A 72,089-nucleotide genomic window follows, 5' to 3' on the forward strand; every position below is an offset into this window, starting at 1 on the left:
AACTGGCTATGGCAACAACTCAGATCTCATGTCAAGCTTACTAGCGATAAATGGAGTAATATATGAAAATATAGAGCCGGGATCTATCAATGCATAAATGGCATGAGAATGTATTGTCAATATACCTGTGACAACATCTGGGGATGCCTCTAAATCATGTCGGCCTGTGAGTACATAAAAGCGGTTCTGGCCACCACTAGAACCTGCGGTGTCTCCTCCACATCTCCCCCTACTACGTCCCTGAGTAGACTGTGGACCTGGTCGGGGAGCACAGACTGAGGGCGAAGAGGCTGTTGTGAATCTTGAAGGCTGAGCTGGTCCACCTCTGCCTACCCCCGGGCACCGGCTAATAAAATGTCCTGTCTGCCCACAATGATAACATGCACTCGAACCCTGTCTACACTGCCCGGTGTGCAGTTTATCGCACTGAGTACATGGAGGAATAAACTGTCTCATTTGTGTGGAACGCTCCTGTCGACGGCTCTCAGGCTGGCCTGAGCTCTACCCCGATCCTGACTGAATATAACGATCAAACTGCTGGCCCTGCATCTGTGGTGGTAAACTACCTGCTGATCGAGGTGGATATCAATGGAGTGGGGGATTGAAATCACCCTGTGGCTCCCTATAAGACCCCATAGTACGAGCCCTCTTACTCTACTCCCTATCCCTGCGAGTATCACGAATCCGACGGGAAAAGTCCTCTATGGTCTGAGCTAAAACCTGTATGCGGAAAATATCTACATCATCCGATAGGGATGCTACCCTACAGTCTCTAATCATATGATCCCCCAAACCATCCACATAATGATGAACTCTAGCCTTTATGGTACGTACAATATCTGGTGCATACCTCGCCAAAGAATTAAACTTATGGCTATAATCCCTCACACTCATATCCCCCTTTTTCAGTTTAAGAAACTAGTCAAGACGGGCCTCCCGAACCTCCCGTGGCAAATAATGGGCTAAAAAAGCCTCAGAGAAGTCCTCCCACTCTGCTGGCGGAGCATCAGGTCCTCTAGATCTCTCCCATGCCTCATACCGTAGGACGACTACATCACGTAGTCGAAAAGAAGCCAACTTCACAGCCTCGATGATGGAGGCATGCATCACCCTCAATACTCTATACATTTGGTCTATAAAGTCCTGGGGATCTTCAGTGGAACTGGATCCTGTAAATAATGGAGGGGACAAGTGAAGAAACTCTCGTACCGTCGAGCTTCCTATCCGATCTCTCCGGGCATCTGCTCCTGACTCTAGTTGTCGCTCATGAATAGAAACCATCCTAGTCAGCAACTGAACTACTTCCCTCATCCCCTGTTCCCCAGTCTCTGATGGCAGAACAACAGGTGCTAAAGGCCCTGTGTCTCTAGCTACCTCAAGTACTAATATAACTGGTGAGGCTGGGGCTACTGCATCTCCCTGGGCTCCAACAAGTGCCGGGGAAGCTGAGACTAGGGGTACTGGAGACTCACTGTGTGCCTCTAAGGGAAATCTATCCCTCTAACCCGGTGGGGAATGACTGGTACCTTCCCCCGGATTCATACCTATCTCTCGCTGTGCCATCTCCTAAGCGTAGGTAGCCTGTAAGATAAGAAACACAAAGCACGATTTAGATTTCATATGTTCTTATAACTTCGCTCTATAGAACGATCTATTAATTGAAAGAAACATAACCATTCCTAAATGCCTCATAGCCTCCTGATTATAAGTGTGGTGCACAACACACCCATAAGCAAGACTCTACTAGACACGGCTTGTGGACTCCCTGGGACACGACCTGCTCTGATACCAAGTTTGTCACGCCCCAAACTAGGGGAGGCACGACTGGCACTCGATATTGTATTCGATCGAGTTAGCCACTAAACATACTAGCTAACAAAGGTAGACGAGCCAAAATAATAAAGTACTAGTTGGCCGACGAGGCCGCGATTGGAGACATACATGCCTACACACATATATATATACATGCCAAGCCTATGGGCTGGAGACTGAAAGCTACAAAAAGAAACCCAGAATACTGTGTCCACAATAGCCTCTAAGAGTGTCATAAGCACTGTCAGAACAAGGCCCCAACTATACCCAAACTGTACATAAAAGTAACCATCCCATGAAAACTCCAGGAAGAGGTGGAGCTTACCAACTCACAACTGAACCCCGAAATCCTAGCGGAGGGGTCGATCAGAGTCCCTACTTGGACCTGCACGCACGAAACAAAAATGTAGTGTCCCCAGGCAACGGGACATCAGTATGAATAAAAATGTACTGGTATGTAAGGTAGAAAGTAGAATCATACATAGCTGATGTAAAAATAAAATAGTGAAACCACCTGACACTGAAACTCTTATACCCTCCATGGCCGACATCCGACCTCATAGTAATCAATTATGCATGGTATGCTCGTGTAAGCGTATGTTGTGAATACATATATATTGATGCAAATGCATGACATACCCAACCAAATGCTAGCAATGGCGGTCTCTCCCGGTAGCTAACCGGTATCATATTGCCAACCTGTGACCATCTGTACAATATATATAATTTTTCAGGCAAATAGGCCCCTTATCTCCGATTATAGCTCGAAGTCCATGCATAATATGCCATGTATGATATGAACTTTGAATGCACATAATAGGCCATAACAAGAACTTAGCCAATCTTGGCTCATAGGTACTCTTATCCTCATAATCTCATAATCACCTTCGCATCGCATACAATTGTCTCGTGGAACCTCATATGTTTTCTTTGAATAAATAAGCTTGAAAACTTAACTCGACTTTTAGAAAGATAACTTAACTCTAAAGATGTTCATAAAAAGCTTAAGGTGCTTCACTTAGTCCTTATACCCGATTTCTTGATAATTAGTAAATGAAAGTATATTAAAAATCAAGTGTTTTAATAGTTTAAACGTAAAATTTATAATTGAGATATTTGGAAATAGATGTGTCACTTTAGAGATTTTAAAATATACTTTAACAAGGAAGAAGGACTGATCGTAAATACTACATGCCTTTATTTTGTTTAGTCACACAACCCAAAGACGAATAAGAATTCATATATATAGACATATGGATAAGAAAACCGACAAAATGACATATATAGATGTCGAATACCCTAATTAACCGAACGAGTGGAATATCAACCTAATAGCATCATGAAAATACTTCAGCTACGATCCCAATGCCTTTCAAAAAAGGTCTTTCTAGCGATAGAATAGTAAAATATCACATTTGACGTCTTAGGAATTTCCAAGAATTCGTGCAAAAAGGAAGGACAGAGCTTAGCCTTAACATACCTTCTCAACGAACGTCCGAATGCCTGTAGTTCCTTCACGAAAGTTGTTCCTTACGTCCTAAGCTTCGCAAACACTATATATATGCAGCTTATACACACCTATAAACAGTTCATAATTGAGTTTAAATCGGCAGATTTTCCATATGGCCCTAACTTGACGAAACGTCCGTAGAACTTTGTAAAAACGATCATAAAAGACTCCCTAGATGATTACCTCGGAAAATCAAATATAAAGCTTGAAGAACCAGCAAGAACAACAAATTCCTATCTTCCAAAAATAGCTACAAACACAGCTAATAGAAGGGGAAAACGATTGCAAAGCGTAGAGATTGAGTTTCTAGGCACGAGGACAAACTTTAACGGTAGAAATCGTTAAAAATGTACCTTAATCACTCAAGAACACCATGGAACCCTCTCTTCAGCTCCCTCACTGTTTTGTGACGAAAATGAAATGTTTTGGGGTCTTACAAGTCGGATTTTCTGACTTATACCACTTGTTTGACTCGACTCGGTTCGCGACCCGGTTCCAGCCTAGACAGTCCGGGGTAAAATAGTCATAACTTTTTACTCCAATGTCCGTTTGATGTTTTTTTTTTGTTGCGAACTAGACTTGTAGACCTTCAATTTGATAGGTTGTGGGTCCTATAACTCATTATATATTGGGAGAAATGATCTGATACATTTGACCCAAAGTTTAGAAACATTATTAGAGAAATTTACGATAACCTTTGCCGACCTTTATTTTGCAACTTGCTTGACTCCAAAACTTAACATGTGACCCGTGTGATATTATAATACCTCATAATACACTATTCTTAGCATATTAGACACTCTTAGTCTTATCCCACAGGTGCAAGTTAACTTAAACCTTCCGAACGCATGGGGTGCTACCCGAGCCATTTCTTTAACCACGAACCTTTGTTTAAGGGATTCCTTTGACCTAAAGCTTTAGTTAGTTCCTTGATATTACTACACATTTTTAGTCTTATTCTCCCAATGTGCTATACCCAATCGTATATACCTAATATAACCATGTCACGTTACGTATATTACGTAAGAGAAGAGAAAAAAACACATGGGGTCTCACATCTTGGCCATTTCTTGTCAGTTCAACGTTGGAAGTCAAACGTTGTACCATCTAAAGCCAACCAATCATATACAACAGTTTGGGTACGGCTTCCACAACTTCCAACAGAATTTTATGACGGAAAAATCTTGGAAAAAGTAGGCAACATGATTGGAAGACTACTCAAAGGCGATGCTTGTACATCCACTACGCTACGAGGTAGATATGCTAGGCTCTGTGTGGAACTGCCATTGAATAAAGCAGTCAAATCCAAAGTATGGATAGGATCACACAATCAGGAAATCTTGTATGAATGCAACAAATTACTATGCCTAAATTGTGGATTCTTGGGTCACTCAGTAACTCAATGCTCCTTTTCCAAACAACAAGAAACCACCCAGATACTATATGAAAAGAAAGGAATCAACATGAAGATGACATGCAGGAGCAAACTCACAACAATGATGAATGGAAGACAGTCACGTTCACCAAAGTGAGGAAAATAACCATGAAGAAGGAGATCCCAGAATCATCAAGCAAGGCAGGTATAAATGTAAATATATTTGACGCCAACACAGGTAAATTCCTCAGCTCTCAAACTCTTAATTATAAAGCGAGGCCTAGAAGCCCGTATTTGGATATGAATATGACTGGAAAAATCAACAACACTGATGATCAACAAAAGCATGAAACTAAGTTACAAACAAAAAACCACTTTTTAATCCTGATGGAAGAGGACATGGTTTTGGACAAAACCATAAACCAGCCAACGGATAAAAAAAATTATTAAAAATTAAAAATGACTTACCAAATAATACCTCTACTAATGGACAAGTGTCAACCCTAATGGAGGACACAACTAATCAACATCACTTAAACACTTCAAGTAATGTCAGTAACCCTCCTCCTAACTACACTTATAATATCAATGACACTAAACCTTTTAATAACAATACATTGCATGCCTCTAATGACATATCCTACTTGTCCGCCTCTCCAACACTCATGGAAAAAATGGCCAATGACATGGGACATGTATCCCCAGCCCAATCTACCAATTTCTCTAATAAAAATCATATGCTAACCCTCTCAAATAACATGCAAACAAAATCTTCTATCATTGCAAAAGATACTGCAATCTCTTTTAAATCCAAGAACTCCACAACTCACCCTATAAGTTCTCTAACCTATCCAGATAAAGCCAAGGATTCCTCTATCACAAAGGAGGCATCACAGTCTTCTTCACATGCTTCGACTCAACAGAATCCAAAACATGGCAAAGCAAGCTCCACTCAACCCTCAAATGCAAAATATCCCCACGATCTTCATTCAACCACTACCAGTAAACCACCAACCACTGTCTTGGGTAGAACTAGGGATAATGGGACATGCCATATCATTCAACATAATGTTGAATGGAAGGGAGACAGTGATAATCTTACAAAACTCCCACTATCTAGCTCAACTGATATCAGAGGGCATTCGACTTTCTATGAATAACTTTATGAACCATATCTGGGTGAACAACATCCGACACCTTGTGGCTCCAAACTCAACTCCAAACATCATTCAAATGATGATAAGGGAGTGTAACATGCCACCTCACTTTGTTCCAATTCAGAACACCCATCCTGTGATGGATCTACCCTTCTTCACCCCAGAAATAGCGACGAACATCAACCTAATGTTCACTCCTTGGGATGTACATGCACCCCAAGCAAAACCACCCCAAGCAAAACCACCTCATGCAACTACTGCCACCCCCCATCAGAATCAAACACAGCCTTAAACCCAACCAAACCCGCCAAATCAAGAGGAAATGATGGAGGAGGAAATGATGGAGGAGGCAATGGAACCACCCGTCAACTTACTACCAGAACTAGTGGTAGACGATTCAAATCTCGACAAGATAAAGGTATTCATCTTCACGGAGATGCAGGAACAGATGCAGGTGCTCAATTGTCCAGTGGCACTCTACAAGTGCACCATGGACATAAGGCCCCCAATAGATCTCAGTGGGACAACATGCAATGATTCTAGTTCCCTTTCAAAGGAGGAACTCAGTTCATGCACCAAGAGTGCTAGAGAATGGATACCTTCACAACGGGACAATCAACATGAATAGGCCAATCTCCTTCATCATTTGGAATGTGCGTGGGGGAAATAACGACACCTTTAGTCTTAATCTACGGGAAATGGTTGACATGCATCACCCTTGCATGATCACACTGTTGGAAACTAGGATGGACAACCACATGTCTCTCATAAACCCCTTTGGATTATGATATGATAGAGATTCCGGCAGAAGGGCAATCTGGTGGCATGGTTATCCTGTGGGATCACCATATGGTCAATATCCATAGTTTTGTGCGTAGGAATCAAGAAATTAGTGCTACAATTGAGGTAATCCCTACTGGAAAAACTTGGTTATTCACCTCTATTTACGCTAGTACTAATATTAATCTAAGAAATCAAATGTGGAACAACCTTATTAATATTAATGCTAATTATCAAGGGCCTTGGCTAGTAGGAGGTGATTTTAATGATGTTCTTGACTCTTCAGAAAAAATGGGTGGTAACCAAGTGAATAAGAACCGTTCTAAATATTTATGGAACTATATCAATAGTTGTAACCTGATTAACCTAGGTTTTAAAGGCTCTAAGTATACTTGGACTAATCGTATGAAATCAAAAAGGGGCTTAATCATGGAAAGACTTGATAAAGTATTAGTTAACAGTGAGTGGATTAGTTGTTTTCCAAATGCTTCAGTCACTCACCTTCCAAAAACCCATTCTGACCACAATCCCTTGCTTCTTGAAATAATCCCTAGACCAAGTACCACACTGCCTAAACCCTTTAGGTTTGAAACATATTGGTGTAGACACCCATATTTTATTAATCTAGTAAAAAGAAGTTGGACTAAGTATAACTATATAACCTCGACAAACTCTTTTCTTACTAATATTAAATCTTTGAAGGATGAAACTTTTGGAGATCTATACAAAAAAAAGAATCTTAGCTAGATTAAAAGGTATACAAATTTCCAGTCACTACTATAGAAGCCCCTTCCTTCAACAATTGGAAAATTCCTTACAAATTGAGTATAACAACTTCCTAAAAATTGAGAATGATTATTGGAAGCTAAGGTCCCGTATTTCTTGGTTATAAGAAGGCAATGCCAATACTAGATTCCACCATACTATGGCATGTAACAACAAAAGGAAAAGCAAAATTAGCTTCTTCAAAAATGATGCAGGAAATTGGATTAATGATCCATCTGAAATTTTATCACACGCAAAAAATTATTTTCAAAACACCTTCAACACTACTCATACTTTAACCAATTGGATTAGTATATTGCAAGAAGCCTTGACAACCCCCTGATGCCGTGTGAAGTCACAAATGCAATTTTCTCATTCAAACCGTTCAAAGCTCCTGGTCCTGATGGGATTCATCCCTTTTTATCAAAAATATTGGAAAGTGATGGGTCCTTCTGTCATCAACTTATGCCTTCAAATTTTCCAGAATAATTCCATATCAAAAGGTATCAACAACACCTACATCTGCCTCATTCCAAAAATTCACAATGCCAATAATTTAAAAAATTTCCGTCCAATAGGTCTCTGTGATACTATGTACAAACTTGTGACAAAAATAATTGCTAATAGATTGAAACCCTTTCTAAATGATCTAATTAGCCCATACCAATCCAGTTTTATCAAGGGAAGGAGGACCAGTGATAACGCGATCATAATCCAAGAATTGATTAATCAATTCAAGAAAATCAAAGGGAAAAGGGCTAACATGATCCTAAAAATTGATTTAGAAAAAGCTTTCGATTGCCTTGAATGGTCTTTTATCTATAGAATGCTAAAGTTCTTTCACTTTCCCCCATCAATCTCTAAATTAACAATGAATTGTATTTGTAGTAGCAATATAACAATACTAGTCAATGGTTCAACCACTGAATTTTTCAATCCTAATCGAGGGATCAGACAAAGGTGTCCCATCTCACCCTATATTTTCATACTCTATATGAAAATGTTTTCTTGACTCATCTCCTACGAAGTTGATATTTACCAATAGGACCCAATTCACTTAAATCCTCGTAGTCCCGAAATATCACACCTCTTCTTCGCAGACGATCTCACTCTTATGGCCAAAATAAATGACAAATCTTGCAAAGCTATTAAAAAATGTCTCACCATCTTTTGCGATCTATCTGGTCAAAACATCAACTTACAAATATCTAGGATAATATTTTCTAGGAACTGCTCTCCTAATGTATCAAAGGACATGGCAAATTTTTTTAACATTCAAATCAACAACTCTTTTGGGAAATACTTAGGATACCCCATTCTCCAAAATCAGCCTCAGTTGAAGATTATCAATTTATAATTGAAAACATGTAGAAAAAATTAACTGCATGGAAAGCCAAATTTTTCAATATTGCGGGCAGAACAATATTAGCTTCCTCCTCATTAAATTCTATACCCAGTCATGTCATGCAATATACATACCTCCCTAATAAAGTTCTTAACCAAATAGATCGTATCCAACGTAACTTCATCTGGGGAACAACTGACAATGCAAAGAAAATTCACTATGTAATCTGGAATACTGTTACAGCTACAAAGGAAGAGGGGGGTCTAGGACTAAAAAAGGCCAAGACAAAAAACCTCATTTCCTTTGCCAATCTTGCATGGAGAATGCTCTCAACCCAACCACTCTATGGTCCAAAACTATCATCACTAAATACCCCAGAAATACTCCAAAAATCCAAACCTCTTTCATCTGGAAAAGCATATTGAAAGGATGGTCCATCCGCTCAAAAAGAATTAGGTGGCAACCAAGCAAGAACTCGAATTTGGACCTATGGAACTCCACTTGGATTCCAAACCATCAATCACTCAGGGCTTGCATTGAAGGTCCCTTGACCATAAAAGACTCAACTCTAAGACTCGGGGACATAATTTCCAACCTTGCAGGTCATTAATGCTTAAGGAGAAGGACCTACTACTACAATATAATTTAAGACAAGATAACTCAGTGGCGGATGCATTAGCCAAGGAAGCAAAAAACAAGCAATATAAACCAGGAAGCATAAAACTTTTTGCTAATCCACCCCTTTTGTAAAGCATCACCAGACAAAGGATCAAAGTAAGGAATGCATCAATATAAAAACAGTATCTCTTTCAATATGCAATATGCTTAGGGCATTTGGTAACAAAAATGTCCCTGCTAGTAGTAGCATTTTGTACTCAGGGCTACCTACCCCATAACTACCTCTACAACATTATGACATGTAATATGTCCTTTATCTAGTATATCTAATAAACTAATATAAATCCTATTATTACTCAAAAAAGATAAATACAGTCCATCTTTAAACAAAGGAGAAAGAAATTTATTCTAAAGGAAAAGAAAATTTCATTATTAGGAAGTGGCTCCCTCCCCCTCTCGTTTTTTTGAGAAACCCTAAACTCTCTCCCCCTTAACAAAGAGAGAGAGATAGAAAAACCCTAGCACCGAACTGATTTCTCGAAAGCTAATAAATCGGCATACGTTGATTACTTCCGATTGGCTCCAACTGCAAAAAGGCGGAAGGAATTTAGGTGTTCCGTTGAGGAAAAATGGGGAAGAAGAAAAAGAGAGCATCCGATAAAGTATGGTGTTATTATTGTGATAGGGAATTTGATGATGAGAAGATTTTGGTTCAGCATCAAAAGGCTAAACACTTCAAATGCCATGTTTGCCATAAGAAGCTTTCCACTGCTGGTGGCATGGCCATTCACGTTCTTCAGGTTCACAAAGAGACCGTCAGCAAGTGCGTAATTTTTTTGATTTTGATTTTTATTTTCTATAATGATAATTCTCTAGCTACATTCTCAACTTTGCCCTTTTTAGCCCTCTGTTTTCATAGATGTCTTTTCGCATTGAATGCGGTATTTGTATGTTTTGCTGTTGTTGCTGTCAACATACTAGCTAAGTTTTGCCTTACTTTAGCTCTCATATATAGAAGATTGACTAATATTTGAAGTAAATACCTCTAAAATGATGTTTACAACAATACACTTTTACCAATTCCATAATAGAAGGAGAAGGATTTGTTCTATTAACTACCGGCATCCTCTCAATTGTGACCGATTAAATCTGCCTACCGAGGCTAATGCAGATGGAGGAAATCACATGGTCGTTCTTTTTTGTGTCTCCCTAGTAGCAGGATGAACATAAGTAGTCTAAAAGGATGTCTTTATTTTAATGTAATTTTTGGCATGAACAGGAAATACCAGTGTGTATAGATGATTTGGATAGGTAATTAGGATTTATTTCAATCTTTCTAAGTCTTGGTGGGTAGAGTTACTCGGTACTTGTGCTGGTGGGAGGTACTAGGTATCCGGAAAATAGTCGAGGTGCAAGCTTGCTTAGACACAATTTTTATAAAAGAAAAGTTGATTGTTGATTAGCTTCTAAGACTTTCCCAACTTGGCATGTTGTATGAATGCCACTTCCTTTACCTGATTTATCCAAAGACAACCAATTTTAGAGGATTTACATTAAACAAATTGAATATACTAGTAATTTAAATTATAATTTGTCTAAGAATTCATAACCGTTCTGGTGATCCGGACCAGGCAAACCGGTAATTGGGCTAATTTGTTGGCCTTTGTAAGGTTATAATGGAAAACTCTCTTATTTTTAAGCAACTAACTTTAATCTCTTTGTCGATGTTCCCCACTTTTTTGCTCCATATATCCAGATAAACTAATTGTCTTTGCTATCGAAATTTCACGTATTTCTTGGATGGTTCTGATAGATGATGTATCTTTTTTTTTTTTTTTTTTTTTGTAGAAAATGCTTTTGCCCTGTTTAAATCTTTATATGTGAAGATTACTCTTCTTTCTTTATTTGTTGTTATGTTATTTTTTAATTGGGCAGGGCCCCTAGGGTTTTGGTGTAGTGGTAAAAATGCAACTCATAATGTGTGTGTTAGACGCACATCAAGGATTCGAACTCTTGGCGCACACAAAGGCCTAGTGTTTAAGCGGAGAAGGGTAGAGGAACATACCCATTATCTACTGAGTGTCAAACCATGCGACGCTGGTTGTCGAGGATTTCTCAGTTATTAAAAAGATGTAGTTAGGTCTTAATTAGGTGGAGTACATAGGTGGCAACTTGTCATTTTTTTATTTGGATACCTAATCCAGGGCTCGACCTATGAGCACTTTATGTTCGAAAATGTGCCTTATTGAACATGTCTCGCGTGTCTGCCTCTGCCACCCAAAATTGAGTGTGTTTTACCAAGAAATGGAGTTTTTGATAGAAAAATTGATATTGTTTCAAGTCCTCTTCTCCAGATTCAAAGGAGAACCCTTCTCCTTCTTTTCACTAGTTATTTGCCACGTCAACAGTTAGTAACATCAACGCACTTTAGCTTGTTTCTGGAGCTTACCCTGTTATTAAGGGGAAAGGACTGCAAAGGATTCTGTTAAGAGAAGCTTTAGCCCTTGAACCTGAAACGACTTTTATGGGCTATCTCAGTGGTGTCTGACTTTAAGCTACAAAGCAATGCGAAGTGAGGGTTCGTCGCTTTATGTTGGAAGCCATTTGTTTAGGATAAAGTTTGCGCTTCATTGTACAATGAAGCGCCCAAAGCGACCCCTATTAGAAATGGTTGTTGAATCCGAGGAGTTCTTCCTATAGGCACTATTGTATGTTGGATGTTGAAATTGGTTATTTTAGTTGAACTTTGATTATTATAGTATTAGGTTAATAATGTATGGTATTTTTAATCTTTCTTAAAATGTGTGATTCACTTTAAAGAATTTTTTGGTTTATTTCGTTATTTTCGCTTCACGTCCCATGAGCTTTTTCGATGTTTTGGGCCTTTTGCTTTTAAGGATACCGGTTCGATATATATATATATATATATATATATATATATATATTTGGGCATTGATAAGCATCACTTTTGAGAGACTTATGTTGGATCTAGGGAGAAGCAGTTGTAAGGAGAGAATTAAAATTTTAGTAGAATAATGATGGGCCATGTGGAAAAAGAGGGAAAGGCATGAGTATAAATGATATGCATGAGAAACATGTTGTTGGAACTAAAAAGAAACAGAAGAGTCGTTTGAATATGGTTTGAAGCACAAAATGGACACTTTTATGGGTATGAAATGGTGGGTCATGTGGATGGCTCATAACATCATGTAGATTTTGTGGAAAGAGAGATATAAGTTGAGTTCTTAAGAAAAAACGTCCATTGATAGTACTTTGCTTACTGATAAAAAAATGTCTAGATAGTATTAAATTCTCGCACCCAAGGGTGTGGCCTTGTGGTCAATGAATTGTGTGCATACCTTGGGGACCAGTTTAAATCCTAGCAGAGAAAAAAAATTAGGTGATCTCTTTTTGATAAGAGAAATACGAGGTGATTTTGCTTTGGTTGTCATAGTTATCCCGCACTTGTTGCTTCGGTAGGTGTGGGTACATTTAACTCTTAAGCTCCTTGGAGCTATAAAGTGTTTTTGTACCTATTTACTTGCTTAGCGTTATTTGGGATTTGAATACTTATTTACTTATAAAAACGGTTCTTTCTTTTATCAGTAAAAGGAAAATTCCATTAGTAGCAAAACAACACTAAGGAGGTGCTTGGCCATTTTGCATCAGGATCATCAGCAAAAAGCAAAAACTGGTTAGCTCTCCTCTATAAACACCACATATCCATGTAAAGATTCTATAGTGTCTAACATAGAGCATCATTTGCCCTACTCCATTTTACACCAAAAGAAAAACAAAAAAAATAGAAAGTTGATTTTTATTTATCTTTAGTGACCCTCAAAGCCCCGTTGGTTCCTTTCGTTCCTTAAGGTCCACCAATGCAGGCTATGATTGTGATCCACTTCTTCGTAGTTTCTTTATCTTGACCTTTCCTGTATAAGCATCTTAGCAGGTCAGATATAGTCTCAGGCATCGCTTGTAGCCCATCATGCACAATATTACAAAAAAACAATGGCTCTTTTGAGGAAAGGGGAAAGGGAAGATTTAGAAATTTCCTTTCTGTGCTTTTAGGAGTGAATTTTTGAGAATACAGATTTGTGTTTGAAGTTAAATGGAAGTGGTTAACAAGAGTTAATTTGGAAGATTTTGATACATATGATGATGCTTAAAGGGAGAAGCTTTGATTCTTCTTATAATTTGGTAACTAATGGTGTCTTGGTAAAGTATGAGTATGGTTGATGGAGATGATTGAGCTTTCAGGTGAAGGGAAAAAATTCCCTTTCATCTAACTACCGGAGGATGATTTGTTTTTCAAAGTCAGCTCCCATCCCACAAACAGTGGGAAAGGAGGATGAAGGTTTTGCAGAGATAGACATTGTACAAGAAATATTGTTAATTACGGTTTCTAACATATATATGTTCCATATATTCCAAAGGAAAATGAAGATATGCTATTTCAAATTATTCAAGGAAAATAAAGATTTTTATTGTAAAAGATAGAAATTTGCATTATGCTGCTTCTAGGATCCTCCTCCTCCTCGTTATTGCATTTACTTGAAAACTTGCATCTTTATGAGCTTCCTTCTTTAATCCCTCTATTAAAGCTGTTCATGAAAGTGTAATGAAAATTTATATCCAATTGAGTGGGTGCTTACTTTTGAATACAAGTTCAAGCAGATACCTTGAAGGATGTGTAAGAATATAGTTCTGTTAATCCGAATATTTTGGGATTAGCTTGAAAATTTGGTCATATTAGAGAAGGAACTGTTAAGTTTTTTATTCTCCTTTTGAATTTATAAAACAAAAAAAAGTATCGTTATGTTAAATAGTCACAATGTGACAAATGGAGAAAGTTTAAATGTAAATTTTGTTCTGCAACCGGTAAGGAAATTGTGTCTGTTAACTTTGAAACAAGAAAAATAATGTGTAATTTTTGGTATTCTTGTCATGATATCCCTTTATGCGCAATTTTTTTGTGTGATTATTAACAAAATTATTTATGTAACCTAAAAAATAATGCACCATGTAAAGTAGGTCAGGTTTTTGGTTTATACTATAGGGAATATCACCGAAAAAAATATAGATATGCCAATGCCTGATATATTTTCATATTTTAGAATTTGCCTAATGTGAAGTTGCAGAAAGAATAATTTATTCTCTATATCAAAAGTTAAATTTTATAGTATAAGATCATTCTATAAGAGCAGTCTTGGTGCATAATCTCCAGCTATGCATAGGGTTCGGGGAACCATTGGGGTTTTATGCATGCAAAGTTACCTTGCATTTCTACAAGAGGATGTTTCCTCTACGGAAACTTATTTAAACCTTCTAAAACTAAAGAGACTCTTCTATTCTGCTCTCTGGGAATATGGCTTGAATCCTGATCTCTGGTCATATGGCAACAATTTTAGCCGTTGCACCAAGGTTCTCCTTCTCTATCATCCATTAATGCAACTAAAAAATTTTGAATGTCATATTGCATTAGATCTAGTAGGACACATGTGGGTATATGTTCCATATAGGTGATTCTAAGACAAATCATTGAGTATTGCAATAAAACGGGTCCAATGGAGCAAATTGGATGTTAGGGATTTATATAGCAGACCCTTACTTGTTTGGGATGGAGACATAGCTGTTGATGTATACTACCTTAGGTCTATTGTGGATGGGTGCTTTTGAGTTTAAAAGCAATTTTGACCTTGTCTTTCAACCCGCTATCTTTGTAAATTCTTAATTCCTCTTGCCAAATCATCTTGCCTGGTCAAATTACCCAAGGAAGCCTTGGCAGGGAGTAAGTGAGGAGCCAATATGCTGATAATTGTTTGTGCTTTTTTTTAATTATCAAATGTATTAAGCAAGACTATTTGGCTATTACAGGGTACCGAATGCCAAAGCCGGCAGAGAGTCAACAGATATTGAAGTATATGGAATGCAAGGAATCCCACCTGATGTCTTAGCAGCTCACTATGGAGAGGAAGGTATGAGCATTATAGCGATGTGCTTGAATTTGCCATTTGAGTGACATGGAGGAGTCCTATGGTTTGCTGAATTGTGACAAGTAGAGAAGTTACTTTTGCGGTCTCGTCTTGCTTGCTATACCATTGTATTGTTACTATTGAATAGCAACTAATGTGGCAAGAATGTTCCCTTAACTTGGTTTTAGGAACTTAAATTCAGGGTGTTGAAAACTTGAAATAGTGCTACTGAAGTTCAGGGCATTAGTTTGAATATAGTTAAAGAAGTAGCTATCTGGAGCTTGTATCATATTAATATCTTACTTCTATTGGTTGTTAAGTCTGTGTTTCAGTATGGGCTCCTGACTAGTTCTACTTCTGTATAAGCGTGGAACTTGCAGAAATCGGAAGCTTGTTTTTAAGTTTTCAACCTTGCATCTATTAAACTAAAAGCAGTTGATGTTCCGATTTCTCTACTTGCTGTCCTCTGGTTTTTATGTGTTTAAGCTTTTAGTACCTTTGTGTTTGAGCTTTTATTGACTTCCGTTATCTCATCTTTGATTTAATATCAGCGTATTACCTTTTCAGCTTTCTGCAGATCTTTCCCATAGATGCTGCTAGAGTTGTCTGTTCTAGCTTCTCTGCTTTCATGACTACATAAACCTAAGTTTGTTCTCTCACTGGCTTTTATTTTCCTGTAGATGATGAGGCCCCAGCAAAAACTGCCAAAGTGGACATTCCGTCATCCCAGTATGTTGGTGGTGCAATTCCAGGATACCCTCCCCGGGCACCTTTTGGTGCAATGCCACCACTGTATGTTAGTTGTGGAAATGCTTTTTTTATGCGTTCAGAATTCCTTGTGCTTGAATACATTAGGATACTTTCCTTTTCATATGATGTTGCACGAGTTTACTTTTCACAAAGAAAACACTTCCGATATTTGGGATTTGTGAGAAAATATAACCCCATAAGTTGCGAGACATGATCTCTTCATTTGTTCTTGAAGTCTGGAGTCAATTCATTTTTATTTTTTCTATCAAAGCATATGTTCTCCTTGAATAAGTTTTGTTTAAGATGGAATCTGTCGTTCGTGTCCGTTTATCAGTATCAAGGAGTATATTCCTTGAATAAGTTTGTGTGTAAGACGGAATAAATGCAAAGAAAAATTCATACATCTTGAAAAAGGAAAACTTTTACAATTTTGACTAGTAACACAGCCATCAATACAAAATAAGAGAACCAAGTCACCAACTATTTCATTTTAAGAAGATAGACTTAAGAATATTCCAATATGGAGCCCATCCGGGACAGTGATTTAGCAGAAGTCTCTTGTACTAAACTTTAGTTCCTATATAGTTGATTCTGGTCTTTTTGAGGACTACAAGGATCCGGGGGGGGGGGTCTTGCTTTGTATTTCTATTCTAGGATTACCTAATGTTTCTTGATTTCTTCTGAAAGATTCCTATGTTAGGATCAGTATTACTTGGTCAAACGAGCAGAATAATGAATATATGAGATTAGGAATCTAGCCCTTTAATATAGTATATCCCAGCTCTGACTTTGTTATAGTTATGACTGATGGTGTGGCATACCTAAATTTTGTCAACAATTGGTCTGTAAAGAATTCTAGCGCTAGTTTTTCAGGTGTCCAGCAGCATGGGTTTCAGTATTAAAGTTGACCCATTTCTTCCTTGTTATAGTTAGCCTTCTCGCATATTGATAAAACAGAATTATGTCTCCAAGGGATGGCTGAGTAGTTGAGGGATAGCAGTAACAATCTTGAAATTCCATGTTTGAATCCCAACTACAACACTGATATGAACTGGCACGGCAGCACTTATGCTTGTGAGCTCTAACTGGCTACTCGGTGGACTAGTCGAGGAGACTGTCGCCACAAAATAAAAAAGATAATAGGGGAAATTTTAGCCTTGACATTTTTATCTTTTTGTTAACCTTTTCTTCTACATTCTGTTGTTTATTGGCATGCTTTGGATTTATTAACTTTGAATCAGCAGCTCCAATAGGTAAATAAATCTTACATGGATCTGGCCTGTTTGTGCAGCTATAATCCTGCTGTGCCAATGCCTCCTGCTGGTTGGCCAGTCCCCCCTCGGCCCCAACCTTGGTATCCACAATATCCTGCTGTCTCGGTTCCACCTCCTGCACCAATGGGTCTGCCGCAACAACCATTATTTCCTGTGCAAAATGTGAGGCCTCCAATGCCAGCTATTGCACCACCAACACTTGTCAGTCCTCCAGGCCTCCCTGCATCTAACTCACCTGTTCCCGTGTCTCAGCCCTTGTTTCCTGTTGTTCCTAATAACAACAACCTTGCCCAAAGTTCGCCATTTTCAGTGCCAATGCTGTCAACAAGTGTGCCATTGAGCTCTGCAGCTGATGCAAAGAGCTTAATTGACCCAAACATGAGCAACAACACTCCTGCCACCATTGGTTATCAGATTTCAGGTATTCAAGGTCTTCTGTTGTAATATCTTATCCATTCTGTTAAAGGGCTGACACTTTCGACATGGTTCTTGTTGGGAATTTACTTATTGCCAATTTACTGTTGTGACTCCAGATAGGATAAGCAACTCTCTTCTGATCCATTAGTAAGAAGTAGTATTCCTTGATTGCTTCTGGAATTGAAATGCAAAGCCTGTTTGTTGTCCTTGATTCTTTCAAAACTTTGTGAAGTAGTTTTGGCATCTTGTGGAGAGAAAATTTATTAGTTGCTTAGATGAGGTGATAATGTGAATTTTATTTGATGCACATGCACTAATATTTGGGTGAGAAATCAGAAAAAAGTGGAAACTCCATGGTGTCAGATTATTTTTTTGGGTTTTAACCTTGTAATACAATATTTAGTATTGGTAGTGGGAATTAATTTAGGTGTCATAAAACACTACTGTGGATCCATGGGTGAAAAAATGGGACAAAAGGGTTCTTAGGTGCAATTTTTTTTATATTGATGAATTTTGACTTTTGAAGCTGTTGGCCTTACAGTCTTTGTACAGCATGCATTTTTCTCTTATTTCTGACCTGAATCCTTGTGGAAGACTAGAAAAGAACATCCTATTTCTTCCTCAGATAATAATTTCCGTTAAATATTATGCAAGTTATCTTGCCTGATTCTCCGCTCTGATAGAGTTTTTGTTGGGTGGTAGAGTTTGATTTATGATTTTATCTGTCAATTCTTGGTTATATGAGTTATACTTTTGTAAGAATCAAGGCTCATATAGAATGTGGAAAAGCTCTCTTCTTCATTTCTCATTTCATTCTCTCTTTTCTGCAGCCCCAGCACCAGTAAATTCACATTCTTATGCCTCTGGCCCAAATACCGGTGGGCCCTCATATGGTCCACCACCTGTTATTGCAAACAAAGTTCCAGCTAATCAACCAGCAACAAATGAGGTCTATTTAGTTTGGGATGATGAGGCCATGTCCATGGTCAGTAGTCTTTCCGTTTTAATTAATATAGTTAATATCTTACAGTTAATTTGTCATTCTAAGTGTTGATGTGAAATATTTGCAGGAGGAAAGAAGAATGTCCTTACCAAAGTATCAGGTGCATGATGAGACTAGCCAGGTAAGTTATAATTACCTAATACTTGTATTCCTTCCTATGGCTATGGATATGGCCTTAAGTTATACATATGTCCAGATGGTTGGTGTTAGTTTCATTTCTCAGATTCAGTTGTTTACTATTCTTTCATATTCGTAAAGCAAATTTGTAAGTCTTTCCTTTCTCCTTCATCTTGTTGAGAATAGCTAGTACTCTTGCATGAGTATCTGATAATCCGTTAATTATACTGTATGTTTCAACCCCATAAATTGATGGGCTTCTTTATCTTCTCTTGGCCATTCTCCGGTTGGCAAGCAATCCCAACAGTTTTATGGTCATCAAAGATTCAAGTATGTATCTTCATCATCTTTTGCTGGTAGTTAAAGTAATGACATTTCTGACTACTATGCTGCCACCCACTCAAGGAATCTCCAACTAGCATCACACAAGAATAAGAACAGCGTGTATGTGTTATTCTTGGAAATTCCTTTTCCTGCTGTAGTTACATGTTCTCCTTGAGCTTTACTTTGACCTTAAAATGAGTTGGGTTTGGGTGAGCAAGCATAGAGGCTACAGATATTTGCAAATTACTTTGATTATTTTATAGATATTTATGGTCGAACAGTGGTTCAAATTTGGCCCAGGTCAGATTCTTTTGCCAAATTCAGAAAAACAGGCTATGTTTTTGACTCATACATCGTCTTAATAACCTTTGAGTTTCTATATTAAACTTTCCTGTCTGTGGTTCCTTCTTTCAGATGACTTCAATAGATGCGGCAATAGACAGAAGAATATCAGAAAGCAGACTTGCAGGGCGCATGGCTTTTTAAGACCTGGTCATTTTGCTCTGGTTGGCTGGGTGCTCGTGCAACTGTAGGAAAATGTTCTAACTTTAAAGAAGTTTTAATTTGAGAAGATTTGCCCTTCGAATGGATTCATAGGATGGTTTAGATGTTGTATTCTTTGTGGAAAAAACATATTGACAAGAGCATTCATTTTTACATGAGTTGGAAAGGAATTTGAAATGGAGCACATATGGCAGAGTGGTTTGCCTGGGATATATAACCTGTACTGCATTTGGCTTTCAAGACAGTTAATTGCCTTTTTCAATTCATTTGTGTAATATCATCTTGGAAAATCATCTTTAAAATAGTAAATAACTTGAACAAAGTTCCTCATGCATGCTCGATTTTCTAAAGGCTCAGTGCCCAAAGGGAAGTGACCGATCCAGCCACTTTTTTGTGAATTTATCGGAACAGGATTTGTTTCCAGGGGGGAACCTGTATAAATGTACGAAAAATAATTCATAATTTAAATATGTTTTTGACACTGTCAAGCGGTTAGCTTTTTGCCACTGCAATTAACTATCTGATATTTTCTTGCTGCATTTGGCATGTTAATGGTGTTGATTTATTACTGGATTTTGCTTTTTGATTCGTGGATTTCCCTTTTTGCTTGCTTGTCGTGGGATAGATGATTTATTTCAGTAATTCTGCCCTTTTCTACAATTGTGTAAAATATCATTATTAGGTGTGAGAAATATATTATGCAAGTTCTGATGGTCTTTCCACATAGAATGCAATAGAAGAGTTCTAGTATTACATTCTCGAAATTAGGTAAATTGCCTTTTTCATGTGCATGAGTATCAAAATTTGTTCTTTCCTTCTAATCCCTCATATACAAGAGACCACATTTTTTTGAGGTCTTGAAGCTAAATTTTGTATCTTTTCTTCCAATCTAATGTATATATAAACACATCTCTAATTTCGGAAGGTCTAACAAGTAAACAAGGCACATTTTGTAGATGAATGGGTATACAAAAACAAATATTACTACTATATTGACAATGCCTCAATACCTAGCAAGTTGATTGTATATAGGAATCTTTACTGTCCAAGTGTCACAAAAAGCGTACATAGCAAAATAAATAAGTAAACAAAAAGAGCACAAAAATGAAAAAGTATATTCCTTTTATATTTTTCACATTAACTAGTAATAGGGTACGCGCGCGTGTAGTCATGTCAATGAATACAAAATTCTTAAAAATTACATAAATATTATATTAATGTGCCCTGAATTATTAAATAAAATTAAATGAAAGTCTTTAATATAGATAGATAGATAAATATTACAACATAAGCAAAATCTTGTTCAATTTTAAATTTCTAATATTAGGAGTCCTACATAATTCAAATAAAAAAATTTAGGTACTTAAAGTCTTAAATGTTAAAAAATAAATAATATTTTAATTTACAGTACATTATTAGATCTTTTTGGAATAAAACTTGATCAACAAACAGCTTTGTGGAATTACATAATTATAATCTTTATAATTTATTTTTTTTATCTGTCATTCACCTAATTATACATTATGCTTCTAGAAAATAATATAGAATATCAAATACATTATTTATATATTCTATACATATTTATTAATACGTTGTTACTATTATTACTTTTAGTAAAAGAAAACATAACATTTACTCTTATATCCTATATACAAATACTATTTTAGGAGCTATTTCAATCCTAGTTTTATTATTATTATTAATATTTATGATTTTGAAGTCAATAAATTTCAAAATTATTTAAATTCTTAATTAGATGTTTTTAATGCTATACGAACCATACAAACACTAAAATAAATAAGTGAATGAAATATAAAAGTCGAAAATAAAAACAAAATCCCGTCGTTGACATAAATGAGATCTTTCACCCGTTTCCTTCAATCTTTTTTTCTTTATTATGTTTTTTCTCTTTAATATAATACTCCTAAATTTGAATGGAGTTGAAGTGTAAAACTTTATTAACAAAACAAACTCTTACAAAGCGGACGAAACTTTCCTAGTTTTGATTGAAATGTGTAGAAATTTCAGAATTAAAAAATTAAATTCTAAATATTAGGAAAATAAATAAATAAATACTCTTACATATTAGGAAAAGAATTAAATGACTATTCCTAAATATTAGGAAAATTTAATGAATATTTTGTCCATTATGAACTATATTTTAAAAGGATAAAAAAGGCGAACGACATTTCGCTAAGGGCCTTCGTACTTTTAATATAGTATATAAGATAAATTAATTTAACTTAACAAAACAAATAAGTTATACAGTACCTAATTCGAATTTGCGCAGAAAGGTCCTACTTTGGAGTAAAACACTTTACCAAAAATAATTCTATTCTTATGGCTCAAATTCATGACATATGGTTTAGGATGGATACTACTCCACCACAACCTTCTAATTGTTAGGCCGTATTAAAATAACTACTCCATAACTTGTTTGGTTCAAATTATTTTTTTATATTAAAGTAGTAATTGATCTATTGTATTTGATTAATTTTAAGTTAAAAGGTCATCTCTTTTTCTTTTATCACATCGTTAATTCGTTATTAGAAAAAAGAAAACACTTTTTCAACTATCACACACTTCTCCAACTAAAGTAAACAAATTTCGAATTGAAAATTTATAATCACTCTTCTATATAATCAAATTCAAATTTTATAATAAATTTACATCTGACAATAAATTAGAAACGCTCTAGGTTTCGACCTGTTTGCTTAAAGGTCAATAGATTTTAAACCAAGGGCATTACGGACATTCACATTAGCTGCCCGTCCACTTTCCCTTAAGCCCTCAACTTCATATTTCCAGTTCTTTCTCCTTTCCTCTCATGGTCATTGTCTTGGTTTATTGGCTTTTTGGCTCTCTTCTCCAGCGATAGAGTGGATCATTATCTACTTCCTTCGCTTATGGAATAAATCTATCGCTTATCAAGTAGCTGGTAGTCTCTCTCTCTCTCCCTCCCTTTGTGCTTTTGCCTTTTGCAATTTCATTTTTTGCTGTTTTTATTTCTTAAACCTTTAGATTCGGTTTCTTTTACGCACAAATGGCTGATTTGGTTAGTTGTGTCGATTTTCTTAATTTTATTAATGGGGTTAAGAAAAATGTTAATGGGGGGTAACATCGAGATATTAATATTAATATTTTGCAGACTTGCTGGGAGAAAAAAGTATGAACAGAAGGGAAAATCTACAACAGCAGTGCAAACATTAGCATGTGCATCTGGATTTGGTTCCTTAAAAACTTGGTGTTGATGTGGAACACTAAACAAAGAAGCTATTCATGTAAGTCGTCAAATCTTATAGTGTGCTCCCACGATGTATGGGAGCACATTTTAATTCACTATTGATTTTATTTGTTCTGACTGCTCGACAACAAATACATGCCTTACATGTGTCCTCAATTATATTATATGCATTTAGACATGTCATAATTAGTAATATGCATGTAGATGATAATTATATTTTTAATGATATGTCCGAATTGAGAAAGAAAAAGCATGAAAAGGGGAAATTATAGAACAAATATCAAGCAACTCTCATGAAACAAGTGATATGTATTTTGACATAACAAGTTAAGAGACTAGAAATAGTTACAATATATTCATGGATTTGTCAAGTATTTATATCTTGATTGATGCTAATTTATTTTATCAAAAGAAGGAAAAAAAACTAATTGATGTTGAATCTTTCACTAGGTTCAATCAAAAAGAATTTGAGTGGTTTATCTTAGAGGTATTGAATCTATCTCCTCTAACTAAAACCTTTTATTGTTTGGATACATGGAGCTCAAATGTTCCATTTAAATATATGTTTCTTTTCGGTCGTTAGTTCTTTATTTCCATCTTTACCCGCTAATTATAATTTTCCCTCTTGATTATTTTACTTCCTATTTGATAACATCTCATTTGTTTAAAAATTTCTTCTATTTGTCGTTATACATCTGAATAGGCATCTATGTGTATTCTCTTACAGAAAGAGTGTAGTTAGGATGCTGCTTTACGTTTTAGGTGATATATTGGGATGTCAATTAAAGATTGCAATAGAAAGGAAGAAGGTCAATCAATCTAGCAGACATGCATTTTGGTTTGCTAGAGAATTATCTCATGTTACGTAAATAGATTTATTCTTGAGTGTTTGAATCTTAAAGTAAGATATATTAAGTTTTCAAAAATTGGTGCATATGGTTCTCATGCAGGAATTGATTTGCAAGTTGTCCTCAAGAAAAAGTCTATTGAATTTATATTTTGATTGCTAAAATGCTACTCCTTTTTGGTATCTATTACTTTTAGTTGAAGGTTGTAATTGACTTGAGAAACAAGCGGCTAACAGCTTGCTACATGAAAGAAAGAAAGAAAAAAAGAAAGAAAGGTTGATCCTTTTAGCATTAAGAAAAAGTGCTAGAGGATTTTTGTAACAGTTGGCTTGTCGATGTTGAGAAGCAAGTAATTTTGCACTTCTCTAAGTCTAAGCTATTATTATGTAAACTGGTGCACAAATTTCCTCCTATTATTTGATGGGTTATGACATGCTGTTGAAATTTCAGTTGCGAATAATTTCTTAGTTTCATTCAATTCTATTTGAGCCAAATATAAATTTAAGTTCTAACCATAATTTTTATGGTAAGGACAGTAAAGAAAAAGTCTTCTAAGAGGAATAATCCATGTTTATTGGAAAACTATCGTAAAGTTCAAAAAATAATTGATCCCTATAAATAGTGATGTTGATATATGGCTGCTAGGTATCTCTGTGCCATTCAGTTTGAAGATGGATATTTTGATTTAATGTAATATGCATGATCACTAGGAAGTGATTGTATTAAACAGTTGATGACATAAAATCACATTCATTGAGTTAGAAGGTGTGTGTAAGAAATTTCTCTTGCTTTTATTTATTCTTATAAAATGAGAATCCCCTGCTGTTATCTGTGTTATCTGTGTTCCTGTTTCTCTGAAGTTACCAAGATTTGTAACTGATATTTCTAATGGTCATACTCAATACAGTTAAAATTTGACTGCACAGTGATTTTTATCATCTGCAGGTAATATCATGTAGATTTATTTTTCTTTGCTTGAATTTCAAATTCACTTCTTTTAGTTTTTTCTTTTTTTAATTTGGCGTAAACTTTCTATATTTGATTGATGCATTTATATGTTCCTATCCGTGAAGATTTCTATATGACTTTGGTAATTTTGAATTTTGAGGATATATAAATAGTCACTTCACAATGAGTATCTGGTTCAAGGTTCCTTTATATATAACTAAGCGGATTAATCTCTTTAATGTGAAGAGCTATTACTACAATAAGATTGAGAAAACAATGAAAGATTGCAATACATTTGCATTGGAAACACTAAACTCAGAGATGTATTCATGTAACAAAGTTTGAAAGATACTAAAGTCTCAAAAAACCTCGCAAAAAGTTGAGTACTCACACTAATATACCTAAGAAATTATAGTACTGTAGGTTTTTTGTGGATCTTGGTGTTTGGTTCATTGCTAAATTGTCTAAGTAATATTGAATATATGATATATGAATGGATACCTAGCTTATCCAAACGGACAAATAGTGCAAGTCCCTCGAGACATTTCCACATTTCAGCTCTATGTAAGTGTTGCTGCTTGGAAGTATTTAGCTTTTATATGAGCAATAAAGTAAGCTGCTGAATACAAATTTCATGATATCTCATCCAATGGTGGCAGATTTTTTTAGATCTCGGTGCTAATAGTAGTAACTATGTGGCTTACAGAAGAAAAGCAAGAAGCTGCTTTGGTTTTAACTTTCATATTGTGGCACATAAGTGCCTTGACTGCAGAACAGAAGCCGTACAAGAGTCGTTCTCATGTTGTTGTGAATTATCCAATCAATGTTCGATGCTACAACCTCCGGAGTATGGGAATGTCCAACTCTGTATTGTAATTTGGAAACAGGAAAAAAACAGCAGTATAAGAATTGAAAAAAGACTTGGATAGTCATACCATTTGGTAGTGTTTTATGGAGCTTATGGTAGAGGAGAGAGGTCTTCGACTTACCTAAGACACAGTTTATGGTACTAATTACATTATTCTATATTAGTTCACTATCTTTCAGACTTTATAAAATGATATTAACTTACAAGCATGAATTTTATCTGCAAGTTCATGTAATTCGAACTTTCACAATATTGGGCCCGTGCTGGCACGGGCAATCTCCACCTAGTATATTAAATATAAAGAAGAAGGGAGAAGAAACAAATAAAACAACAATCTTAATTGTCCAATTCACCTTGTTGGTGCGGTTCCCTGACCTATTTCCCTCCCCTATGCATTATATTTTCCTTTTTTTTTGTTAATAAGGGTATGCCTAAGAAAAGTACTACGTAGTAGTAAAAAAGAAAAAAACCAAAGTCCCGCGCCAGTCGCCGCCCCCTCCCTCGATAGTAGAAAAGCCGGGTTAGTTTTCCCAATTCCCTCTCAGGCCATTTCAGGTTCATCTCCGACTCTCACGCACGCCCCCTACCCCCCATTGTATGCATTAGTTGTTGTGTATTTATTACTGTAGTATTATCTTTGAAAAGAACCAATATGTCAAGAAGATTAATAGTAATGTTTCAAGTTCTTATCTTGTGATGTTAAATTTAAGGCTAAATATTGTGTTTGTATGGGATGTCGGTGAAACCCATTTTTGATTTAGTAAAAATTGATTCTTGTTGAGCATTAATTTTACTTGTCCTCTTATTATCTAGTTTGTTTCAGTATCAAAAAGCCTATTCACAGACCATTTATTGTTTATATGAAACTCCTCTAATTTTATTTTTGTTGTTTTAGAATAAACATCTTATTATTCTGGGTTTAGATGAAGCCTATCTAGTTTTATCATTATTGAATTTTACCAAAGTTCTGAATTAATTATGCAGATATTTCCCTTTATTTTTTCTATTGAGCTTTTACTTTTTGTTGTTTTTCACCTCTATGTATGGTTCTGTCTGTCTTGAAAAGCTTATCCACTAGAACATTTAAGGTGTAGGTGAAACTGCTTTAGTTGTAATTCTCAAATTGAATTATAAACAAAATATTAAATCACTTTCTTTAAGATTTCTTTCCAACTTATTTAATTAGTGGTTACATTTTGTCTTATCAGTTATTGTCTGTTTCAGTGTTGATTAATTTATCCATGGACCTTTTAGATGATATTTTGGCTGATGGTGCTTCAAAGACAGGTAAGTGGAGTGAAAAGGATATTTTTTTTTTAGTTTGTGATAAAATATATTCTCATTCTTTCAAGTTTATATTGTTATTTGATGCAGTCAAGGCTGGTGGCAAGTTTCAACCCAAGGCAAAGCCTCGTCCGGTGAAAAAAGGTCCAGCTGTTGCATCCTCAACAGTTTCTTTGACGTCAAAACCCACTGGTGATACAGTAGCAACTGATTCTTTTGAGGCTCTTAAGAAGGATGGAAAGAATTCCCAAAATTGTTAGCTTTCTTGCCTTTATGTTGTTCTTACTATTATTACTTTTCAGGTACATTTTGTTGCTGCAATTTGATCATATATTGATTGTTGAGGTCATAAAAGCGTTGATTGCTTGTGTGCATAATTTAAGAATTTTCCTTCGAGATAAAGTTGGTTTTAGCACTTGAAATGTCATACTATAAAATATGCTCTAAATAGCCTATATTTTAATGTTCTTCATTGATACTTTAAGACCTCTTCAAGAATGATTGTCTTTTGTTAAATATAAGCAGACTATGAACAAAGCTCTGTGTTAGCGGAACCTTCCTTGGAGCATCCTCTTGCTGCAGAAACTTTGGGTCCATCAGTTGGTTCATATCTAGATACAAGTACGGTAGTGCCTGATAACAGTGAAGATTCGAAAACTTGTCTTGAGAAATCCGAGGGAGAGGTGATATTTTCTTATCCATATTTTGATCATGTTAACAGACCTTTTATATCCTAATTAAAGTTCTTCAATTTTCAGTATGCAGACATATATATAGGTTTGGATTCGTTTGATGATTTACTTCCTACCTCAAGCGCCATAGGTAACGACCTATCTTCTTCTGTTCTGTTATTACTAATTTTTCCTGCATATTACCTTTAAACTTGGAACTTGATAACGGATGCTGCAAAGGAGTTACCTTATCTTGGATAATTGGCCAATTATTAAAGATTAAATTAGTAAACTGGTGCTGCTTATAATAATGCAGAAAATTCTAGTCCCGCTACAGATCCATCTGCTGTTCATGTTGATGGTGCAGAGAAGGGACAAGATCAACTTTCAATTCCAGTTTCTTCAGTTGATGATTCAGCTCCTAGTACTTCTAATCTTCAACCTGATGAAGTGGCAGGATGCCAAGATCCATTAACTTGTCAAGGAAGTGTTGTTCCTGTTAGTGGAAGTTGTCAGATGGTCAAATTCATGCCCTTCCCCACTTTTTACTGAGCAGCAAAACATTTGTCATTTAGATTCCTTTGCATACTTACAAATACTCCAGTTTGTTGGTTGCAGGAGATGGACAGCTATCCTTCCTTGGAAGCAGATATCCTGGGGGTAACTACTACATCTGGTATGGGAGAATTTTTGGGTTCCTGCACCTGCACTTTATCATGTGCTGCACTCATTTTTAATTTCTAACTTTTATTCAGGGCAGAGTACCAGGAGGTTTCAACCCAAGTCCAAGCTACAAGTATACAGAGAGAGATACGACACAAGCATCCCTGATTCAGATGCAGTAGAGTCAGTTTCATGTCAGCCAAATTCACACTCCGTTCATTCTGAAATGGATTTTGTGGATAGAGGGAAGGAACATGGATTTCCTGCTGATGATGTCCTTGATTTCTCAGCCAGAGGATTTGATAATAATATCATTACAGAATCTACTCATGAATTTCCAGTTCATGAAGAATATGTTATCGAAGCTTCGCATTCAGATGTTCGCATCCCAGCAGAACTCCATGAATCTACTTCTCAGATGCCTGAGGAACCTGTAAATCAATAAACTGTTTTTCAAACTATTTTAGTTACTTCTCAATTTTTGAAATAGTTTGCCTTGCTGGTGGAGCCCTTTATTTCTCTTCTTAACCCACTTGCAACTATGTCTGTTTAGGTACATCAGAGGCCAAAGACTAAAAAGCAAAAATTGCCTGCATCTGATCTTTCTGCAATTACTGAAGAGAATGGAGCAGGTAGATCATTAAGGAGTAGAAGAAAGTCCGTAAATGCAAATAGACTAGTAGATGAGTCTGAAGTAGTAGCGGATGATGGGGAATATGTGCCTGAACAACCTAATGATTCTGTTACAAATGGTAATAATGAGGATCTTCTGGTGGAAAATGAATCACAAGGGAAAAAAGTACAGAAAAAGTCAAAGAGAACAGTTGCTGAGGATGGGAAGCAAGTTAGGAAGAGTAAAAAGACCACTGAAGCTTCAGACCAGGCAGCCAACAAGAAACCTAAGAAGTTTTCTCACTCCACTCGTCAAAAGAGGAGACAAGGTAAGCCTAGTGGGTGTTGCTGACATTTGGCGTAGTGTATTTATCTTTTCTTGACCAGGCACTTCCTTGTTTACAGTGAACAAGGCTTTGCTTGAGGCTCCCGAGTATGAGATTGACTACCAAAAGGTACCTATTAAGGATCTAATTATATTAGGAGAGCACAGAGAACGGCTGGCGGTACGTTTCCTCTTGCATTCTCTTGTTTGCACCCCAACCTCCTAGAAAGAGGAAAAATTAAAAATGACACAGCCATCCTTGATTCTCTTGTTTGCCTTCTTGCCATCCTTGCAGAAAAAAGATGCTGCAGCGTCACAAATACCTACTACAGATCAGAGGTATCGGAAGCTTTTTTACAATTAAATATACTAATCTACAGTTATCTTTTGTTTGTTAGCGAAAAAGATACTAACCTGCATTTAACCTTTCGATTGGGTTTTCTTATATTGTTGTTGATAGTGAAAATGGTAGATGATCTGTGGTAGAGACTTCATTCATTAGGTCTGTTTTTCTCACTTCAGATCCATCTTCTAACTCGTCAAGAGCACCATAAATCTCTTTTGTATCATCTACAGCTTTGTTATTTTCTCTACTTTTAGATAACGGTTCTAACCAACCTGTCCAACCACTTTTTCCAGAATTATGTGAAGACTCCTCCCTTATTGCCCTTTTCTCAGCTCTTCCTCTTTTTTCTAAGCTACGTTGACCAGCCAAGAGAACCATCTTCCCCAAAGCTAGCATCAATACTGTTCCAGAAATGGTCAAGTCATATTTGCTTACATAGTTACCTAAGAAGTAAAGAAGGACAGAACAAGCTCTGTTCAATCTGCGCCTGAAACAAGGCAGTACAAACTCTCTGTACCTAGCCTGCCACTTAAACCGGCAGAGACTGAGAGGTATACTAAATATACCAAGTTCAAGTCGTACTGTAGCTGGATTAATAGAAGGTGAATTAACACAGTGGTAAAATTGTATCCAATGCAGATATCTCCATCAGCAAATGGAAGCGTATTGGAAAAAATTAACATGAATATATTTATTACTTGCACCAAAGCATTTTCACATACATAATAGCATGACAGAATAAAATGATTTATTTTCGAGGATTACTTCCTTGTAATTTCATCTGAAATTTGCAAATTGCTCTAAGAGTTTTTACCAAGTATAACATAACGGAAACTTACAGTAGTTGATGCTCTTAAGATATCAATGCGAAATGTCTTTTAAACAAGGTAGTGCTGCGTGTATGGTAAAGTTCTCTTTCAGTTGTTATGAATCCAGTAATCTGGTTATACTTGGAGACTAACATGTAGCTTAGGTAGCTTCTTATTTGGAAATCTTTCACTAAAGACCTACTTCAGCAACCAGATATTAGGGAATTTCTAGGAAATGCATGCATGCATATTCATTGGGCCAGTCGTCCTGCAAAGTGCATCCTAACAAGCTACTACTTGCTATCTAGAAATCCTTCCCAAACGACTGCCTCAAAAATCCTCGCACACTGTGCTATACCGATTAACTACCTAGAGTTTCAAGATCCATGCCCAACACAAGTCCTTTCAAGATTCCTTGCCCAACACAAGGTTTTCACTACCCAACTCCACAACTATTTTACTGTAAACGATACTACTTCTGTATTGGCCTAGAAGGACTCGATTAGTACAGTGCAGAAGGAGAGAAGGAATTTCTGAATCCGTACAAGCACCAGTACCAAGTTATCAACAGGCACAATGACCAAATTTTCTGAACAGGAACGGAACTGACAATCTGCACATTCAAAATCTGAATTATTTTATGCACAGAAAGAAAGCATGATGTGTCATAGGTGAGAACCTGCCTCTGCTGCTTAGTCCACCCACCAGATAAAGCTTGGATTCCATGTGCATACATTTTTTCATGTCAGAAACCTCATATCTTGAAAATCCGCTGCAAGATTCTCTCTGGTGGGCAACTACCTGAGTTTTGTAGAAGAATCTTCTCCCTTGACCAATCAAGACATTATTCCATACTATCTCTGCACCTATAAGCATTCATAAGAGAGAAGCAAGTGCTCATATTGTCTAGAGCACCATTTGCTAACTCGTATATAGAAGAAAAAAGATCAATAAAATTCCTTCCTGAGGACATGGCAAATTTACGCGTCAAGCACTCTAACCTTTAGTATTAGCTTGTAAGTTTTTGCATTTTCTTATAATTGAGAAGTACCCTGGGTATTTGTAATTTTACATTTCTCCGTCACTTATCTTGTCACTTATCTTCTTACTCCATACTCGTTCTGGAGGTAATTCCTCTATTCTCTATACAATGAACTTTTATATGGAAAAGAAAACCTATTTTATCCTCCAAGATGGTGAGCATTAGCAAGGGAGGATATCTCCTTAAATCCCAAAAATTTGGAATTACTCCAAAATAGACGCCCTTTGATTTATACGCTGATATGCTATAGTTAGTATTATCCTATCCTACATAAATGTTGGTTACTTTTATCCTGAAATATTCTTGTGATTTGCTCAAGCTGAACTATAAGCTAACTTTAGGGCATCAATTACGCTAATTCCAAGTTCCTAAAAATGGCCCTAGGATTTAATGGTTATGATGTCAATTCTCAATTATTATTCCTCTGTCCAATTTCTAATGGTTCCTTTGGAGGCTGTTATGTGCTAGGATCAGGAAGCTGGAAGGTAGCCGTCATGTGAAAAACTGTTTTCACTAGTCATAGGAAAATGAAAAAGAGATGCCATTGGTGAACACTTAGAAGTTTACATGTGTTATAAATTTATGCTCCTTGAACCTAATATGGTTCTTAGTAAGTATATTAGGTGATCTTTGACCATGGTTTAAAATGTATAATTTTGTCATATCTAATATGAGAGAAGTTATGCCGTACAGTACATTATATTTACTCTCGGGTACCTAAATATATTCAAAAGAGGTAACTTAATAAGGAAAAGAGATTTCAGAAGTTCAATGCGTTTTGCAATCAGTGGCTTTTGTTGTGGCATAGTTTTCTTTTTTACTTGGAGGTGTTACATGTTTTTTCCCTTTTGGGACTAGGTCCTCTCTTTTCTAAGTTACAATTTCTCCATGATTTGTGCTTGTGCAGCACTGGTGCTTCTGTTTCTAATTATAATGAGGATGAGACCTATCCTTCAGATGACGGCGCAGAAGATAATGATCACCAAATAGGTTCTCGGGCTCAAGATTCTTCTGCCTACTTCAATTATCAAACTTATATGGACAAAACGCCCAGCACAAGGTGGTCAAAACAGGAAACAGAACTGTTCTATGAGGTACATCCCTCTCATTTGTAGCCACTGAAAGATACAGGTGTAAATGGGGGAATAATTAAAATATGAATTGAAAACTTCAATCTTAAATAGCAAATTCTAGAAGTGCAACTTATAAGATGAAGTTATTAGTTGATGCACCTAGGCGTTCCCAGTCTGGAAGATCAAGTTTGTAGGTTCCTTTCTGTATTTCCTTTTTATAAACCGTCAATCATGTTATCAAATTTGCTTCAATTTGTTGAGACCTTCCTATGAGGTAGTAGCAAAAGACTGATGTAGGACATCTTTGTTGCTAGCTATCTAAATGTTACTTGTTTTCACTATTTGAAATAAGCGTATTTGTCAAATATTACATAGAAATATTTGTCGCAACCAAGCGAGAACTATGGAATGCGAAGGCATCTGCAATTGTGGGTAGATGCAGTTTTAAAGCAAAAGGAAAATAAGTATTTCTATATAAGGGATGCTTGACAGACTAGATTAAGGTTGGTCGTTGTCTATGTTACATGAACTCATTCACGGGTGTATATCTGACCTAGGTGTAACTTGTAAGTGAGAGCTGGTTAATGCTATGTAGCTTTTTGTCCATTTAGTGTATTTTGAAGAATTAGCACGAAATCTCCGTTCCTGTGTCATTCAACATGGATACTTCAAAGGAAGTCGAACAATTCATGTGATATAATTTTTGTAGAACATAGTTACCTTTTCAGGAATATAGTTGTTGGAAAGTGAGAAGCTGGTCTAACTAAAGTTGCCAAAAAAAAAAAAAAAAAAAATTGGGAAGCTGGCACCAACATTAACTTCTTTGGCATCTTTATATCCTCAGCATGTAAATTAGTAGAGAAAGGGGATCTTAGATAAACTTGATAAATCGTAGAAAATCTGATCTTTATTATATTTTTATTAATATATTTTGTTTAAAACTGGCGTTCGTTGATCCTGAATGCAAGAAGACCATGCAGTATATACAGCAGTTTACAAAAAATCAGCTGTTTTACTCTTAAGAGACTAATGAAGTCCACGGTGCTTTCCACATCATTCACATTGCACATTTTGCACCAAAAAGCCAAAAAGGTATACGTCTAAACTTAAGTCTAAAATTATTGTCAGTCTTACTTTCAAAAACTCTCCGGTTCCGTTCCTCCACAGTACCCACCACATGCATGCTGGAGTAGTGTCTCATATCTTCCTCTTCTCTGCGTAGACCAATAATGTCCCTTCCCAGAGAGAGAGAGAGAGAGAGAGAGAGAGTCCTTGGATTCTGGAGATTCTGAAGTCTCCTTTTATATGCTCAATGTGATGTCAGAATTCAGAACTTGCTCCGTCGCTTTACCAGGACTGTCAAGATTCTATGATAAAGAAAACCGTCTATCAAATTATGTGCACATAGAATTGCAATTTCTTATGTTCTGGTAAAGAATAATGAAGAAATGAATAAATTTGATAAATGGGGTGTGGAGGAGATAGTATGGAGGAACTGCATTATATGGTTTGGACTTGTGCAAAGATAGTTTGAGCCCTTTCATAAGATAATTCTTTTTGATTAATTCCCTTTTATATGGTAATTAGTTGTTAACTTCTATTATAAGAGTAGTGGAGCAGAATCCCAATGTTACAAGAAATCAAGCAGTTGAAAAAATGGTACAACTTTTGACTTAAAGGTGTCATGGCACCAATTAGAGCTATATGGACGGACTTTGTGTGATTGAGCACAAATAGTACTGTTATGCACTCCCTTCCTCTTTTGTTTGTCCTTGGTTTGCTCTTAGACATTTAGAACAAAACTTGTTTTCAGGCTGTGCAGCAGTTTGGGACTGACTTATCCCTGATACAACAACTTTTTCCTGGCCGAACACGTAGACAGCTAAAGCTAAAATACAAGAAAGAAGAGCGGCAACATCCATTTAGGCTTCATGATGCTCTAACCAATCGTTCCAAAGGTAAATTTTCTTCAACTCCCTCTACTGCACTCACCTTTATTTATTTTTCCAAGACTCATTTATCATTTGATAGCATTTCTCGTTTAAATGGGCATAAAATACAATTTGAAGATACATTGGACAAATGGATATCATTTTTTCAGAGAAACCTTCCATTAAGAGTAAGGTTTCATCAGCACGGAAAACATGACTCGGGTGTGGCTGAAAGTATACATGCATAGCCTGTTGTTATGGCTGATCCAAGTCCAGAAATGAATTGGAGCCTGATTTATCAAAAAAAAAAAAAAAGGAAAAGAAAAAGGAATTGCAGCCTGGATTCATATTCCATAATTCTTTTCTTTTTTCCTCTTTTCATGTTTTTGTCTTGTGATCCTCTGATCTCGGTCTACTGTCTGACTTATCAAAAAAAAAAGGGAAAAGAAAAAGGAATTGCAGCCTGGATTCATATTCCATAATTCTTTTCTTTTTTCCTCTTTTCATTTTTTTGTCTTGTGATCCTCTGATCTCAGTCAACTGTATCTGTGTATGTCGAGCATGATATGACGTTTCAATATCTTTTATTATTTTTAATATTTTTCAACATGGTTTATGCGTTTTAGTCTCCAGAATTGAAATTCTAGATCTCCTCATGATGCAGCTTTTTTCTTCTGCTCTATTTTCGTTGATATTAGTCTTGTATTTCATCTTGTTTGACCGCAAATCAGTACTAAAGAACTGAAATTTGGATATTCTGAAAATTCTATCTTTATCTCATTTTGCGAATTGCTACTTTATGGTTCCAAAAATTGTAAACAAGGCCAGGTTCCGTCCTACGTTGACTGCAGGAACATACATGTTTTATCATAGTTTCCACAATTGAGCTAGTATTACGCTTGTTAACTTGTGGACATGCTATGTATGTATTTTTTCAATTGAATCTCATAATCCGAGTTTTAGTTTAGAAAAAAAATGGTCTTGATATCCTGACGATTCAGTTTCAGGAAATTGTTTATTTAATGTAATGATGATCTCATTATTTGTTTTTTTTCTTACGTGTCTCTCGCTTGACCAGACCACCATTAATGGGGTTCAGAAGCACAGTAACTACTCCCCTAAACTTTGCTTTCTGTTTTATTTGGAAAACATATTGATATCTTATCTTGATTGACTTTTACTGTGGCCCATAATCATTAGTATATTTGTAAAATGTCTAAAGGCTGGAGTTATTTAACCACCATGCATCGCGTAAGTTATCGGTGTCATCAGACCATCACAGAAGGAAAAAGAACCATTGGCCTGAAGAAGAGAAAGCCTTTGCCACTAAAATGTGTCATGTTTTCTAATTGTTCTGCAGAGTTTTACATGATAATATACTTGTTGCAGATCATTCCCACTTTGAACGAGTAATTGAGCGTTTAAAACAAATTGAAGCCGAGGAATTGCAGAAAGCCGATAAAGATGAGTCAATTGACTTGACAGGGGAGCAGGAAGTGGAGGAGGGAACTCAGGAGATCAATGTATGAATCTTCTCTTGCTTGTCATCTGTTTTTTTGTTTTTTAAACTGGTAAAGTATTATATATATTAATAACAGAATCCTGGTACTAAGTTGGTACCAGATAATTACAATGATTGGAACCTTCTACACCAAAACAAAAAGAAATGGTTCCATCTATACAAAAGTTCTAATCCTGCAGTGAATCTAAGAAATCAAGCATGCTATTCTCATCTCTAACATCCTCTAGGTTGCACCAAAAAGCAATGCACATGAGTATTTAATTTTCTGTACAACTTCTATTTTCCTTTCCAAGCACTTGCATTCTTCTCTTTCCATATTGCCCAACACACACAAGCTGGGATATTGTTCCATATCTTTCTTACTGATTGACACATCCCTCAACTCCCCAGATGTTCAATAGATCCTTCACTGGATCTGCCTTGCCACTGTGCAATGTGAAAAAAGGTGACTAGTGCTTTTCTCCTCCTTGTTGCACATGAACATCTGATATCAGTCGACACCCCTCTTCTCTGTAAGTTACTTTTGAGTGAGGCACGCGTTGTGTGTAACTATCCTCATGAAACATCTAAACTCATAGGGGGCTTCTGACTTCCATATCCTCTTCCAAGGCCAGCCTGTAGAGCTGCCACCGTCACTGTTGATAGTTTTATAGCAAGAAGTTACGAGAAAACACCATCTATCTGCTTTGTCCATATGATTCTATCAGGAACATCATCATACATGACCACCTTCTCTAAATCCTTTAGCATTAGAGCCATTCTAGGGACTTCCCAATCAAAACAGTATCTACAAAAATCAAGGCACCAGTTGCTTCCATTCCAACACTCTGAAACCAGAGAACCAGTACTATAAGAGAAATCATAGAGATCATGATATTGAGACAGTAGAGGGGCATGTCCTACCCAAGCATCTTGCCAGAACCTCTTCTGCCTGCCATTTCCAACTTTGATCCTTGTTGACAACAAAAGTAGGCCATAGGCTGCAGATGTGTTTCCATAGTCCCAATCCGTGAGATGAATTAACAGGGACGGTAAACCAGAGAACCAGAGATTTTGTCTACCATATTTGTCGGGTATAAGCCTTCTCCATAAGTTGCCCCTCTTCTTTTCCATATCTCCACAACCACTTCGTTAATAAGCTATCATTATGAATTTTCAAGTTTTTAATACCCAGTCTTCTTCTTTTGCCTCGCTTCACCTTTTCCCACTTTACCAAATAAAAGGACCTCTTTTCTTTGTTACCTCCCAACAAAAGTTCCTCCAAGTTCTATCAATATTCTTTTTAACACTTACTGGCAAGGGAAACAAAGACATAGGGTATGTAGGAAGAGAGTCAAGGACACTGTTAATGAGAGCCACCCTTCCTCCAAGAGATAAGTATGATCTTTTCCACGTAGCAAGTCTCTTTTCACACTGATTGTCAATTTTTTGCCACACCTGTTTTGCCTTGTACCTAGCCCCCAATGGCATACCCAGATATTCTGTAGGAAGCTCTCCAATTTGACAGCCCAAGACATCTCCAAGTCCCTGTATGTTATGTACCTCATTAACTGCAAACACAGAACTTTTTCCCATGTTTATTTTTAAGAGAGAAATCATTTCAAATAATAGAAGAATCACCCTGAGATACCTTAATTGAGAGATTTCCACTCCATCATGACCCACAGCCCCAGCACCAAAACCCTTGATCCACTGAAACCTCATTGCCTTTCGCATCATTGAACTTAGTCCCTCCATTGCCTTAAGCCCCTGTATGTAGGAAAAAAGCCTTTGGGAGAACCATTTATAATCACTGAGAACCTAACATTTGCGATGCAACACTTTATCCATCCAATCCACTTGTCCCTGAACCCCATATCTTTCAGCAAGCCTAATAAATGCGCCCAATTAACACGATCAAATGCTTTTTCATGTCCAGCTTGCACATTAACCTCGCTTCCCCTTGCCTCCTACTGTCAAGACACTTATTTACTATTAGCACCGCGTCTGTAATTTGTCTCCCCTTAACAAAGGTCATCTGAGAGTTTGCAACCAGAATGTTCATAACTTTCTTCATTCTCTGTGCCAGCATTTTTGATAAGATCTTGCAGAAGCTTCAATTTGAACTTATAGGCCTGAAATCTTTCATCTCCTCTGGTCCTACCTTCTTGGGGATAAGAGCAATGACATAAGCATTATATGTTTTTTTCCCAATTTCCTAATTCATACATTGAAGCGTTATTGATTTTGCACAGGAGGAAGAAGCGAACTCTGAAAATGTTGAGAAAAAAGAAGTTGAAGCTGTGGAGCAACAAGATGTTCCAGAAATGGAGAGTCCAATTGAGGACTATGATAGTGAAGATGATTCTTGGAGATGGAGTCAGTATAAGAGTGAAGTGTGAATATTCAGAGAGAAGGGTGCCAAAAAGAATTATGATATATACAGTGGTGGTGATAAAGAATTTTGCCATTTTGGTAATTACTCTATTTTCTAGGTTGGATAAGTTATTTGTTGTAGTAGGTTAACTTAACCTTCTTTATATTGTCACTGCGCATAATTTATACTCATATACGTATTAACTTTGATGGGTAAAGCTAAAATCCTCTCATATCCTGTGACCGCTGCTGAAGATTGAAACTCATTACTAAGTGAAGGAATAAAACTGGATTTAAAAAAATGGGGTTTTATGAGAAATTAAAAAGTGGAAAGAATGAAATAACAAAAGCATTCCTCTTATAGAAGTCTGTTGTCTTCACTTGTTTGATAGGACGAACTTCTCTATTTCTTTGTAACTAGTTCGCCAAAATTGGTTGCAAGTGTTCTTAGGTTACCCAAACAACAAAACTTATTTGCTATTTTCTGACTTTCACTTCTAGGTTGTTTTTCAGCATTAATGTTAACACTAATTTTGGTCAATTACAATTTTTTCTTTCGAGACTAAGAATCTATTATTGGTTCTTTCAGTACGAACCTTGCGGCAAAACGAAGTGAAGGTGGTTTATGATGTACCCTAATCGTTTCCTCCAATAAGAATTCCCAACTTTTTTCTAATCAAATAGTTAAGAATCAATTTATCAATTAATAAAAAATGTGTTGTTCTCTCATGATGATAAGTGAGGCCGGGATTGAATTGAGAAATTATGTTCCACAAATAGGTTAAAAAGCGGCAAAATATCAATCATGTTATAAATAATATTTTATTTATGATGAATGTCTATCTTTTAGAGGGATTTTAGAATTTGTTATTTTATGGCTAAATTACTTTTTCCCTATAAATAGAGCCGTTCTATTCTATTGTAACTCATCCCAAATCAATAAGAATTTTCTCTCTTCTTATTTTATACACGTTATCAGCACAAGACTCTAACCAATTGAGTAGAGGGCGATTGTTTTAATTTATAGATATACTGTTAATTAGTTGTCTAATGTTTGAGAAATTAGACCATCCGTGGAGAAAAAATATAGGAATTTGCGTGAGGCTCTTGCGTGAATGCATTGATATTCCTATACTATGCATCTGCTTTGGTCACCATGCTTTGGGATACGTGCACGATACTTTACTTGTACATAATATTGACCATAATGATTGTCAATTGTTCCATGAACTCACTCCAGGAATAAATTCTTGATTTAAGGTAAGTGTTTTACCTTATTTTTTTCTTTTAAATTCTTGAAATTCTATTTTTTTTTTGGTCAAAGGGATAATATATATTAAATAGTTAAAACAGCGGTGTTACACTACTTTGGCAGTTACTGGGGTACCTTATGGCCCCCAAGGATGCAAAGTTTTGCATAATTGTACTTATGTTACAACCCACAAAAGATCTAGGTAGTTCAGTTCCTAAGATGTCTGCCCAAAATACATCATTGGCAAACACCGGAGGAACTGCTAGAGAAACTGATTTGTTCAAAAAAAATTCCTTTGCCGCCTCCTTCGCCAACACATCAGCTACCCTGTTTTGCTCGAGATATGTGTGCCTCACCACCACGCTGCCCATCCTTTGAATCAACGATCTGCATTCACAAATTAAAGGGTCAAAAATTAGATTTCCATTTAACAACATATTGATTGTTTCTGCTGAATTAGTGTCTATTTCTAGTGGAACTAGGTTGTTTAGTTCCGCTAGTTGTAGACCTCTGATAAGGGCTTTGATTTCTGCCCTTATGTTTGTTGTTTAGGGGATGTTTTCCATGTATCCCAAAATTCAATTTCCATTATGATTTCTGAAAATTCCCCCAGCTCCCCCCATTCCTGGGTTGCCCTTTGCTGCTCCATCGGTGTTAAATTTGTAGGAGCCTTTTGGTGGTGGAATCCATTTAAGCATGATTTGGTGGTTGAACTGGTTTTGTTTGTTATTATTAAGCACATGAAACTCAGTTGCCTTAGCAATTGTGTTGTTAGCATTGATGTTTTTTTTTTTTGATTTTAAATACAAGCAAAGATAATAAATTTTCATTATAACTCTAATAGAGTTTGTAACCACCCGAAGTAGTAAAATTTCTATGTCTTGTCATGATCAAATTCACGTATGATTATGCGCACAAGAAGTAGAAACTCATCCCATTGAATTTGTTTTATTCTCGTTCCTTAAGAGAATGTGGTAGTAGTATGTAATAAGTCTAAAAGAAAATAAATTATTATTGTGAAGGTATCAATGGATGTGGACGTGAAAATATACAAAATTATAATCGCCATCGTTGTGATAATGAGAACAATAAGGATTCTCAAAATAATCCTTCACTCAGAGAAAGTAATATTTGTCATCAATTTGACATGAGATTTTGTAAAGAACATATGGATGATTATGGTACATTCATGATGTGAATGTAACAACATGTGATCTATGAATACATATTCATTCTTGGAAGAATATGAACATGCTAGTGGTAGTGAATATATCACACTCACCTCTAGAGGGAGGTTTACGATGAAATAAGAAAATAATTTCATTATTATGACATGAATGGACATTGATCACGTACCTATTATGATTATGATAAAATATTATGGCAGTGTGATTATTACAAGGAAAAAGTAATGGAAGCAACATATCTTGCCTATAATGATTTTGACCATGACCTTAATGATATAACTTTCTCCTTGAAAGAGATATTTACCTTATGGATGTTGATGAATATGTGGTAGTACAAAATTAATTGAGAGCTCTGGAAGAGCCAAATACTAATTTAGAGAAATAAAATTGATTATCAATAAGGCATTGTGTTGTAGTAAATTTCAAAAAACCTTATTAAGTTTCTAAAATATTCGCGAAAGCGGTTGGTTATATTGAGACTATAAATAATGAGAAGATTTAACATCTTTATATTACTACAGCTCTAGCGGGTAATATGTATATGAAAACTACCGCTTTATTGCCTGATTTGTACTACACAAATAAAAAATATGGTAAAATTATATGACATGGTAAACTGGATGTTTATTAATATAAAAACCTATGTCATAGTAAACTGGGAGTTTAATTAACAATTGCACATGTTATGATGTAAACCTGAAGTTTACTGATACAAATATTTTTATCAGGCATGGCCTATTGAGCAATCTTAATTTAAGTATGATGTATAAAAATAAAAGAGAATTCGCATAAGTAAATATTAAAGAACTAGAAAGTTCTTTACGAATTCTCTTATGTGCTTGTTCTCATTAATTAATAGACCAACTAAAATTGGGATTGAATCCCATAAATGCTGGAAATATTAAAGGTAAATATGAGTCCATTCACCTGCCACGTATACCGCATAAAATGCATCTATGAGATGGTTATATGTACGATTATTATTAAGTCGCAACTTGGTGTTTGAGCAGGTAACTTGTTCAATAATTAATTTAGAGCATACTTTCCAGATTTTATATTCAAGACAGTTTATCTTAATAAGTTGGTTTACATTACAGTTGATTTAACAAAATAACTTATCGAGTACCTCTACTTAATAGCTAAACTATTGCTTATGAGAATAAAGTTATCTATAACAATTTGATATACGTTATATACGAAAGTATATTACATTCTCCCCTCATAAGTGGTTCAGGGCCAGGAACCAAATAACTTTATCTTATTATTACTAATGTGTGGTGTATATTTTGATTAACACCATGACGCACAAAGCTGTGTTTCCAAAGTTGTGGAATCAAGTTGGTTTTTCTAACATGAGGGGGAGATAGGATAAACAGTTGAGAAAAAGTTACGTGGAATGAATTATCATTTGTTCATCTAAATCCTCGAATAAGATAATATAAAACTGAAGTACATAAAAAGATAATTCATCTGCAATATATTGCAAAGCATGTCAGAAGCATTTGCTGACCTAAAGAAAGTAACTATATTCTCACTGCAAATGCTCCTATTAGAGTAAGTCCATAAAGTCTTTGGTACGCTTAAAGAGACAAATTGGTTTCAAATAAAATTCTTGATAAAGAAGATGAGCAAATGATCGTAATAAGGAGGAAAGTGATATAGAAGATCACATGACATAACACTTCATAAAATTTCAAGAGAGGTTCAGGTTCCTGAAAATATGAATGAAAAGATCTCTATGTTATGTCTTTATGAAAAAAAAAGAGGCTGGAACCAATATAAAATGTTCGTCGACTACATCTATGATAACGCTAAATATATATGAGGATCTTAAGTCTGGAGAAACAATTCAAGTAGAATTGGTTGCAAATGAAGGACATGTAGTTTTGGACCTGCAGTACAAACACTTGAAAGTATAAAGTCAATGGTGTGTGCAATCATTTTTATCTATCTTATACCATGACATGAAAACTTGATATGCAACTAAAGTCTATTTATATGGCTTATATAACCTAACTTATATGACAATCCCTGAAGGATTTTAATCGCTTAAAGCATATATAATTATTGGTCATGAAGTACCATATTCTAAGTGCAATTTGTGCGCATATGTATCTTGCTATAACTATTAGCATGATAATGTGATATCGAGAATTTTTATCTCTATGGAGATATTGAAAAGTCCATTCTACGATATCATATGAAGACATTATATATCTATCAAGAATGATGATTTCAAGGTGCAACATATTCATTTAAGTTTTTGTTTATTAAATCTTTACCCACGATCTTTTAAAGATGATGTACAAGATTGGAATGTGAAAGCTCAAAGATGTGAATTGATTGTCTCATCAGGGGGAGTGTATTGTACTCTTTTTTCCTTACAAGGTTTTGTCGCACTAGATTTCTTTGCAAGATTTAACGAGGCAATCAAAAGACATATTGTTAGATATGTGTACTCTTTTTCATTCACTTGAATTTGTTTCCACTGAATTTTATTTTAATTAAGGTTATAATGAGACACATTATCTATTGGATAGATATTCAAGAGAGAGTGTTATAAATAATATTTTATTTATGGTGAATGCCTATCTTTTAAAGAGGTTGTTATTTTTTGAATAATTAACCCATGTTGCCAACCTCCCAACCGTTTAAACTAAAAACAGCACATCAATGTATAATATATGCATAACTTATGCATTACATATGTATAATTATGTATGATCAATGTATAATCTATGTATATGGCTAGAAAAAGTAAATAGTGATTATGGACGGCTATTTGTGTAAAGATCCTTTATTATTTGTCTAAGTCACTTTTTGCCTATAAATAGGTTGTCACGTTTAAGTTCTTTACAGGTCCACACAATTACAGCACTGACTGCTTCTGATCATTCTAGGGGCATATTTGGTACGACTTCTTTGATCACAACAACAATAACGTCACCAATATGAGCATATCGGCGATTGATAGCTCCTATGATTCGAATACACATCAATTCTCGAGCGCCGCTATTATCCGCTACATTTAAATGGGTCTGAGGTTGAATCATTTTTTAATCCGTTCTTCGAATGCAAAGGACGAAGAAAAAAAAAGAAATATTTTTGTCCAAAAAAAGAGACATGCGGTTTCGTTTCATATCTAAGAGCCCTTTCTGCATTTTTTTCTATTGCATTACGAACTTGTCACGACCCGTATTTCCCACCCTCGGGAGTCGTGATGGCGCTTACTAATGTGAGCTAGGCAAGCCAATTATTTGAACAAATTACTTCTTTATCCATTTTATACTCTTTAACAATTACAAAGCCAAAACGTGTAGACATCGAAAAATTTCAATTAGCGGAAGAAATGAAGTAAATTATCTGAATATATATATATCTAATACAACTGTCTGAACCTCGACCACCCAGAACTGGTGTCACAGTACCACAAACAATCTAAGAATGCTACATACAAAGTCTGAAAATAAGCAATACATTGTTTCTGAATTAAGGAAATGAAATGGGAATAAGGGATATAGGGAGACGCCAGGGCCTGGGGACGCCTGCAGGTCTACCTTGGATCTCCGCGTGGACTGAAGGCAGCCACCCAATCTACGGTCCAAATGTTGCTGCTCCGGGATCTGCACATAGTGCAGAGTGTAGTATCAGCACAACCGACCCCATGTGCTGGTAAGTGCCCAGCCTAACCTCGACGAAGTAGTGACGAGGCTAGGACCAAACTACCAACTAAACCTGTGCAATTCAACTATATACAACGGAAAAGAAGAACAGTAATATACAGTCAAGTATGGGAGGGGTAACATGTTGCGGGGGAACTATCAATTTAGAATAGAAAGACAACATGTAATTGAAAGAAACAACGTATCTCAGATATCAACAAAGAATCAGAAATCAATAAGTGCACAACATCACCCTTCGTGCTTTTACTCTCATCCTCACCAAAACAATCAAGTAATGAAAATGTCCACGGCATGACCCTTCGTGTTATTACTCTCGTCCTTACCATATAATCAATATAATCGGCACAGAATGGTACATCGTACGACACGACATCACCCTTCATGTTTTACACTATTTCCTCACAAATCATACAGGGCATCACCCTTCGTGCTTTAACACTCTCTCACTAAAACAATATACGGCATCACCCTTCGTGCTTTAACACTCTTCCTCACCCAAACAACAATCACAAACAATAGGGCAAAGGAATAAATGAAATTACAATAAGAATCCCGGCAGGGGAACAATAGTTCAACAATCAAGTCCCGACAAGGGAATAATCATCAAAAGAAGCATCAACATCCCGGCTAGGGAGATAACATCAAAAATAACAAATTCCCGGCAAGGGAGATAATATAATGATTCTCTTCTCTTTTTCACTTTTACTTCACAACTCGCTTCACAACTTTGAGCCAATACTCTAAAAGGTTCAATTTCCACTTATACTTTCACATTTCATTGTACAACTTGAGCCAACGCTCCTCAATATTCAAATGTCACAATTACTTCCACAAACTTTGCCCAATAATAGAAATCACCATCAAGGCATGAGTAATACAACAAAGCCATAATAATCACAATATAAGACTCACGGGCATGCTTGACACCAACGTATAGATACTCGTCACCATGCATATACGTCGTACTCGACAGATACCACATGTAAGCACGTGATTTTTGCCCTATGAAAGAATTACTCCCAAAAAATTCAAAATAAAATGATTTTTCTTGGTGTGCAATTTTGAGAATTTTTGTGATATTTTTGGATAATTATTTGTATTTGTCTGTGCATGTTTATTTGTTAAATTAATAAAAAATACAAAAATATGTCGCATTTTTGCATGTAGGATTTAATTCTACAATTGTTAGTAATTAAGTTTGTTTTACAAAAATTGAAAACTACAAAAATAGGCATCTTTTGCATTTTTAGCATTTAATGTCCAAATGTACAATTTTATGCTTAATTATTACTTAATTGTGCGTTAATTGTTATTGGGAGTTAATTTGCGCTTTTATAACTTAATAATTATTTAAGGATTTTAGAATTTAGTTTTAGAAAAATAAAAGAAGAAAAGAGAGCAAAAATATAAAGAAAATCGGAATTGGGCTCTTCTTCAAATTCAAGTCACAGGCCCAAAAAATTGCCCAACCATCCCCATGACCCGGTCCATCTCCACACGGGTCGACCCGGTCCGCCCCATAACCCCAATACCTAACCCCTCTTCATTTTTTTATTTTTTCCCCAAAAACAAAACAAAACAAAAAAAAAACCAAACTCTAAAACTAAACTATCCGCCCCCCACCCTCTCTTTCTCTCCATTTTTTTTCTCCAAGCTTCCCCAAGCCCCCTCCAATGGCTGCCCATCCCCATCGTCTCCTCAACCCCGCGACTGCTTCTGCTTCGTCGCCTTCCTCCATTGAGCTCGTTTCTTTTGACGTTACTGCGTCTTCGTCGTCAACCCGTCGCCATGGTGCCATGGCTAAGCTCCATGCTGCTTCATCTCCTGCTTCGTCATCACCATGGTCGCCACTGCTTCGTCTTTGACTGCGAACAGCCCAAACAACCATTGCTTCATTTCCTTCAAAAACAGGAGAACACCCTTGAGCTTCAAAAATAGCCATATCGCTGTCCGCCATGGTTGCTGTCGCTGCTGTTTCTTCCAGCTTCATCGACGATGCTCGTCGCTGCTGCTTCTCTTCCTTCTACCATGGCTGCGTCAAGCTCGTCGAGCAGTTTCTCCGCGTCCAGCTCCCTCGTCGCCTGCTGCTACTGCGTCATCGCTGCCATGGCTATGTCTTCTGCTTCACCTCCTTCAGTTGCTTCTTAGGATCGTCTCCGTTGTCATTTGTTCGAGCTTTGGTTGGGGTCATCAAAACAGTCCATACATAGTTCGAGTTCGTCATTGGTCAGTCGTTGTTCATCGTTTCGATCCGGTTAGTGGATTTTGAGTTTCACTTTTGTCCGTATTTTGTTTTTGATATTCTCAAATCTAAAATCGGTAAATATTTGTTTTGTTCGTGTTCATTGTTTTGTTAATTTTTCAGTTTATTCATGTAAAATTGTTAGTTTAATGTTGTTAGATTCAAATTGAAGTTTAATTAATTATTTCTTCAGTTTGTTTCATGTGTTGTTATGTATTTTTTCAGAAATTGTTAATGTTGGTTAAATCATTTGAATCCGTCATGTTTGTTGTTTAAAATAGATTTAATTCATGTTCATCTTTGTTTGAAGTTAGTTTGTAACCCCAGTGATTTAATGTGAGTTTTGGTTTTGGTTTTTGATTCGTTGATTTAGTTTGAATCATGTATTTTGTTGTTGATATTGTTGTCTCTTTGCTCATTCATTTTTGGTCTAAATGGTTAACTTGTTCACATTAATTTGATGTTGTTCAATTTGTGTTCATGTAATTTGTTGTTGAATTTGTTTAGAAATTGGTCATATTTGCTATATTTTGGTTGAGATCGATTAGGTGAATTGGTTATAGCTGATGGTGTAGCCTCCTGATTATAAATGTGGCGCGCTACACATCCATAATCAAGACTCTACTAGACACGGCTCATAGACAACCCCTAGGACAGACTTGCTCTGATACCAAGTTTGTCACGACCCAAACTGAAGGGCCATGACTAGCACCCGACCACACTTGCCGAGCACCAACGTACATTTCATCTAACCTTCATTATTATCTTTTAAGGCTGACGAGATCAATATAAATGGTAGACCTAGATCATGGACAACCAGCAATAAAATATGACGGCATGAACATACATAGCAGGGGATGACCAGACAATCAAGAAACTACGTATAAGGTATGAGCTACCTCGCTACTATGAAAGACTATACAACAAAAACTAGCCGACAAGGCATACCAAACTATACATGAGACGACACCTGTCTATGAGCCTCTAAAAGAACATAAGTGTTGCAACATAGCCGGAACAGGGCCCCGACATACCCATAATGTCTATAACAAAAATTGCATACCAAGACCAAGGCAAGTCCGGAGAAGGGATCTCGCCAATCACCGCTGAACTGGACAGTCTACTGTGGTGGGGGAGCTGCACCTGCCTGTCTATCAGGACCTGCAGCACGACATGCAGCGTCCACAAATAAAAGGACGTCAGTACGAATAAAGTACTGAGTATGTAAGGCAAGGAACCATAAATGCGATCAGTAATGTAAGCAAGGATAGAGAATATACAACCTGTAACATCTTAGTACCTCTGAGGGCTACTTACATGAAATGCATGATACATATGTATAAATACATAAACCTTTAAAGCATTCGCCTCTGTGGGCATCATCATCATCATATCGTACCCGGCCATAATAGGCTCGGTAGAATCGTACCCGGCCACGTGGAGCTCGGTAAAACCCAACTGATCAGTGGTTGCACAATAGGTGCCGTACCCGGCCAACTATAGCGTGGCTCGGTAGAGTAAAATAGATACATATATATAATGCATGCTCGACTCATGGAATCACATTCTAAACCTTTCGGAGTGACGTAAGGTCGGTATCCTCTATACACGTTATTAGGACTAACTCTTCACTATGAACCTTATAAGATTTAGGAAGTACGAACAACATTGATAACATAAGAATAAGAGAAGTAACATTAACATCAATCGTTCCATAAGAGGGAAAACAATGTAAGTACTGCTAGCTTCTAAGAGTAGAGTATCTTGGAAGCTCGTTCATTACATTATGTACAATCGGAGTCGTGCAAAAGAAGGAAAGGGATAGCCTCACATACCTTGTATATACTGCCCCAATCTCAAGCTATGCAATTGTCAAAACTCCTTAGTCTACAATAAGAGAAACGATACTATCGTTATCATTTAAGCGTCATAACTATTATGTATCGACCACAACCTATTTTACGATGAAACGGACAACACCTCCCCTATATATATGACCTCACACCATTCAAAACAGTCACCAAACAGCCCAAACAACATCAATAATAAACATATTGAGCCTCCCAAAATAGTCCACACACAGCCTAATCACTCCATACATACGACGACCACCGTAGTCGTGTCAAACAACCTGGAAATGTTACGAATAACTATCAGCCCATAACCCTACATATATATGGTGTTTCTCCACACCCTTCCTCCTCCAAAACTCCACAAGATAGTAGTAAAATACGCAGCCCAACAACAACGCAAAACAGTCCACAAAACAATAACATTACTACCAAGCCTTTCGATATATATCTCACAAGTTCTAGCTTCAATGGCTTAGCCGCAACTTGGATAATCTTAAATACATATAGAGTAAGAGGTTCATTACCTTTATACAGAAAGAACAACTCCAATTTGACCTTAAATTTCCATGAAATATCCCTCCAATGCTGCCACAACAACAAAAAAAGCAAAACTAGCGATCAATTAGTGTTTTTCGGCACTAGAATCACTTTAGAAGGCTTGAAATCACCTAGGATTGATATTAAGAACATGAGGGAGTATTTACAGAACATAAACCCTTTAAAACAACCTCCCACACGAGCTGAAACGACACAAAAATGAGCAACAACAAGAAGAACAAGAGACTTACTAGCGCCACGGAATTCCCGACACTTGATTTGTGTTGTTTGCCCTTTTTTGGGTCTTGAATCTTGAGAGAACCTTGAGAGGATGTTCCTAGGGTTCTAAGGTCTGAAAATAGTGAAAATAAATGACTTAAAACGGGTTGGAGTCATCCTATATAGGTCCAAATATCTTAAACCGACTTAGTGGGCCCCATAGAGAGGTGCTTGGCGCAGTCTCGCGAAAACGCGAATATCTCTCTACTCCGAGATCGTATCGATGAACGGTTTAATGCGTTGGAAACTAGACTCATAGATCTTTAATTTGGTGGGTAGATCACCCCGTAATTCCTTGTAAATTATGAGAAAAGATTAGAAACATTTGACCTAATGTTTAAGTAAAATTATGAACCTAAGTTGCGACAACTTTTGTCGACTTTTGTTTCATAACTCGTTTGACTTCAAGACTTATGATACGGATATTATATGATTAAAATACCTTAATAAATGACCTCTTGAGTGTATTAAGCACCGCTAGATTACCTGAAAATACGAGTTACAACATCCTTGATTCGTTTAACTTCTAATACTGGTTAATCACCCTTATACACTCTTGTATCACTTAAGACCAATAGGATTGACTTCTTATCATCTAAAAGATAATTCCTTCTTGGATTTATGTTAACTAATATATGGCATGAACTAACACATGTGGATATGGGTTGTAACACCCTCCCCCCCTTAGGAACATTCGTCCTCGAATGTAAGGGTTTATGGGGAGTTTAAATCATCGTGGATTCCAATGGAAATTTCCGATCAATTTTCCCCTATAAAATGGTCACTAGCAAAACTTGCATGTAATTAAGCCCAACATATGGCTTCACAAGGCTACACAAAGCATTATGCGTATTTACATTATCTACATATCACCATTTTGTATTAAGGAGGAGTATTCTCAAATTATTGCTTACCTCATAGAGCCGTTTCTTCTTCCAATGTATCCTGTCTTCCACCAGCATCCTTGTTATCTTCATTCTGGAATAAGTAAGGGTATTTAGACTTCATCTCCTCTTCTGCTTCCCATGTCATTTCTTCCATATTTTTGTTCCTCCATAATACTTTGACGGAAGCTACATCTTTTGTTCTCAGCTTGCGGACTTGCCGATCTAATATCGCCACTGGCACTTCTTCATATGATAGGTCCTCTGTAACTTGTACATCTTTGATAGGGACGACTCGAGAAGGGTCTCCAATACATTTTCTCAACATAGATACATGGAATACCGGGTGGACAAATTCCAATTCGGATGGCAATTCTAACTCATAAGCAACCTGTCCAATCCGTCGAAGAATTTTATACGGCCCGATATACCTTGGACTCAGCTTACCTTTCTTCCCAAAACGCATAATACCCTTCATTGGTGAGATCCTCAGGAAAACCCAATCACCAACCTCAAACTCTAGATCACGACGTCGGACATCAGAATAAGATTTTTGCCTGCTTTGTGCCGTCCTCAATCGCTCCTGTATCACTTTCACCTTCTCAATAGCTTGGTGAATCAAATCTGGCCCATATAATTCTGTTTCACCGACTTCGAACCATCCAACTGGTGATCTACATCTCCTCCCGTATAGTGCCTCATATGGGGCCATTTTAATACTGGAATGGTAGCTATTGTTATAGGCGAATTCTATGAGTGGAAGATGATCATCCCAATTCCCCTTAAAATCTAGAACACATGCTCGTAGCATATCTTCCAGTGTCTGAATGGTACGTTCAGCCTGTCCATCAGTCTGCGGATGAAATGCAGTGCTGAGATTTACTTGTGTGCCTAAACCCTTCTGGAAAGACCTCCAAAAGTTAGCCGTAAATTGAGCTCCTCGGTCTGATATAATAGATATGGGCACACCATGAAGCCTAACAATCTCCTTGATATACAACTTTGCATAATCTTCAGCCGTGTAAGTTGTCTTCACTGGCAGAAAATGGGCACATTTTGTAAGTCGATCAATTATCACCCAGATGGAGTCAAACTTATGATAAGAGCGAGGTAATCCAATAATGAAGTCCATATTAATCACCTCCCACTTCCAGGTCGGAATCTCTATATTTTGAAGCAATCCACCGGGTTTCTGATGTTCTATCTTTACTTGTTGACAATTGGGACACTGGGCTACAAATTCTGCAATAGACTTCTTCATATTATCCCACCAATACTGCTCCTTGACATCATGATACATCTTTGTCGAGCCGGGATGGATGGAATATCGGGATTGATGAATCTCATTCATAATCTTCTCTCGCAACCCTGCCACATTAGGCACACACAATCGGCTCTGGTATCTCAGTGCCCCATCTTTTCCGATCCCAAAAGCCATACTTTTACACTGTTGAATGCTTTCTCTTAATCGTACTAAGATAGGATCTTCATATTGTCGTGCTTTTACCTCTGCTACCAAAGATGATTCTGATGTATTCTGTACAGTAACACCTCCATCATCAGAGTCTAACAATCTGATTCTCATATTGGCTAGCTGATGAAGCTCTTTAATCAACCCCCATCTACCTGCCTCAATATGTACTAAGCTTCCCATTGATTTACGGCTGAGAGCATCTGCCACAACATTGGCTTTACCGGGATGATACAATATCTCGACGTCGTAGTCTTTCAATAATTCAAGCCACCTACGCTGCCTCAAATTCAACTCTTTCTGCTTGAAGATGTATTGTAAACTCTTGTGATCTGTGTAGATGTCAACATGGACGCCGTATAAGTAGTGCCGCCATATCTTCAAAGCATATATTACTGCAGCCAATTCCAAATCATGGGTTGGATAATTCTTTTCATGCTTCTTCAATTGTCTTGATGCATAAGCAATCACATTCCCACGCTGCATCAATACGCACCCCAAACCTATACCTGAGGCATCACAATATACCACATAACCTTCTGTTCCTTCAAGAAGAGTGAGCACTGGTGCAGATGTCAATCGATTCTTCAACTCCTGAAAACTACGTTCACAAGTGTCAGACCACTGGAATTTGGTAGCTTTTTGTGTTAACTTAGTCAATGGTGATGATATAGAGGAAAATCCTTCTACAAACCGCCTATAATATCCTGCTAGCCCTAGGAAGCTGCGGACTTCTGATGGTGTTGTAGGTCTCGGCCAATTCTTTACTGCATCGATCTTCTGAGTGTCGACACTAATACCCTCATCAGATATCACATGGCCAAGGAATGCTACTGAGTTCAGCCAGAATTCACATTTGGAGAGCTTAGCATATAACTTACGATCCTGAAGCGTCTGTAATACTATCCGCAAGTGGCCCGCATGTTCCGCCTCCGAACGAGAATACACTAGAATGTCATCAATGAATACAATCACGAACACATCAAGATAGGGCCTGAATATAGTATTCATGAGATCCATAAAAGCTGCTGGGGCATTTGTTAGCCCGAACGACATCACCAAGAACTCAAAGTGCCCATATCTTGTCCGGAAGGCCGTCTTTGGAATATCCTTCTCCCTAACCCTCACCTGATGATACCCTGAACGTAAATCAATCTTAGAGAAATACTTGGCACCCTGGAGTTGGTCAAACAGGTCATCAATTCTTGGAAGTGGATACTTGTTCTTTATAGTAGACTTATTCAACTGTCGATAGTCGATACACATCCGTAACGACCCATCTTTCTTCCGCACGAATAGGACTGGTGCACCCCAAGGTGAAGTGCTAGGCCTAATAAAGCCCTTATCCAGCAAGTCCTTCAACTGCACCTTCAACTCTCGCAACTCTGCCGGGGCCATTCTGTATGGAGGAATAGAGATCGGTTGAGTGTCAGGCAACACATCAATGCTAAACTCAATCTCCCTTTCAGGAGGAAGGCCCGGGAGTTCATCTGGGAAAACATCTGGGAATTCGTTGACCACAGGGATTGATTGTAAAGTAGGCGGTTTCGCCTCCGCATCCCTAACGCGAACGAGATGATAAATGTAACCTTTTGAGATCATTTTCCTTGCCTTAAGATAGGAAATAAACCTACCTTTCGGTGTAGCAATGTTCCCTTTCCATTCAATGACGGGTTCACCCGGAAATTGGAACCTAACCATCTTCGTACGACAGTCAACATTTGCATAGCATGAGGCCAACCAGTCCATTCCCATTATCACATCAAAATCAACCATTTCTAACTCAAATAAATTTGCCGAGGTTTGACGACTACAAATCATCACAGTGCAACCTCTATATACCCTTCTAGCAATCACAGAATCTCCTATCGGAGTAGATACCGCGAGGGGTTTACTTATCAATTCAGGTTCAATGCCAAACTTATTAGCCACAAAGGGTGTAACATATGATAATGTAGATCCCGGATCAATCAGCGCATATACATCATAAGAAAACACAGATATAATACCTGTAACAACATCTGGAGACGACTCAAGATCCTGTCGACCTACTAGAGCATAGGTTCGATTTTGAGCACCACTCGAACTCGGCACTGCACCTCTACCCCTACCACGACCTGTCGACTGCTGAAAACCCCGTGCTGGATGTCGAACTGATGAGGAAGAACCAGACACAGATCCAGTCGGCTGAGCCATACCATCACCTTCTCTATTAGGACAATCCCGCATCATATGGCCAGGCTGCCCGCACGAATAGCATGCATCAGAACCTCGACGACACAGTCCAAAGTAGGCCTTGCCGCACTGATCACAATGTGGTGTTGGGGGTCTCATCTGACTAGTATCCCTGTGATGTTGCGAGCCAGATGCTCGCGAACTCTAACCTAGACCAGAATAAGATCGATCATATCGAGGCCTCTGAAACTGTGGAGGAGCACTAGCTACAGGTGGCGCCGAACTCCTCAAAAATTGTGGCCTGATGCGGCCTCTGAAGTCATCAGAATACCCTGCAAATCTCGTCCTCTTATGCTGGCCTCTATCCTGCTCCCTAACTGCCCTCTGCTGGCGTTTACGATCCTCTAGGGTCTGGGCATAAGCTTGAATACGGGAAATATCCATGCCCTCCACCAAGGAGGCTGTCGTACACTCATTTATTAGATGTGGTCCCAACCCATTCACGAACATATGCACCCTATCACTCATCTCGGCCACCATATGGGGAGCATACCTTGCCAAAGAATCAAACTGCATACTGTACTCTCGCACACTCATATTACCTTGTCTAAGGTTCAAGAACTTATCAGCTCTAGCTCGTCGTATCTCAACTGGCAAGTAGTGACGAAGAAAGGCCTCAGAAAATTCCTTCCACACAGCTGGAGGAGGGTTCGGACCCCTGGATCTCTCCCAACTATCATACCAGAGAACCGCTAAATCCCGTAACCGATAAGAAGCCAACTCTACTGCCTCTGTATCACTAACATGCATAACCCGAAGTGTACGATGAACCTGGTCAATAAAAGTCTGTGGGTCCTCCTTGGGGTCTGATCCGGTAAACACTGGAGGGTCTAAATTAATAAAATCACGAACTCTTGTACTAACTGGTTTCTCAGCAGCACCTGTATTCTGCCTCTGAGCCTGAGCAACTACCAAGCTAGTCAATAACTGCAAAGCACTCCGCATATCCTGGTCTGGAGTGCCAGACGGAGGAACTGGAGGCGCTGGGTGCCTTCTAATATCCTTTGGAGGAGATGGAGTAGATGAGGTATGAGAGGGCATCTCACTTTGAGCCTCACTTTGTCCTGCTCTAACTTGGGGCACCTGACTGGTACCCTCTCCCGCTGCTGTATCAAGCCGTCTACTAATCGTTTGCTTCCTAGTCGAAGGCATCACTGAAAAAACAAGGTGAATATTAGAGACGAACACTTACGACTCAACTCTACGCACGATCTAGATTCAGGAAGAAGGTAACAACCCTAGATGTCATGTAGCCTCCTGATTATAAATGTGGCGCGCTACACATCCATAATCAAGACTCTACTAGACACGGCTCATAGACAACCCCTAGGACAGACTTGCTCTGATACCAAGTTTGTCACGACCCAAACTGAAGGGCCATGACTAGCACCCGACCACACTTGCCGAGCACCAACGTACATTTCATCTAACCTTCATTATTATCTTTTAAGGCTGACGAGATCAATATAAATGGTAGACCTAGATCATGGACAACCAGCAATAAAATATGACGGCATGAACATACATAGCAGGGGATGACCAGACAATCAAGAAACTACGTATAAGGTATGAGCTACCTCGCTACTATGAAAGACTATACAACAAAAACTAGCCGACAAGGCATACCAAACTATACATGAGACGACACCTGTCTATGAGCCTCTAAAAGAACATAAGTGTTGCAACATAGCCGGAACAGGGCCCCGACATACCCATAATGTCTATAACAAAAATTGCATACCAAGACCAAGGCAAGTCCGGAGAAGGGATCTCGCCAATCACCGCTGAACTGGACAGTCTACTGTGGTGGGGGAGCTGCACCTGCCTGTCTATCAGGACCTGCAGCACGACATGCAGCGTCCACAAATAAAAGGACGTCAGTACGAATAAAGTACTGAGTATGTAAGGCAAGGAACCATAAATGCGATCAGTAATGTAAGCAAGGATAGAGAATATACAACCTGTAACATCTTAGTACCTCTGAGGGCTACTTACATGAAATGCATGATACATATGTATAAATACATAAACCTTTAAAGCATTCGCCTCTGTGGGCATCATCATCATCATATCGTACCCGGCCATAATAGGCTCGGTAGAATCGTACCCGGCCACGTGGATCTCGGTAAAACCCAACTGATCAGTGGTTGCACAATAGGTGCCGTACCCGGCCAACTATAGTGTGGCTCGGTAGAGTAAAATAGATACATATATATAATGCATGCTCGACTCATGGAATCACATTCTAAACCTTTCGGAGTGACGTAAGGTCGGTATCCTCTATACACGTTATTAGGACTAACTCTTCACTATGAACCTTATAAGATTTAGGAAGTACGAACAACATTGATAACATAAGAATAAGAGAAGTAACATTAACATCAATCGTTCCATAAGAGGGAAAACAATGTAAGTACTGCTAGCTTCTAAGAGTAGAGTATCTTGGAAGCTCGTTCATTACATTATGTACAATCAGAGTCGTGCAAAAGAAGGAAAGGGATAGCCTCACATACCTTGTATATACTGCCCCAATCTCAAGCTATGCAATTGTCAAAACTCCTTAGTCTACAATAAGAGAAACGATACTATCGTTATCATTTAAGCGTCATAACTATTATGTATCGACCACAACCTATTTTACGATGAAACGGACAACACCTCCCCTATATATATGACCTCACACCATTCAAAACAGTCACCAAACAGCCCAAACAACATCAATAATAAACATATTGAGCCTCCCAAAATAGTCCACACACAGCCTAATCACTCCATACATACGACGACCACCGTAGTCGTGTCAAACAACCTGGAAATGTTACGAATAACTATCAGCCCATAACCCTACATATATATGGTGTTTCTCCACACCCTTCCTCCTCCAAAACTCCACAAGATAGTAGTAAAATACGCAGCCCAACAACAACGCAAAACAGTCCACAAAACAATAACATTACTTCCAAGCCTTTCGATATATATTTCACAAGTTCTAGCTTCAATGGCTTAGCTGCAACTTGGATAATCTTAAATACATATAGAGTAAGAGGTTCCTTACCTTTATACAGAAAGAACAACTCCAATTTGACCTTAAATTTCCATGAAATATCCCTCCAATGCTGCCACAACAACAAAAAAGCGAAACTAGCGATCAATTAGTGTTTTTCGGCACTAGAATCACTTTAGAAGGCTTGAAATCACCTAGGATTGATATTAAGAACATGAGGGAGTATTTACAGAACATAAACCCTTTAAAACAACCTCCCACACGAGCTGAAACGACACAAAAATGAGCAACAACAAGAAGAACAAGAGACTTACTAGCGCCACGGAATTCCCGACACTTGATTTGTGTTGTTTGCCCTTTTTTGGGTCTTGAATCTTGAGAGAACCTTGAGAGGATGTTCCTAGGGTTCTAAGGTCTGAAAATAGTGAAAAGAAATGACTTAAAATGGGTTGGAGTCATCCTATATAGGTCCAAATATCTTAAACCGACTTAGTGGGCCCCATAGAGAGGTGCTTGGCGCAGTCTCGCGAAAATGCAAATATCTCTCCGAGATCGTATCGATGAACGGTTTAATGCGTTGGAAACTAGACTCCTAGATCTTTAATTTGGTTGGTAGATCACCCCGTAATTCCTTGTAAATTATGAGAAAAGATTAGAAACATTTGACCCAATGTTTAAGTAAAATTATGAACCTAAGTTGCGACAACTTTTGTCGACTTTTGTTTCATAACTCGTTTGACTTCAAGACTTATGATACGGATATTATATGATTAAAATACCTTAATAAATGACCTCTTGAGTGTATTAAGCACCGCTAGATTACCTGAAAATACGAGTTACAACATCCTTGATTCGTTTAACTTCTAATATTGGTTAATCACCCTTATACACTCTTGTATCACTTAAGACCAATAGGATTGACTTCTTATCATCTAAAAGATAATTCCTTCTTGGATTTATGTTAACTAATATATGGCATGAACTAACACATGTGGATATGGGTTGTAACAAGATGTAATGGGGTGGGGTTGATATAATTGTATAATATAGTGGGGGACAAGACATAATGTAGTGGGGGGAATATTGTAATTGTTTATGTTAGGCATGGGGGACAAGATGTAATGGGTTGGGTTTGATATATTTATTTAATGTAGTGGGGGACAAAGCATGTAGGCATGGGGGACAAAATTTAAAATAAAGAAAACATTAATTAGTGGGGACAAGGCATGCAATTAAAAGAATATTTCGGGTTGGGGATTCAAGACAAGAGTCTTGTTATAAATAAGAGTCATTTGACACATTCTAAAGGAGGACTTTTACACTTGAGCTTTAAGACTTGAGAAAGGAAGACTTAGACTTGAACTTGGAAGATTTTTTTTGAGGATTATTTTTGAGAGAGGAATACATTCTGAAAATCTAAGAGAGTGTTGGAGAGTTTAAAAGAGAAAACAAAAAAAAAACAAAGTGAGAAACGTGTTTTAGTTTTCAAGTTTAATACACGCGTGGGTTGTTGCTGTTTAGTTTGTTTACAAACTTTTGGGTTTGTTCTATTGAGTTGTTCGGTTTTTCTTCAAAGTTTTCTGGGCCTTGAATCTAGTTCGAATTGCTGCTGTTGGGTTGTTGTTGCGTTGCTGTGTTATTACCGTTGCTGACTCCTACTTCTCTTCTTCTTGTATTGTCATTTCCAGGTACACATCTGTACACTTTTGGCTTGAGGCGAAATGAAATATTGACCAGGCTTTGTTCCTGTTGAATTCCTCCTGTTTAGATTTGTGTTTGAATAGAATTTTTTCTTTCTTTGTATAAAAATGTAGTTGATTGATTAATGAATAATGGGGTCGCATGTATAATAACTCCTTCATCTAATAATGTTAGTTTAAATTAATCAAAGAATAGTTAATCTGTTTTGATATTATTGTGTGTCAATCTCATGTTCTAGTGTTATTAAATAATAGAATATAGAACGAAAGCAATCTCTCTTTGTACAAACTCGATTGCAATTTTCCATTTGCATTAGCCGTAAACTAATAACTAATAAGTTACGTCTTTTTCAGCATGTAATTAATTGAGGGATTTTCTTTTATTTTAGAGACGAACTTAATAGAAAAAATGTAGTCACTATAGGTTCATCCTTTTAAATAAAATGAGACGAGCCTCGCCAAATAAAACGCACAGATTGCGGGGCCCTCAATAAATGTACATTTAATCACTTAGACTTCGGGAGGAGCCGTTTAGCAAACTTCACGGATGTCCCCAAATAGTAAATACGCTAATCGCTTTAGGCGCGATTTAATTAATCTTACCTTCTTAAACTCGGGTGCGCATTTCATGCGACCCAAATCCAAATCCCAAAACATTGAATAAAACTGTGTTCCGGATTGCGGGTGCATTTCATGTGACGCAATCCAAAGACATGTTTTTAAACGATGTTCACATTCTTTTAAAAATATAATAATAAAAGCGGTAAAGAGTTAAAATTTGCACATAAGTTCATATTTGTATAAAATTCAGATAATCAAGCCGAATATAACAGTTGAGCGACCGTGCTAGAACCACAGAACTCGGGAATGCCTAACACCTTCTCCCGGGTTAACAGAATTCCTTATCCGGATTTCTGGTACGCAGACTGTAATATGGAGTCATTCTTTTCCTCGATTCGGGATTAAATTGGTGACTTGGGACACCCTAAATCTCCCAAGTGGCGACTCTGAAATAAATAAACAAATCCCGTTTCGATTGTCCTTTAATTGGAAAAAACTCCTTCACCCCTCGCAGGGCGGAAAAAGGAGGTGTGACACCACATAGCAAATAAGACTCGACTCCTAATCCCTCAAGCTAAGGTTAGACCAAACACTTACCTTGATGCCACGAACACAATTCAAGTCTCTACTATCGCTTTACCTCTTGATTCCACTACCAATTCGCTCGTATCCAGCCAAGTTACTTAATTACATCAATAAATGCTAAAGGAATCAATTCTAATGCATGAAAATGAGTTTCCCAAAGTTTTACCCAAAAATCAAAAATCGCCCCGGGCCCACATGGTCAAAACCCGAGGTTCGAACCAAAACCCGATTACCCATTCTCCCCACGAACCCAAATATATAATTTATTTTGAAATCGGACCTCAAATCGAGGTCCAAATCCTCAATTTTTGAAAAATCTAGGTTCTACCCAAAAAACCCAATTTCCCCCATGAAAATCTTTGATTTTGAGTTGAAATCATGTGAAAAGATGTTAATGATTGAAGAAAATGAGTTAAAATTGACTTACAATCGATTTGGAAGAAGAGTTGTCTTTGAAAAATCGCCCAAGAGTGTTTTGGTTTTGAAAGAGTGTGAAAAATGAAAGATTTTCGGCTAAGTTATAAAATTACAGGTTGTAGATATGGGAATTGCGACCAAGGTTCGCAATTGCGAACCCAGACTTCTGCTAAGTTGGGAATTGCGAACAACTTCTCGCATTTGCGAGATGGAAATTGCGAAGAATGTGTCGCATTTGCTACGACTGGCTAAGAGGGGAGGCATCGCATTTGCGATAGATTTCCTCACATTTGCGAGCCAGGCTTCGCAAATGCGAAGCCTGGAATGCAACAGCTGAAAGTGTGCAATTCCTCAAGTCCAAAATCCACTCCGTGGCCTATCCAAAACTCACCCGAGCCCTCGGGGCTCCAAACCAAACATGCACACCAACCTAAAAATATCACACGGACTCGCTCGCGCATTCAAATTATTAAAATAACATCAACAACTATGAATTTAGCATCAAAATCATGAAATTTCTCAAGAATTTCAAATTTTCCATTTTTCTCAAAAATGATCCGATTCACGTCGTTTCAAGTCCGTTTCTTACCAAACTTCACAGACTTATCTTAAATCACATATAAGACCTGTACCAGGCGCCGGAACCAAAATACGGGCCCAATACCATCAAGTTTTAAACACTTTTCATTTCCAAGACTCATCAACAATTTCAGAAAATAATTTTCTTTAAAAATTCATTTCTCGGGCTTGGGACCTTGGAATTCGATTCTGGGCATACGGCCAAGTCCCATATTTTCCTACGGACCCTCCGGGACCGTCCAATAATAGGTCAGGGTCCGTTTACCCAAAATGTTGACCGAAGTCAACTTAAACTCATTTTAAATGCAAAATTCATCATTTTTCACATATTTTTACAAAATGGCTTTTCGCATACGCACCCGGATTGTGCACGCAAATCGAGATAATGTCGAAAGAGGTTTTTAAGGCCTCGGAACGCATAATCCACTTTTAAAACAAGTGATGACCCTTTGGGTCATCACAGAAATAATAAATTAAGTTCGTGTAGGCATTTTGGATGCTGCTAGTGAAATAGCCCTTCTGGTTATATTTTCTGTTACTCCACCTATTTGGTTTAACAACAGTTACCCAATATTCAGGGGATCTTTTTTCCTAAACCCATACGTGTTTCTGTCGGTGTTAGTGTAACTGGTTTGTCTGGAAATATACGTACCCATATTTTTCCACCATGACGTGCATTTCGTGTCATTGCTCGTCGACCTGCTTCTATTTATCTAGATGTAATCCAAGCAGGTTCAAGTGCCTAAAGAGCATATTTACCAAAAGAATTATGATTACCTTGATGAGATATTCCCTTCATTCTTCCTCTATGTTATTTACGGAGTCTGGTTCTTTTGGGGTTATAGTTGATGCTTGTTTCTGAATTCCATCTCTACTACAGAACCGGACGTGAGAGTTTCTTCTCATCCAGCTCCTCGCGAATAAAAGGATTCAAAAAAAATTAATTTGAATTAAGTATTCTATTATAATTCATCTCAAATCAATAAAAATTCTCTCCCTACTGCAATACATCTTCTTTCTTTTATTGTTTTATAACAATTCAATCTTTTTACAACTTTTGTTTGAAAAGCATCCAAGTCACCAACAAATTTTGATATACAATATTTTTACATAAAAGTATTTCCACCAAAAAAGAGAAATACATGTCCAACTTTTAGAGGGTATTTGGTTAAGCTTATAAGGTGACCAAACTAGCTTATAAGCATTTTTTAGCTTATCTACGTGTTTAGGAAACGTCAAAAGTGCTTATAAGCCAAAATAAGTCATAAGTCATAAGTTGGTCACCCCTAACTTATGATTTATGACTTATAAGCACCTTTGGTTTGACCAATAATTTTACTATTTTATCCTAATATTTTATTATAATCCTTAAAATACTCTAAAACAAAAACCTAAAATCTACCGTTCTTCACAATTCATTCACTCACCATTTTTTCAACCCCTTGACTTCCTCTACCGTCTAAGAACAATCAGATTGGCAATTGGCACCATTTATGGTAGAAAGTTTCTTTTACTTTCTTAAATTATTTGCTAAGTTTTTTTGCATCTTGTTATATAATTAGAGATCTGGGTATATTCCTAATTATTTCTCAATCTCTTGAAAAAGAAATAAGAAGCATTGTGTTTTAAAAGGGGAAAACGTTAATATTATTCAATAACATATGTTGCGCAGATTCGAAATTTCTCTCGTTCTTTATATTCAAATATGAACCTAACGATTATTCTTTATTCTATTCCTTATAATGTAATGAATTTTGTTCAAATTAATAATTGTTTTATTTTAGCTTATGATTGTATTTTAGCTTATCACAATATAATTTTATTAAAAATAATGTTATCTAATAAATTTTGCATGAATATTAAACTGAAACATAAATTATATTTGTTTTTGAATCATTCGGGAATTGAAAATCATGTAATAAACAACTTAAGGGTATTTAAGTCATTTTAATCGGAAAAATGCTTTTCAACTTTTTTTCACCAAACACTTCTGCTGCTTAATATCAGTTTCATCCAAATACGTAATTACTTATTTAATAAATCAGCTCCAGCATTAAAAAAGGCTTAAAAAAGCCAACCCACACGGGCTCTTAAACTAGAATTCAAACAATTACGTACTCTCATTGGTTGATTCATATAATAATGCAACTTTGGACCAGCCACACGAATTTATGACCAAAACTATACGGGTCCGGAGTTAACCCGAACAACTCCCAAATTCCCTCTCTTCTCAAAAACCCCCCATTTAAATTGCCCTAATTAAGCCCCCGGAATTAACTAACTCTCCATTCTTCTCCGGCAGTTCACCGGTATAGAAACCCTCGGCCACCCCCCGACGGAAAACCATTCGCTTCTCTTTCCAAACGAAAATCCTTCACCCTGTGGAGAACCAACAGGTAAAGAAAAAATCGACCGTTATTGTTGTCAATGAGTCGACTCGGATAACTCGGACGAGTCGTACTCTGCTGAATCACTGAAACCTTAAGTGAACTCATAATGTTTATTTTGTTTAATATTGATGAGTTTGTAGCTTACTTGGTTTTGCTTCTTTTAAAAAGGTTGGAAGCTGAGCTGAAACTTGATAAAGAGTAGAAAAGAGAGAATTTTTGTATGGAGAATGAGCTGAGTTGAGAATGAGTAGACTCTCATTTAGGCCGCGTCCACTTGACATTCACAAGAAGTTGCCAATTTTAAAATCTATCAAGGATTTTGAGGATGATGATGGCCAGACTAATACGCGGAACCTCATTCTTCGTCTCGCTGCTGAAGCTACAGAAAATGAGGTTTCGAGCTTAATTCTTGCAGTTTAATGCTTCATTGCACTGAATGTTTCATTAGATGGATATATATATATATATATATACATATATATATATATATATATATATTAATTTTGCATGCATGAATTGTTCATAATTAAGTGTTCAGTTTAACTAACTCTCACTAACATTTTATATTTTAAGAGTTTAAGTTCTACTTACGCAATCAGGTGACTTAAAAGTAATTGCAGGTAATTGTATTTAATAGCATTGGTTGGTAACCTATTGGTAAATTGCGTGTTAATACCTGTTATGACCTGTTATAATAGGTTAAATTATATTGATTGCGTATAAAAATTATTGCACATCCAGTGCATATAACTCCAATCCACATCTTAAACCCCTTGTTTCATATTAACTGTCCCAAGTTGTCTTTGAAGGTTAGACCATTGAAATTTTCATAATGTACTTGGTCTTAATCACGACGCACAGTAAGTATGAGAATTTGGGTATTGCTGTTCTGGTGAATTGTGTCCGTAGCTAAGCTTATTATGTTGGAAACAATTTATTGTTTTATATTAACTGTCCCAAGTTGTCTTTGAAGGTTAGACCATCGAAATTTTCATAATGTACTTGGTCTTAATCATGATGCACAGTAAGTATGATAATTTGGGTATTGCTGTTCTGGTGAATTGTGTCCGTAGCTAAGCTTATTATGTTGGAAATAATTTATTGTTTAGGTACCACAAACTTCTAGCAAGAAGTTGGCTCCTGAAATACCTACTCCTGAATCTGTGATTGTGGATACATATGAAAGAGATTATTCACCCACTTTTGCTCAGCCGACATCATATATACATGCTAGAGGAGGTACGTGCGTAGGTGTACTGGAGGGTACACTCGTTTTACATCTGAGTTGCTAGAAAATATTGATACTTTGTTAAATTTACTGTAGCTCGGGCTGAGATTGGAGAATTTGTTGAGTATGATCTTGACAATGAGGATGAAGACTGGCTTCAAGAGTTCAACAGAGAAAGAAAGGTTCTTGCAGCCGAAAAGTAAAGATTTTAAACCATGCTTCTTTGTACCTATTCTATTACATTTAAATACACACACACACACACACATGTAAATAGCTTCCTTCAACACACGTACCATCTATTTCTTCCTTATGGTTGGTCCATCCTTTATTTTTTGTTTCAATTGAGTGCGAATTCTTCTCTGTTTAATCTTGTCATGTCTCCTGCCACCGCAAGTTGGATATGTTTTCATTCACAGACAGTAATTAAATCTGGTACTTGTGAGCATATGTTAGAAGAACAAAAGTAAGAGATGCTAAAATCTATCTCAGGATAATGGATTTTTTCTTTGGAATATACATTATAGCTGTAATTTATAGGCAAGCATCACACTATGGCCAATGCACCAGAGAGCTTAGCTTACCCAGCGGTCCAGGTATAAGGAAGAGAGAATAAGGTGGGCAGAAGCAATTTTGTAGTCATAGCACAGTGCCTTAAGCTATACACTTAACTAATTAGCTAAACCATAAAGGGACTAGGAACGTCCATGCTTATAGTGAAAGAAAACCACCAAGTGAAGGATAAGCTCAAATTATGGTGTTTCACAAAGAGGGTCTTTTTTTTTTCATAAATAAAATTCGTTTCGTTATTATATCAACTGTGAGAACGTGCTTTGACTGTGCAAACTGACATTAGCTTTGAAGTGCTCCAAGCAAATCTTGTGGCATCTTGACCAGGCTCTAGAGAGACAAAGCCAGCAAAGCCACTTATGACATTGGGACTGTGATGGTGGATTTGATGTTAAAGTCAAAACTTATAAACCTGGGGCTCTTCAGACCTTCCTTGACCTTCCATTGATGTCAGAGTCGGATTTCATTATTTTGTCTGTTAGTCCTATTCTGGCATGTTGGTTGCCACATGGAAGAAACTACTTCCTTTTGTGTTGAAGTTGCAAAAGTTGTATGGCATTACCTTTCTTCCTAGACACATCAAGCATATACACTTACTTTCCTTCTAGTATATCCTTCCATACCATAAGCCAAGTACTAGACCCAATTTTTCTTCCTAGAGCTAGCATGTCTGTTGCTCTCCGACTCATTGACACAGCCTTTTCCTTCTCCCTCAAGTTGCTTTCAGTCCCTTTAATCATTCTCATCTTATTCTGTATTTAGCTTCAGGTTTCTGATGCTTTCATCCCTGGAAAGATTGTAAATTGTCTATGCTCTATGCATTTCGTTCAGTTCTTTTCTCTTTCAATATTATATGCCTTATTCATGACTTGAATTTTGTTTATTGATCACAGTCAATGAATCACTTCTGTTTCCTGATACAGGTTGGAGACTATCCTGTACAAACTAGAAGTTTTAGATCACAAAGCCCGAGAAAGAGCCGGAGTTATAGCAACTACTCTTGGCTCTCCAGTTCCTGTGCTTCTAAGTTTTGATGCTGCTGTTGAGGTGAAAACTAATTCTTCTTGTTAGTCCATTAATTTTGCAGGTTTGACTTTGGCGTGTTGCTTTGTTATTTAAAGAGTCTACTTTGTAGTTTTCTGATATTGTTTGCTCTAATAAGAACTTTATATGTTTGTAGTTATCTGTGGACCTACTGTAGAATTCATGTTCATTGTTTTAGCTAACTCCTATACTAATTTGCATGACTGTTACAAGCTACTTAAAAGCTAAAAAATCTTCCATCATTATACGAACAACTAGAGCCATTTCCTGCTATTTTAATCCTTTTAGCTTTTGCATTCTCTTTTTGAACAATTAATCCGAAAATATACATGTTTCTTAATTGGGATTACGGGGGTGTTTTCAATGATCGTCATGATTAATCTGCTTCTAATGCGCAGTAACGTCCCTGTTCTTTTTTTCTTTCTTTCTTTTTATTTACATTCTTTAAAAGAATGTTTTACGAAAGTAGATGGCCTTAGGATGCACTGAGATTATTAGACATATAGCAGGATCAACTGGCGGATGAGTATTTTTGTGTAGCTTTTGGTCTTTGACGTCAAAGGATGATTTCAATTAGCTCAAAGAGTTTCATTTCTTAAATGTAACGGTTACATGGACTCTTTTCTCTATTTGTTGTATTTATTTGTTAAATTTATGAGAAAACGAATATTTGTTGCGCAGAGGATAGCTACATTTCAAAGTCTGCATTAATGATCTGTGCAAATTAACACCTATTAGTGTCAACTTAAGAAGCTGGAATTTTTATTTTTTTGTTTTTCTTTATTTTTTTTTATTTTAAATTTTATGAATAAGAAAGCTGGGATAATTCATCATTGTGGATTTAAGCTTTAACTTTTGATTGCATTTGGATCATTATAGTCGGACAATACTGCTTAGTCTCCTCCATTCTGATTAAAAATGCTGTCTCCTATTTGTCGAAACTTTTTGGTACTAGAGATCTGGTGAGTAGTGACCAATGATATTGACATGTAAAGTAAAATACTTACATGTTTAACAGTTTAAGTCAGATATCATGCTCTAGTATATATTTAATCTGTTCGGCAGAAAAAAGAGAAACTTGTTAGATGTTCAATAATTGATTTTTCACTGAAAATGCGTAAGTTCTGCAATTTATGTCGATTTATAAGATATGTGGATTCTGTATCTTCGTCGCTGACCTTGGAAAATATGTTTGTTTCTTCAGTATCAACAGCATAACTTGTACATGAATTTTCTGCTTTTGGATAGTCCTATTCTTAGCTGTTATGAATTATTTCCTTTATGAGATTATTTTGCTTCTCTGGATCTATTGCAGTCTAGTATTCTTACTTATTCATCTTTTTTTCCTTTTTTTTGTTGAGAAATTCAGGCCTTGCAATCTTTGTCTATTAAATATGGAGTGTTCCAGTCTATTTATAATTACTGGAAGGATAAGGTATACATTTCTCTCCACTTTACAGTTGTAGAATTTTGGTGAACACAATGTTCATCAAAAGAAAAATCTGTTTATATGCACAAAGTCTGATATATGCAAAAAGTTCGTATTCTACTGAATAAGCATGTTTTCCTGTTATTCTCTTACAGATTACTTCTCTTGTAAGATCTGAGGTCATTTCTTAATGTTAGATGCTTCAGTCTATAGGTGCTAAATCAAATGTAACCTTTTATGGGGCAAAAGTTTGAATGATGGGTGGGATGCCTGCAACTATTTTATTTTGATGTTTATTAGCAGATGTGACTTCTGATGAGGAACTTGTTGAAGGTTGTGGAATTGCTGATTTTGATAGAAGACTCTGTTGCTGGATTTGTAGTCAAAGAATCTGAGTCTTTTCATTTACACCTTGTGACCTTGTTCTTTTGTCCTCTATTCTGAAGAAGTTTGTGTTTTCTTAATTGGAAAATAGTTTGAGGATGTATTATGAGCATCCTATCGTATGCGTTCCATAAGTTTGTGTATTTTGCAGAGATAAAGAGATTAATTGGAAATGGATTTGAGAATGGGTTAAAAGCATCTTGTTGCATCTCCGCAAATGTTTATGCGGAGTAAAACATGAAAATTTGTCCTCTAACTTGTATGTTCTAGTCTTTAATCAGAAATTCTGGAACACATTGATTGATTTTGATGTATCCTATTTAATATGAAAGCTCCAAATGCCTGACTACTAGTGCCTTTGGTGTTTGCTTTTTATCAGCGTTAATGGTGTCCATTTATATGTGGTTTTAAAGATGAATCCTCATGTATCCTTCTCTTTTTATTGGGAATCTCTGTTTCTTTTCTATCAGCGGGAGCGGTGGCAGAAGCCTGTTCTTCGGCGTTTGCAGGTCAGTTCAACTTTCTCAATTTGTGTATAAGCGCTTTTAAATTAATATTGCACTTGTTACTATGTAGTACTTGGCACAATTTATTTGTGTTTATTAACCTCATCTATGTGGAAGATTGTACAGTGAACCTCTTGTCTGCTTCTTTATTCTGTTTTTCGCAGTATTTCTGCATCGACAGCCCTGTTTGACTGATACTTTCAGCAAAAATCTTAAATTCTGCCTCGGGCAAAACAATGATTACTGGTTTTGTCTATACTTAATAAAAAATAGTGCAGTTCTTATCTTTATTATAGTGTAGTAAACTTTTGAACTTATTGGAAGAAAAAGCAAAATGAATATTTGAACTTACTGAAAGAAATGAAGATTTGATGTTCTTTAATGTGACTTCATTTGCTGCTGTTGATTATCTACTGACTACTGTTCATTGCTTTCATGATTTCAGCCTCCTCCGCCAGTTAACGACACGAATCCATATAATGTATTTAGGCCAAGGGAGAAGGCCCACAGACTTCATACAAGGAGGGTATGCCATTTTATGACTATGTTCCAACCTTATTGTGTCAAATTTTCGACGTTGACAATTTGATACTCATGGCATTTTGTTTGTGTTAATGGAGAATTTATGGCATCCTTTTTTCTTTAACAGATGCAAAGGAGGGAAAACAATGCACAGTCATTTGAAAAGCTTCGCCAGGTGAACCCAAGGACAATTTTAGCTTTTGTTTCTTGATGTGACCTCTTAATTGAAATACTACTGGGGTTCTCCCTGTTGTTTTCTATCTTGACAGTTCCCTGTGTATTGGCCATGGTGATCCTCCCATGTCATATCTTGCTTATCATCATCCCCAGTGCAGCTGCACCCAGAATCATAAGCTTCTTTGCCACTAGATGATACCACCCTCATTTCCTTCATTCCGATCTAGCAGCATTGCATTAGGTTTGGCATGAATTGCAACCATGCCATTTATTGCAGTTTTTGTACATCAATCTCGCTTTGCCCATTAATGGATCTAGACATCTTGTCTAAGATGATGGTGACTCTTCAATTGCATACTACCATTTGTTCTTGCCAACGGTCTAGGGCTCACATCATTTCTTATTGAAGGAGTATTTTATCAGTCTTTCTTGTTTGCCTAATAGAACCTTTTTTTATGTAGACTTATGTTGTGATAGTTTAGTACCTAATAATAATGATCTAAGAAACTAATAGCTGTTCCCTAACATGATTTTCTTTGTGGAGGATAATGTACTTTGTTTAGGGGGTAAACTGTATTCTGAATGCTTAACTGACTATAGAAGAATTGATGCTATGTGTGAATTGGTCTTTTCCAATAAAATGTCCCATTGGATATTTATTATATCGTCTCACATTGTCCAGACATTGTCCAGGTTAGGCGCAATCTTGACCAAGCAAAGATCATCCTTGAGGCTCTCATCAAGGTTTGTCTTTCTTAACAATTGCTAATGTATACTTCATGACAATACTGACCTATACAAATTGAGTCCTTATGATCTGCATAGTAAGCAGCATTCATGTTCCTTGATGTTATTGTGTGCAGAGAGAGGAGAAGAAGCGAGAGGTTATTGAGAGTGAGATTAATCTCCAGAGACTTCAAATGAAACACAAGGTATGCAGGGGGAGGGTCGCCATCTTCTTTATTTGTCATGATTTTTACCCTAATATACCTACCAGCAGTAATGAGAGCATCATTTAATAGTTTTCTATTTTATTTCTTATTATGTCTAAACTGGAAACAGATTGAATGCATCTGCTCTAAGCTTTATTATGATTGCATTTGAAGTTTGATGAATTGAGGCTTTATTAGAATCTTGCATGTAGCTGTGGATAAATTTGTTACTGCTGTGCCGAAAAGAAATTCAGCTGCCTATCAAAAGTTGGTTTTGCTGAATGGAGTGGCACTAGCTTCTTTTTTTAAAAAATAAAATAAAAAGAAGGAAGGAAAACCTGATAGATTGGAGTGGAAATAGCTTTTTACTGCAGTAGATCACTTAAATTTGGAGGCGGATATTCCTTATCTGTGTGACTGTGTCCCGTTTAGCCATATTACGATATCATTAGACCTTTTCCAGTACCAAATGTAACTGGTTATCCTCCTCAGGGCTTTATGGTTTGAGGTTATTCATGTTGAATGTTACTTTGATCTAATAAATGTAACTTTCCTGAATTTCAGAATGAAAGTGATCTTTTTGGGGATACCTTGGCTCTACCTGAATTTCCTTCCTTCCCAAGTAAGGTTGTTTCAAGTGAGGATGAATTTGTCGACTCTGATGATCCTACTATTAGCCGTCCACATGGTCGTCATATAGCACAAAATGTAACCTTCCCCGAATCCAAACCGGTGATAGCTTCTCCTGGAATCATGAGGCGAGAGTTCAAGCGACGACACGTGCCGGTTGGATGGCTGCATAAATTGGTGGTTACCTACATTCCTAAGTTGCTTCCTTTAGTACTTTTACCCTATAGAACACGTGTTTTCATAAGTTATGTTTGTATTACTTTGCATGTCAGTTGTGAGATCTATCTAAACTAATAGCTTGTTTGCCCAAGAAAAAAGTGCTTTTTTTTCCAAATTTGAAGTGTTTGGCCAAGCTTTTGTGAGGAAAAAAGTGCTTTTGAGGAGAATCAGAAGCCTCAAAAGCACTTTTTTGAGAAACACTTTTGAAAAAAATATACTTAGAAGCACTTTTTAAAAGCTTGGTCAAACACTAATTGCTGCTTAGAAGTGCTTTGTAAATTAATTAGCCAAACACAAACTGCTTCTCGCCAAAAGTACTTTTGAAAAAAACACTTCTCAAAATAAGCTGATTTTTCCAGCTTGCCCAAACAGGCTATTAATCCACTTGTTAACATTAATTTTGTGACTAAACTTCTGCATTTCATTGGGTTATGTAGGATCCGAACGAGCCACCTTTGCTATTCACAAAACCTCTAGACCCAGACAAATTGTCAGCTGCAGGTATTATACCTCCAGGTTCTCCAACACCAAATGACCTACATGCGCACACATTTAATTTTCGCGGAAGGATGGGGCGAGGTGGCCGTATCGTGTTTGATAGATGGAATCCACTTAGCCATACACCAATTGAGTGCGGTGATACTCTATATGTTCCACCAAAGTCCCGACATTCTGCACATCAGTGATGTAAGCCTTCATGAACTTGTGTCTCAATCCCCTTAAAACCTATGCATGCGTATGATATTTGCAAGGATGATGCTAAAGATAGAAGGGGAAATTTTGAGCCAGTGATAATCGAAGAACCGAGACCTGTTCATGGACTTTGAAAAGGCAAGAAAATATTTACAGATGTACTAGGGGCAAATGCCATAGAATGCTTAGAGCAACTTTGCTGTGGTGGTTTGCCTGCTTGATTTTGCAGCTGCAGGGTCAGGGTGTACCAATTTTTTTTTGTTTCTTACGTAGTTAAGAAATGAAAGCATCTCTCTGCTCAATTGTACAAATATTTCCAATTTAGGACAAGGGAAGAAAAAGAGGAAAAAGAATCATCCTTCCCGTCTTTGTAGAATGTTCTTCAAATATTGATGACGATTATTTTAAGTACATGCCCACGTAGATAATGTATGCTTTGTTGTAAATGAAGGATGAATTCAGACGGGTTTAGCCATTCATTGTTAAATTTGGTCAGTTTATTTTCTCATCATATTGCAAGTTTTTCTTTAATATTGGATGTTATAATAGTTTATCGTGAAAAATGATGGTATCTATCTTTGTGGGGTTGCTGGAAAAGTAATATTCCAAACGCAGGATTCTGTAAAGAG

At 36.9% G+C, this 72,089-nt stretch overlaps 3 protein-coding genes across 9 annotated transcripts; all 3 read left to right on the top strand.

The window, feature by feature from the left end:
* Positions 1-9,761: 9,761 nt before the first annotated feature.
* LOC104213955 (protein SUPPRESSOR OF FRI 4) lies at positions 9,762-19,988 on the top strand. Of its 3 annotated transcripts, none has more exons than XM_009763528.2 (7): positions 9,763-10,185; positions 15,240-15,340; positions 16,018-16,129; positions 17,379-17,782; positions 18,609-18,763; positions 18,849-18,902; positions 19,637-19,988. In XM_009763528.2, the coding sequence occupies exons 1-7, from the start codon at positions 9,992-9,994 to the stop codon at positions 19,706-19,708; spliced, it is 1,092 nt and encodes a 363-aa protein (XP_009761830.1). In that variant the 5' UTR covers positions 9,763-9,991; the 3' UTR covers positions 19,709-19,988. The 3 variants fall into 3 exon arrangements, with proteins under 3 accessions (XP_009761829.1, XP_009761830.1, XP_009761831.1); XM_009763529.2 differs by adding an exon at positions 12,969-13,056 and having other exon boundaries at positions 10,079-10,185; positions 18,849-19,988; XM_009763527.2 differs by having other exon boundaries at positions 9,762-10,185; positions 18,849-19,988.
* A 2,543-nt stretch (positions 19,989-22,531) lies between these two features.
* On the top strand, positions 22,532-38,500 carry LOC104213954 (transcription factor TFIIIB component B''). 5 transcript variants are annotated; one of them, XM_009763523.2, is made up of 17 exons: positions 22,532-22,664; positions 22,875-23,007; positions 23,421-23,457; positions 26,843-26,921; positions 27,009-27,173; positions 27,444-27,601; positions 27,677-27,740; positions 27,906-28,108; positions 28,208-28,265; positions 28,345-28,685; positions 28,806-29,193; positions 29,270-29,370; positions 29,485-29,528; positions 32,294-32,480; positions 34,273-34,417; positions 35,780-35,913; positions 38,147-38,500. In XM_009763523.2, coding segments are annotated over exons 2-17 (2,253 nt in total). In that variant the 5' UTR covers positions 22,532-22,664; positions 22,875-23,005; the 3' UTR covers positions 38,294-38,500. The 5 variants fall into 5 exon arrangements, with proteins under 5 accessions (XP_009761825.1, XP_070024268.1, XP_009761828.1 ...); XM_070168167.1 differs by having other exon boundaries at positions 26,859-26,921; XM_009763526.2 differs by lacking the exon at positions 23,421-23,457.
* Positions 38,501-62,995: 24,495 nt separating this feature from the next.
* Positions 62,996-71,966, top strand: LOC104216537 (uncharacterized). Its single transcript, XM_009766607.2, has 13 exons — positions 62,996-63,132; positions 63,295-63,519; positions 64,236-64,365; positions 64,451-64,553; positions 65,848-65,971; positions 67,338-67,403; positions 68,252-68,290; positions 68,733-68,813; positions 68,937-68,984; positions 69,680-69,730; positions 69,850-69,918; positions 70,483-70,725; positions 71,205-71,966. The coding sequence occupies exons 2-13, from the start codon at positions 63,370-63,372 to the stop codon at positions 71,451-71,453; spliced, it is 1,353 nt and encodes a 450-aa protein (XP_009764909.1). The 5' UTR covers positions 62,996-63,132; positions 63,295-63,369; the 3' UTR covers positions 71,454-71,966.
* The last annotated feature ends 123 nt before the right edge of the window (positions 71,967-72,089 follow it).

Source organism: Nicotiana sylvestris, chromosome 2, assembly GCF_000393655.2.
Source record: "Nicotiana sylvestris chromosome 2, ASM39365v2, whole genome shotgun sequence".
NCBI classification, from domain to species: Eukaryota; Viridiplantae; Streptophyta; class Magnoliopsida; order Solanales; family Solanaceae; genus Nicotiana; species Nicotiana sylvestris.

Excerpts from the sequence above, each read along its gene's own strand:
- LOC104213955 (XM_009763527.2), top strand. The coding sequence starts at position 9,992 with ATGGGGAAGAAGAAAAAGAGAGCATCCGATAAAGTATGGTGTTATTAT. Across the intron at positions 17,783-18,608 it reads CATTGGTTATCAGATTTCAG|CCCCAGCACCAGTAAATTCA; the intron begins GTATTCAAGGTC and ends TCTTTTCTGCAG. Across the intron at positions 18,764-18,848 it reads ATGATGAGGCCATGTCCATG|GAGGAAAGAAGAATGTCCTT; the intron begins GTCAGTAGTCTT and ends AAATATTTGCAG.
- LOC104213954 (XM_009763522.2), top strand. The coding sequence starts at position 22,938 with ATGTGCATCTGGATTTGGTTCCTTAAAAACTTGGTGTTGATGTGGAAC. Across the intron at positions 28,109-28,207 it reads TTAGTGGAAGTTGTCAGATG|GAGATGGACAGCTATCCTTC; the intron begins GTCAAATTCATG and ends TGTTGGTTGCAG. Across the intron at positions 35,914-38,146 it reads AGGGAACTCAGGAGATCAAT|GAGGAAGAAGCGAACTCTGA; the intron begins GTATGAATCTTC and ends GATTTTGCACAG.
- LOC104216537 (XM_009766607.2), top strand. The coding sequence starts at position 63,370 with ATGAGTAGACTCTCATTTAGGCCGCGTCCACTTGACATTCACAAGAAG. Across the intron at positions 63,520-64,235 it reads CTGAAGCTACAGAAAATGAG|GTACCACAAACTTCTAGCAA; the intron begins GTTTCGAGCTTA and ends TTTATTGTTTAG. Across the intron at positions 68,985-69,679 it reads CATTTGAAAAGCTTCGCCAG|GTTAGGCGCAATCTTGACCA; the intron begins GTGAACCCAAGG and ends GACATTGTCCAG.